At 35.4% G+C, this 72,089-nt stretch overlaps 2 protein-coding genes across 2 annotated transcripts; both read right to left on the reverse strand.

Annotated features, from left to right (window-relative positions):
- Nucleotides 1–4,844: 4,844 nt before the first annotated feature.
- On the reverse strand, nucleotides 4,845–14,510 carry LOC131954698 (uncharacterized). The gene is made up of 13 exons (XM_059318454.1): nucleotides 14,385–14,510; nucleotides 13,662–13,800; nucleotides 13,440–13,481; nucleotides 12,621–12,835; nucleotides 12,418–12,501; nucleotides 12,114–12,166; nucleotides 10,246–10,355; nucleotides 8,285–8,455; nucleotides 7,934–8,058; nucleotides 7,628–7,744; nucleotides 7,368–7,520; nucleotides 5,773–6,792; nucleotides 4,845–5,059 (listed from the first exon to the last, which is right to left on the reverse strand). Exons 1-13 carry the CDS (start codon nucleotides 14,508–14,510, stop codon nucleotides 4,994–4,996), a joined length of 2,421 nt encoding a protein of 806 aa, XP_059174437.1. The 3' UTR covers nucleotides 4,845–4,993.
- A 5,513-nt stretch (nucleotides 14,511–20,023) lies between these two features.
- Nucleotides 20,024–25,266, reverse strand: LOC131954701 (peroxiredoxin-5, mitochondrial-like). Its single transcript, XM_059318456.1, has 6 exons — nucleotides 25,092–25,266; nucleotides 23,617–23,751; nucleotides 23,317–23,358; nucleotides 22,890–22,976; nucleotides 22,443–22,537; nucleotides 20,024–21,674 (listed from the first exon to the last, which is right to left on the reverse strand). The coding sequence occupies exons 1-6, from the start codon at nucleotides 25,212–25,214 to the stop codon at nucleotides 21,527–21,529; spliced, it is 630 nt and encodes a 209-aa protein (XP_059174439.1). The 5' UTR covers nucleotides 25,215–25,266; the 3' UTR covers nucleotides 20,024–21,526.
- Between the last annotated feature and the right edge of the window lie 46,823 nt (nucleotides 25,267–72,089).

Raw genomic sequence — 72,089 nt, forward strand, 5'->3', positions numbered from 1 at the left:
AATGTGAACGTCAAGCACGCGAATAATTTCTGCAACCAGCGACCCACTTAAAAACTGATGAGTTTTTTTGTTAACGATGTCGATTTGGTTTCTCTGTACAGCTGTAATGTTATAATCAATTAATTATTTTATATGTTATAGCAATTAATATTTTGACATTAGAACATTATATCAGTGTTTGTTTATATAATTTATAAATAAATCACAAAAAAGGTTTTCAGAAAGATATGCATTTTGTAATGTTTTCATTCTCAACACGCATTACAATGTGATATGCTGATATTTTTTATATGCCAAAAATTTATAAGGGCGTAAATGTATAATAAATAATAGGTTGAAATTATCTTCCATGCTAGCAAAATTAGTTAATTATAGCCCACGCTATAAACATACAGATCTAAACTTGATTTTATATGCACACTACAATGTTTTTCATGGGACGGTGTGGCCTAGCGGTAGATAGCTAGACTGCTAACCCGTGAGTCTCGAGTTCGTATCCGGGTTCAAATCAGTGGAACGTCCCTGAGTCCACAGAGCTCTGATGGGTAACTAACTCACGTTAGAGAAACAAAGGCGGCTAGGCATAGTGCTGACCACAATATCCTTTACATGCCGAGGTCAATGAATCAGATAAACTATATTTCTCGTCTCCCACGTTTTGGGCACGACGAGACTAAGAAGACTTTTTTTTTCAGACACGAATTGCCTAAATAATGGTTACCCGTTACCTTGCTAATGTTTTTTTTTTTACTATCCTCAATATTTTTTAAGAGTAGGAACTGAAGAGTGCTTTTAACAATGGTTTTATAAAAATCCATGTTATCTATGTAGGATATGATTTGTGTACCTTACATGTAGAAATAAGTAGAGGTGTAATGTATATTTTAACAAAGTACAATGCACATTTAAACCATACTTTACGACTTTTTGAAAGTTTTTGTGTACTCCGAAAGTTGCAATAATTAATGTGGAGGTGTTGTAGATTTGAACAGATAATAGATAAAATTTAGTGCAATTTTATTTCTTTAACATAATTTGTGTACACATAATTAATGTGGAAATATGGTGTAGATGCAATGCACATTTTTACAGACCGTAAAATAAAGTGAATATTTTATTTTTTTTGAAATCATGCTTAGTAACTTTGTGTGTACTCTGTAAAATTCATAAATGTAATGTAGATTCTTACAGATAACAAAATATAGTGTATAATGTAATTTTAAAAACAAATTATGCGTACTCTTAACCTAGAAATATATGTGGATGTCATTTACATTTTTACCGACCGTGAAATAGAGTGAATATTTTCTAAAAACCATGCTTGGTGACTTTTTGTGTACTCTGGAAATAAATGTAGTTGTAATGTAGATTATTACAGACAAAATAAAAAATATAGCGCATATCGTAATTTTAAAAACATATAATTCTTACTCATTAATGTGGAAATATATGTTTATGTAATTTACATTTTTACCGACTGTAAAAAAAAAAAAAAAAAAAAAAAAAAACCTTTTTTTTTCTAAAACTACGCTTCGTGACTTTGTGTGTATTTTTTAAAACATATTCTGTCTATCTTCATGTGGAAATATATGTAGCTGTAATTTACCGACTGTAAAATAAAGTGATTTTTTTTCTGAAACCATGCTTTGTGTACTTTTTCATGTACTTTTAGTATGGAAATAAGGGGACAAAAATGGCCAGACTCGAACAATGAAGACAGAGATGGTGAAAGTGAAAGCAAATACAGCAGCTCGCTGGAGCCACGACGCGACGACAGCTTGAGAAGATGGTGGTAAAAGTCAAGCCATATTTTCCCCCCTCACGAAGCCCTGACCCGCGGTAAAAACAAAGCCCCTGCCATGTTTGACCAAGATTTGAAGGATTATGTCCCCTCTCTGGTCCTTGGGGCGCATATTGTCATGCGCACAAACGGAAGTGCTTCCGGGGCATTATGACATGGGGCTTGAGTCTTCGGTGAAAACTATGTGGAAAATATGCCATCGGAGATAGTTCTGAGCTTGGAGGGATTTTGTTTTCGTTTTTTTTTTTTTTTGGAGTCTTCCATCCATTTTATAATAATGTAAAAACAATGTGTTAAGAATTGTCCACTGCTTATACACGTTTTCTTTATATACAGCTGGTATTCAAAAGAGAACAAGTTTTAAAAAAAATTAGTTTACAATCTATATTTTGGTGTTAGACCTACTTCCATAACGAATTTTTCCTCATCCAATTTCAGTTTTTACCAATGACTGTACCTTTTAACTTTAAATACTGAAGTTTTATTCTAAAAACGCTGTCATGGCATAGTGATGTTGAGGGTTTTTTCTTCTTCTGCGGATATATCTATGACTAGTCTTCGGGTCTAAGCTAGCATCATAAGTATTGTTAGAGTTTATTTCATACATTTTTCTTAAGAGGGGGGGGGGGGCAAGGAGACTTGAAACTTTTCAAGGGGGAGCACCTATATTTCCTCTGGGGGGGGGGACACTGGTTAAAGTTTATATTTTCTACATAAAATAAATTATTTGTCTAGTTTGGGGGAGGGGGGGGGTGTTATTCCCCTATCCCACCCCGAAGGAAATCTCTTCCTGAAAGAACTTCCTATCACCATTTACAGAAAACTAGTGAAAATACAACGCCACGTCGATACATTACGGAACAACTAGCCTCAAATAACTATTTCTACAAAACCAGTCAAGATACAAAGACACAATCAGGCCTAAATATATGCTTCAACATCAACAGTAACAGCTTTCTATGGTCAGGTAATAAACCGAAAGGGGATCAGACTGACCCATGCACCAAACTAATTCCCTTATCTACCAAGGCAGACTCGCCTCATAAATATAACCTTACTTCAAGAAAAAACCCTCCATTAATCTAACTGGACTTAAATTTCACACTAGTACACCCAGTCAGCTACCCACCGCGCCCCAAGAAAGAAAAAAAAATCCCCCTCCATCTTTACACAAGACCCCCGTGGACAGATCTCGTCCTGATAGAACACCCCCCTCCCCCCTAGCCGTCCACTCGTGAGCTACAGAACTTGATTAAAGCTCTCGTGAAGGGCCCGCGCGGGAGAGGCTCAGTAAACACAGTCTAAGGATAATCTAGTTAGCTCACAATTATAGAAAATCCGCCCTTCTTGGAGGTGCCCCGCGGACTCCCTTCTACTATATCTCCGCTGCGATGGAATGCCGCGGAACGTTTGAAGGGCGAGCGCAAACATAGACGGGAGCACTCTCTAGATTCTCCTGTCTCTTCCATTCAAGTTGCTTTCATGTTTCTTTTTTTTTTTTTTTTCTTCGCGGGCAGACAATTTCCCATCATTTTGACTCGTTTTCACTATCAGCCCATCATTGCGTGAATAGGAACGATATCGTTAAGAAGATGCTAAAACGTTAAATGGAAATCGAGTTTATAATTATCTTTAAGTTAATTAAGTATTGAAATTAATCACGGAATATTTAATGAATATTTGTCTTTGAATACGAAACATTTCGTATCTTTGATATGCTAAACAATATTCATCTATGCATAATCAACATCGCTTTAGCATCCAAGTATAAAACACATAATGTATACTTCAAGTAGAAGTAACATTATTTTATTAAAATGTATTTTTACTATTTCAGCACTAAACACTTATCTTATCCATTAAAGTAAGAGACAACAAAAATGAATATTTTTAGGCTACATTTTTTTATCCCTAAAGAAGAAAAAGACAAATTGTTTAAAACATTAGAATACCCTCATCTAGTTCTAAAACATTTTTTGAAGGTTCTGAATTTTGAATCCTTTTTGTGTTAAAAGTTAAAAATGCTAAACTTATTTTTAAAAACTCAAAGGCCTGACGTATTTCCCATATATAAAGTTTAAATGTACAAAGTTAAGAGCTATGTTGAATAATAAAATACGTTTGCTAGATAGATCTATTTGTTTTTGTAATGGTGTTTGACCATAAAGCTAAAATACAGCCACTAAGTAAGAAGAGCTTTTATACAATGTTTAACTAGTCAAAGGGACGCAACCGATTTATTAATACATATTTGTAGCCTTCTTCTAAAGTTTTGCCCCTTATTTTAATTTACTTTTAATGTGTAAACAAATATTTCAAAATATGTTGGTTTTTTTAAACATATTAACTAATTAAACCATAAAATGTATTGTTTTTAATCACCAGGTCCCAAGATATGTCATAACCACCCTTCTTAGACAAAAGAAACCAACAAAAAAATCAACAATTTTTGTTATCATTGAACTGGATTTTACTATTTTGTTCCATTCAAAAAATGTTTTCCTAAAAACCATTATTAAAAAAAAAACCTGAGTTAATAAAATTTGTTAAATATGCACCTGACTTTAAATACCAAAAATTTAGGCCTAAATACATAATGTATACATTTTTAAAATGTAAAAAACAAAGAATTTGAATAATTTTTCTGCAATAACAGCTAGGCTACCCAAAAAATCTAGTAGTAGAACTTTTACACGAACATACAACATGTAAGCAATGTCTGAATCATCGGAAAAATGTTTTAAACATTAAAAATAATTTTACATGTGTAAAAGCAAGCATGATTTCAGTGGGAACATATATCTATTTTTATTTTAAGAAGTTCCGTAGCTTTTTTTTTAATGAAACACCTTTAAAATTAAACATTTAATTCAACTTTTTAAATAAGTTTGTCACCACCTGAGAGAGTAAACAAATACTGTTACCACCTTCAGCCTCTGAAAAATTCTTCACATGTAACAAACTTCAAAATTGAGGGGGAAAAAACAGGCAACAGTTTTTAACAAAACAGTTCTTATGATTTAACATAACTTATTATGTCCTGCATATGAATCAAATGTTTGAAGCATTTTAAATCATACTTTTATCCTTGATATAAAATTCATCATAGATAATAATAAAAACATACTTTTTGTGTCTGTCAAGGTACACTATTTCCCATCTGACAAGTGAATGTTTGTTACAACTAGTGCATCAGTCCTCCATCTCTGCAAACCATTGGGCCACTTCATCTTCATCAAACCAGTCAGACTCATCAACCTGTACAAGAAAAATGATTTTTATTCTGATTTAACTAAAGCTGCATAGTGTTATATAATAACTAGGAAAAGTTATAAGTTTGTATGTTATTTAAATTGTTATCAATTTTGTAGGTAATTTAGTGTGATGGTTTAATTTTAAGTAACATTTTTCATTCTGTAAATCAATAGGTTAAATAAAATAATTCATCTAATTTGATGACAGGGTTAATGTAATGAAATGAAACTTGAGGAAGCAAAATGGCCTTTTTTTTTCATTTTAGCTATTGATGACTAATTTAACATTAAAATACAGTTGCAAAGAGAAAGAACAAAATATTAATTTTCTTAATGCAGAATTAACAAAATAAAGAAAATAAGCTATGAAAAATGAGGAATAGCTTGACTTTTTATTCAGCTTGTGTGCTGACAAAATAGTTTTTTTAGTTTTGTTTTCAATACATTATCTTTGTGAATTTATTTAATGTAGACCTAAATTGGAAATTCTCAAGGTTTGGTGCCAGTCTCGTGTCCATACAACATCCCTGAGTTCACCCAGCTCTGATAGATATGTGACTCATGTTTAGGAAAGTAAAAGGCCACTGAACTGAAACAGGTCAACTCTATTCCACCAGTCCTATGGATCGTAAGATTCAATAGGATACTTTGCTTACTTACTATCTAGGCCAACACAGTTAATACATAGAGCAAAAGATATTGATATATTAAACTTACTTGTTTGCAGCATTGTGGAATGGGTTGAACAGCTGAAGTATCCAATGTCTGCTCCAAGTGACATGACTGTTCTCTACAATGTAGGTCTAAGGATTGAGCCAGGTTTGACAGTTTTTTCTTCTTAAAGTCTTCACAAGGTGTTGTTTGAACATGCAGTGCATCTGAATCAGGTGGGTTTCCAGAATCTTCCATGTTCATGCTGAACTCAGAGGATCTTTTTCTTGGCATGCTTGGTAAAGATTGAGAAGTAGATTTAGCATTCTCAAACACAGGGGTTCCTGTGGGTTGCCTCTGATCTGTAGTTGGAGCCAGAGTTATAGTTTTTCCATCTTGATTCATGTTGTTCAGGGGGATTCTAGTGCTGGATGTTGTGTTGCTATTATTTAAGACAGCTGTTGGATCGTGTAAAATGTGGGCTTGATCATTCTCTAAAATTGGGTATGTCAACTCTTTTGATGTCTTATGATGAAAAGAGTCTTTCTTCTCTAGATAGTTTTCAAAAGAATTTATCGTGACATGTGATAAAGTTTTTCTATGAAATTCTTTATGCCTGCTAACATTTGTCAGCTTTTCTGGAACCTCTAAATCATCTCTGTAGGTATTTGTGTTTCCTGTACATGTTTGCTTCTTGCTACTAGTTCCATGTTTCGTAACATCACTATTAGAACTACTACTATATAAAGCCTGTTCTATATTAGCTTGATACACTTGTTTGGCAGATTCAGAATTCTGACCAACTGTTTCACATGGACTAAACTTTCCTGAAGTACAAGACCTATTCCTGACATGATTGGCATGATGTATTTGTTCTGCAGATGCAGAATTCTGACCAACTGTTTCAGATGAATTAAACTTCCCTGACGTACAAGCCTCACTCCTGACCTGAAAGTGTCCTGGTTCAGATATATCTTCCTCTCCACTCTCATAGTTCAGGCTATCTGGACTTAATGCTCCAATTTCTTCAGCATCTAGGCTGTCATCACTAAACTCCCAGTCATCAATGGGCAATTCACTTTCATCCTGCTCATGATGAAATGGGTACACATTTACAGAATAATATTTTAAAAAATCTTCAATATATTTTGTTTCTTTAAACAATTAATGTATTGCAGATGTTCATAGAAAATGTATTTTTAAAATGTATTCAATAAAATGAAATGGCTTATAATTACCTCGGTATATAAACTCATGGAACAATATAGCATATAATTTCATTAGGAATTAATGTATTGCTAATGGCTATGAAAAACAATTGTACTTAAACATTCACTATTATAAAGTGTTTTCAAATTAAAAAAAAAATAGTGATTTTAAAGCATGATGTCATGAATAAAATTCACTATTCTAAAAAAATATTTATTAATAACAGAAAACATCTAAATAAAGAACAATAGAAAGCAATCAATATCCACACAGATATAATTTAAATAAAACTTCTGTCATCACAAAATGCACCATACTTACTTTTGTTGATGGGAAGTACATTTTAACTTGAATATATCATTTTTTAAATAAACAATTTACAACATGAGGGTACTGGGAAAAAAGTTAAACAAAATATGCACATGAAATAGTCCTAGAAAACTAATACTTACATTAGGGTTCTGGTTTTCTGATAGAATACTTGGCTTGGGAACAAGGACATCACTATGGGTGGGTAGCTCTGGGCTATTGAAAGGCACTGGCTTTTTTATCACATTCCAGAGTTTTCTCTCAATATGGTTACACATAGTGATCCTTGAAGAAGTCTATTTAAAAAGAAATATTTAGAAATTGAACAATTTAACTCCCTGATACCAGAACGACATTTTAATTTATCAACTCTTACTTAGCGTTAATTAAATTGTATACCTACAGGGACTAAATTGTTAACTTCTGATCTAAAATCTGTATTTGTGCTTCTGGTGAAGATATCAACAAGAGAATTTGTGATTTCTGGGATCATCTTGACAAATATATCCTCGTCAGAATTCTGTAAAAAAATAAACTTTTGAATTTTTATTTTGTAAAATTATCTCCCTTCAATAAAGCAAAATTAAAGATATAATATAATTAATAGTGGAAAAAATGTTTTAACAAAATTTAACAAGCAATTCCATTTTCACATTAGCTCCCACTGAGTTTTTGAACTATATATATGTTTTATGTATGTTATAATTACTTTAGAACACACTTCCTCTTGATTTTCTTTTGATTTGCCAAACAGCTCATCTAAGCTTGATTTGGCAGACTCTTGAAATATGGAATAAGTACCTTTACTCAAACAATACAGTACTTTCCTTTGTTCTGAAAGAATTTACATTAAAGCACACTTGATTAATTTATTTTACTTTTAAATTGTTTTTTTAATTAAAACAATTATTATTCCTTTCTAAAGTTTTTCACAAGTAAACTTTCCTACATAATATAAAGTATTTAAATTAATTATATTATTAAAATGTAAGATTATATTCCTAAAGTATGTTATTATTATGTAAATTAATTTTAGAGGCATGAAATAAAACTTAGATACCATTTTGCGGAATGTCGTTTTTTGAAATACTCAGTTGATTTTGGTTGCTCAGAACATCATCACCAGTAATGACAAAAGCAAGTGTTAAGTTGAATAGCTCACACTCCTCTGTCCATTTGGGTAACCTCTCTGTATGAAACATTCTGGCCGAGCACTCTGTTGTGTATGATGCTATCAAAGAAAAACAAAACTCTTTAGACTATAACTAGAATACCCGTCATCCCTTGGATAACTGTGGGTTTCGGGGGTCATCCATCAAAAAACATCACGTCTGTCACTCAGAGGCATAGCGAGCCTTCCCGGCGCCCGGGGACAAACTTTTCGATTTTAACCCCCCCCCCCAAGATTTCGATTTTCAACCCCCCCCCCCTCAAACTTTTGATGTGCACCCCCTCCCACCCCCCCCCCCCCCCCACTCAAACTTTCGATTTGAACCCCCCTCAACCTTTCAATTTATTTTTCCAAACCATTTTGGCGCCCCAACATACGTCCCCCCGCCCCCCCCCTCCACCCCCCCCCGCCTCCCCTCCCCCCCCCCCCCCCCGCCTCCCCTTCCCCCCCCCCCCCCCCCCGCCTCCCCACCCGCCCCCCCCCCCCCCCCCTCCTCGCTACGCTACTGCAGTGTCACTTATCGTCACAAAAACAGAGCCCACATTCAAAAATATGTTTCTTATCTTTTAAAAACACCGAAAACACCGATTTCGGACTATCCCTTCATATACTGACGTCACATGTGACCTACTCAACTCTACTTCACCTGCCCAGTGTCCCGCCAAGTCTCAGACAACATGTTTTTATCGTTTAAAAAACGATTCCAGCCGAGCATGTCTCTGACCACACTATCCTTTCATATGGTTAGGACAAAGAAACAGATGAACTCTACTTCACCTGCCCTGTATCCTGCCAAGTTCAGATAGGCAACTTTATCATTAACATCTAAAAAAAAAAATTGAAAAAAAAATCATTTTTTATCATTAACATCTAAAAAAAAAAAAATTGAAAAAAAATATCATTGACATATTGGTCTAGAACTAGTACTACTCGCATGAGAGCGGACTACGCTACAAACTTAGCTATTTACTCGTGACGTCACAAATGAATTTTTATACTATACTTTGATGCAACTTGATTTCGAGCGTCTAGTCTAGAAGTAGTAACTTTCAAATTAAATTTTATCTTAAATTAGCCAAACAAAGATTTATATAAAATAATTAAGGCCTGAAATAGATTCTAGATGTATTAAGGCTAAGGCCTGAAATAGATTCTAGATGTAGAATTTACATTAAGTCTAGATTTAGAATTTACATTGAGTTTAGTGATCTAGATCTAGGCTAGATTCATAAATTTCCTTCGACAGCTGATCTTTAGATCTAGAGAAATTTATTGTAAAACTAAATGAAAAAAGACAGTTGAAAATTGATATAAGTGTTGGAACGTAATAAATACAGCAAACGGACGTATTGTTAAAGTTATGACCGACAGAAAATTAGATTTAGAACGCGTTAAACTTTGGAATGGGAACACAATTTTCTTCGATAGACGCCGCCATTTTATTGTACTAAAGAGTCAACAAAAAACTCTGACGTCACTATCAAGGGACGTCACTATCCCCACAAAGTTTATTCAAAGTATTAACATTTTTTTAAAAATACGGTTAATTTAACAATGAATAAATCAATAAATTAATTAACGTCTTTAAATAAATTTGTGATTAACAGTCTGTCTGCATTAAAAAATTATTCTCTACCTACATACTATTTTACAGCTCTCCAGATAGAGCCGAACATATCAGGATACTTGATCAGGCAAACAAACAAACAAAAAAACAAACAAATAAATATTCAAACATGTAAACAAACTTGACTTTTAGTAGTATATAGATGAACAATATTTATACAAAAATCAACCACAAATAGCTTGATTTAACCAATTTAACTACTATAACTTTAAATTACACTTACAACTTTTAAAGTGTTTTTTCACTTGAAATCCAAAGTGTTGCCATTCAACTAATGTATGAGGTGACAAATCTAAATTTTCATTAACAATTTTCATATTACAAGGAAATCTGCTTGAATCATATATATGAATATAAACTTGTAAGGAAAATGAAAAACTATTCTTAATAGAGTTAGCCTTTTTGATGTGGCTAGTATGAATGATATCACAATTAACCTAACATGACAAATCCATATGTTAATTCCCCATTATTGTTTGCCTCACCACTGATTAGTAATTATTTTTGCCAATAACAAATGATACAATGAACATTCATCAACACAAGAGTAAAAGATTTCACTCAATTTGATTTTTTTTGGGGACTTCAATATAGTCTAGAAAAGTTAATTTATCTATGGCAAAACAAATTTTAGGGACAATGTGGTTGAATGATAGAGCTTACATCTGCTAGCTAGAAAGTCTTGAGATCAGATCTTAAGTCTGATGGATACCTAACTAAGGCGGCTGGGCATAGTGCTGACCACACTATCCCCCTGTATGCTGAGGTCATTGAAACAGATGAACTCTACTTTATCTGCCCCTTCTTTCTTTGGCATGAATGAGAAAAGTTGATGATAATAAATTTTGATATAATTATAGTTGTTGTAGTATATGATACTGTGTTATTGCAATATGAGTTTACAATCACAACACAACGGCAAGACATATAGGCCTACTTATCATCTGCTTACAGGATTAGACTTTAATGACAAAATGCATAATTTTTATGATGGTGAAGAAGTTGAATCAAATTTAATTCAACTAATCCAAAGTATCACAGCTGTTAATAATAATTCAATACTTTATGAAATCTTTTTTCAAAACAAATATTATTTTTTAAACAATAATATGATAGGATACTTGAATTTTTCCTGGGATAAAATTTGTTGAGAACATTCTTTTATCCCTTTTCTGTTCTATTCCATGAAGTGGAACAAAGTATGCTATGCAGGTAACAGAAAGGGATGGACCTTCAATCTGGACAGCAGAAGAGGAAAATTTAAACTTCTGGCTACACTTGACATAAACTTCTCCATGTCTGAAATTACTTGACCGTCTTCTGTACCCAGCAAATAAGAACAAGTGTGAATGTGTTTTGTTTAAAAACAATACAATTGAAACACAAAGATTATTACACCATTAAATACATTTTTTTTTTCAAATTTTAATCCATAAAAAAATTGCTACATTTAAGTATATGGGAATTTATGGGATGGCATGGTTGGTGGTAGAGCACATGACTGCTAACTCAGAAGTCTCAAGTTCAGTTCATAAACTAGTCTGTAGGACATCCCTAATCACATAGGAGATCCCTAATGGGTTAGGTGATGGGTACCTAACCCAAGTTATGGAAATAAAACTGGCTTGGCACAGAACTAACCACGCTATTCCTTCATAGGTTGAAAAATTAACTTCTTTATTTTACTTTACATGAGCATTAAATGGCTATGTAATTTGGACCAAACCATTGCCCCTGTACACACTTAATAGGGCTATTTATAAATATATATTTAGGCCTACCTCAATAAGATTTCTTTTCCAGTGTAAACTTCAAATGAATTACAACTTAAGCTGGTGGTGTTACTGAAATAAATTATTTGCTTTTGTAATAAACATCAACAAATTTATTTTAGCTTAATTTTAATATTTTTAATCTAAATTAAATTGGAAATAAAATAAATCAGAATCAAATAAATTGGATTGTTAAACAGTTAAATTCTATTCACATCACTGTGGCATCAATTTAAGTGACTCTTGCTATTCCTTTCCCTAATATAAGAAAGTTTTGACAAACATCATTTTACAGTAATTTCTAAAAATGTATACATACCATAGAGTCAGCTCAAATGAAATCCCTTGATTCATCATGAATGATAACTCAACCTTTAATTATATGTGATGACCCTTCATTTAAAAAGTTTACATTAAACATACAATTTTTTACAGGACACAAGTATTTTAAGTAGAAATAAAATTAGTTTTCATAAGTAAAATATAATCAATTGTGCTTTTTTCCAATCTGATTTCAGTACTGATAATTTCAGAGAAAAACTTAGCCAATTACTTTTGAGCAGTGAATGCACAATAAATAAATAAAAAGTTTGTATAGCTATTTTACTAAATAAGTGTCTAACTTGTGGGTTTATAAACTTGATTCTTTCCAATAAATCGCAGATCTCAATGCTACATAGGGTGATAGAACTTTTATGCATAAAAACCTATAAAAAAAGAAGTTTAATTAAAATTATAGTTTAACTAACAACATAACAAAAATTAATACAATTGCACAATAAGACAGTTAAAAGGTAACAATAATTTTTTTCTAAAATAAATATACCCGCATCTGTATAATAGATTTCATGTCATCTGTTTCTTTCACTGGCTCTTGTTTTTCCGATAAAATTGTCACACAATCAGGAGTACTGGGGTCTAGCCACAGTGCTGAAGTCTTTTTATTGTTGCTTTCATCTACTTCTTGAATAGCCAGATGACTCTCTTTTTCCAAAGTTTGCATTTTACAAATCAGATGTTGTAATGCAGGCATCCCTTGTCCTGAGCATGAGGAGTATTTAATGGGAGTGAACAATTCATATTCATTTTAAATAAAATCACAACTGTGATATATGATATTCATAAAAACAGTTCTATAAAATTACAGATAGGCCTAAATTAGACAGGTCTAACTTCTTTAAATGAAAATGGCAAATTGAATTGTGTGGATTAATTAGCTCAGGGGTCATCCATAAATGACGTCACACTCGTAGGGGGGAGGGGGGTCCGTAATTTTGTGACGATGTGTGATGAGGGGGAGATGGGGTTCAGATGTTGCGCCGTCACAATTTTGCATTATAAAAAAGCAATGTTAGAAAACGAATTTTAGACGTTATTTCGCGTTTTAGATAACTGTTTTAATAAATTGTAATAGTTTAGACAAGATTTTAGAAAAATATCGATTTAAAAAAAAATTTAACTGCAATTTTGAGGTGGGTTGTAGGTTGAGGTGTGATGTCATTTTGGGGGGGGGGGGGTCTGGCTTTTTGTGACGACATGTGACGGAGGGGAGGGGGGGAGGTAAAAATCGTCAAAAAAGCGTGACGTCATTTATGGATGACCCCTCAAAACAAAACAGATTTTGTTTTCTGTAAATAAAACAGACCTCTTAGATAATCCATAAACAACACCAATCTGTTACATGTAGCTGGAAATAAATTTTATTTTAATGTGAAAAGTTATTTTGTGCACACTTCTCAACAAAGGATTTTACACAAACTAAACAAAAATAATATTGGCAATTGGTTGCTTGTGATAAAAAAAATTAAAATTAAAATTACAATAATAAATTGTATGGTGTAGGCTATCTAAAACTGTTTATGCCTACCTTTCACACTAAACATCATCAGCTCATTGTGAGTTGCTTTTATTTTACTTCTTATACAGAGTGAACATTTCAGTGCATTATTAGAACTGATTGAAGCACCACTTCTATAACAGTCTACAAGCAACATTGCATGAAAAATCTGTACAAAAAAAGCATTGTTAGATAAATGTAGACAAGTCATGTTTAGTAAAATCTAGTAGGCCAACAGACATTATTGAAATTAAAGACTTTTCACATTTTGTGATTTAATCTTTTAAAATGTAAATACTAAATATGTCACTCTAATTTGGTTGTTTACTTTGTTGGTGGGTGGGGTGGGGGGGGGGGTACTAAAAGCTGAAAAGGGGTTTACACTAAGAAAAAGTAAGTTACAGTGAGTTTACTTACTATTTAGTAATTAGTATAAAGTATAAGTAGTTTAAAGTTTATGCCTAAATTATTATTTATTAATTAAATAATATTATTAACTTATTTAATTTAATAAACTACAAGGCTATAATTACAAACAAGGCCTAAAAAAGTCCTAAGACCTATCCTAAGAAAATCTGAGTAAGTAGTAGATTCTAGATCTAGATTCTCTAAGTACTAGAAAATACTAGAAATAGATCTACTGTACTACTAGTAAGTACTAAGTAGGCCTTATAACTTATAACGTATAAATATTAGATCTATGTGAGCATTGAACAATTATTTTTAAAAAGCAGGTTTATAAATGCCATGAACCTCATAAATTACGCCAAGCAGATCAGTAACTTCGCTCTCATTTGTGTGGGCTTCAGATGTCGGAACGTCAGAGAGTGAAGTTGGAGTGTGACCGTAATTTTCAGGTAAAGCTGATTTGCATGCCATGCTTGATTACTGCATACTAATTATTCTAGATATAGATCTAGCTCTAGTCTAATATAGTATAGGTGTATATATAGAGTTTTAGACTACTTAAAATAAAACCTAAGAGGTAAAATTAGTTTTATTTGCTTTTTGAAAACCATGTTTACATTTGTTGTCATCATTCGAATGTCGCCATTCATAGTCTGCTACAAAACATTTTTATAAAAGTGGTATCGGAAAAAATATAGAATAGCTCCTGATCTAGATCTAGGCCTATTTGTTTTACAGACGCAACTTGGGCTTACACGTACATAAATGACGTCACACTCGTAGGCCGTAGGGGGGGTCCGTAATTTTGTGACGGTGTGTGATGAGGGGGGAAGGGGGGGGGGGCTCAGATGGTGAGCGTCACTTTTTTTGCATTATAAAAAAGCAATGTTAGAAAACGAGTTTTAGAAAAGGTTTTAATAAATTCTAATAGGAATTGATAAAAATACTCTATGTTGACAGAGTTCTGACAAGATTTTGGAAAAATATCGTTGTTTAAAAAAATTTCAACAGAAATTTAGGGGGGTTGTAGGCGGAGTTGTGACGTCATTTTAGTGGGGGGTCTTGCTTTTTGTGACGATGTGTGACAAAGGGGAAGGGGAGAGGTATAAATCGTCAAAAAAAGCGTGAAGTCATTTATGGATGACCCCTTTAGCAGTAACATTCAAAGCAGGGGCGTAACGAGGGGGGGGGGGGCGGGGGTGCGGACCGCACCGGGTGACACCATTTAGGGGGGTGACACCAAGGCAAAAAATAGCAAAATATATAGAGAAAAACTTGAGGGGGTGCAAATCGAAAACTTGATGGGGGTGCAAATCGAAAGTTTGAGGGGGGGGGGGGTGCAAATCAAAACTTGAAAGTTTGTCCCCGAGAAGGGTCGCTACGTCTCTGGGGGGTGACACCGTTAAGTGCCGCACCGGGTGACACCCGACCTCGCTACGCCATTGATTCAAAGTTCAAAGATTTGGAATACATCATATTTCGTAGTTATTATACAAAATGTAGACTAGATCTAGATCTAGAGTAGAGTAGCTTTCGTTCGACAGCCCATCCCCTTCACTTTAATTATTCATCCTAGACTACATAATAATTATATTTATTGCTAAAGATAACCATTGAAACCAAACGATACATTTATTTCAAAACTGTAGCTCTCAAAGACATTGTTTAAGGGGAGGGGGCAGTGGCGCATCGAGGTCGGGTGTCACCCGGTGCAGCACTTAATGGTGTTACCCCCAGAGGCGTAGCGACCCGGGGACAAATTTTCGATTTGCACCCCCCCCCCCCCTCTAGTTTTTGATTTGCAACACCCCCTCAAGTTTTCCGCTATATATTTTGCTATTTTTTGCCTTGGTGTCACCCCCCTAAATGGTGTCACCCGGTGCGGTCCGCACCCCCGCCCCCCCCCCCCCCCTCGCTACGCCTCTGAGAGGGGGGTGGGTTGACAGGGCCGGCGCTACCTATAAGGCGAACTAGGCGGTCGCCTTGGACGCCATTTCTAGGGGGGGGGCGCAAAAGGTTTAATCGCTATTATCAAAAGGTACCTAATGATTAATAACTTTTATAAAGGAGTAGCGGTCTATTTCGCCACCCAGACGAACTATCAATTCTGCACCCAATTGGTTTCACATAATTGATGTAGAAAACTATTAAATAAGTTCTTAATTTAAATTTCAAACATTTTAATAGTGCTTGTAAGTCTCGTTTTCTCTGACTTTGAATTAGAAATCTGTCCTGGTGTACAGAGTTTTGTAATGACGGGGTGTTCAAAGTATTGTACTTGTTTGGTAAGTTTTGATGACTCGTTTAGATTTCAGAGTAACGGCGGAAAGCTGTTGCTTGTATGGATTCGTAAAGTATCTGAGTGTTAAAGTTTCGTATTTTTTATTTGCCTGTTGTGTAGTTGAAGGTCTGGTGGAATCTGATTGGTAGTAGAGAAATGAGAATGCAGGTGATGAAGTATCGTAGTTCTGGGGTTCGGGAGTATTGATACTTGTGGTATTTAGGTATCGAATTATATTAACTGTTAAAGTAGTATAATAGGTACAGGGAAATCGTTGTTGATTGGGAGTACCGTTTGTAGAGCTTGGTGAAGGTAAACGAGTTGGTGTCGCAGTTCTGGAGCACCGAGTCTAGTTATGTTTGGGCAGTGGCGTAGGCAGGGGGGGTTAGGGGGGGGGGTCATAACCCCACCCCATAGACCCTTCGGTATATATATAAAGTATGAGGGGGTGCAAATCGAAAGTTTGAGGGGGGGGGGTGGTGCAAATCGAAAGTTTGAGGGGGGGTGCAAATCGAAAGTTTGAGGGGGTGGGGTGCAAATCAAAAGTTTGAAGGGGGGGGGGGTGCAAATCAAAAGTCTGAGGAGGGGGGTTGCAAGTCGAAAGCTTGTCCTCGGGTAAAAATTGGACCCCCCACCTTGAGACGATCCTGGCTACGCCACTGTGTTTGGGTATCGAAGTTTGATATGTGTTGTGAATGTAGTAGAGTATATCGAGTAGTCGAGTTTATAGTAAAGTTAGATGATTTTAATTCAGTACGGAACACTCTACAAAGAAAGGTAGGCGTTATCTAGTTGAAAAATCTTTAGTTTTTTAGGAATCTATATTACCACTCTTAAAGTATAATATAGTTTTAAAAAGGATGGAATTTATAACTAACCGTTAACTTTGGTTTTTTTTTCAAATTAAAGTTTTCTTTTTTTATATTTAATCAATGATTCTAGCAATGTCTAAAACAGTTACCCGTGTTTGATTTTCAGAAAGACATCCCTTTAAATAGGGGATCCAAAATTTTAGATTAAGATATTCAGGAAACACTATGCAAAGTATGTCATCAAAATTGAATAGAAGTATGTTATAGTAAAGCTACCATTTTTAGCCTTTCAAACAAAACCTACAATTAAGTACTCAATAGGTAAAATATATTGTTTTCACAAGGCTACATAGCTATTAGAAAAGATTTGTTGTAGTTATAATGTAATGAAATTTAGAGTGGTTTTTTTGTGTTTTTTAATCGTGTCATAGCTACACTTGGTTAATTTAGCAATTCTTGTTAAAGTTATTTCCCTTGAATAAAATTTTATTTGGATTTTCTAATGGGAGATAATTCTTTGCTAAACTTTACATTCATTTCAAATTCCTGCACCTCAGGTTGACCGCTTACATATATTATAAATACAACTTTAAGTTATTATTTGCTACTGTAAAAATTATATAGAGTTCTAAACAAAATAGTTTTGTTTGGTTTTTTTAGCATTATCAAGTTGAAAAACATCTGCAGTAGCCGTTGTAGATTGCAATACTTAATGTTAGCAGACATACAGCCTTAGTCGTAAATTAAACATCTAATTATTTGACTTTTCATATTTTTCACCCTCCCCTAAAGGATTAATATATAACAATTTTAGGCTGGAATCTATAACATTTATAATCTTTTATTTTTCAAAACAAAAAAAAAAAAATCGTTACACAATCACACACTATAGACATTTTACAATTATAACTAAAAACAGTCAAGCTTTGGAACTCACCTTGGGAGGACTGCACAAGACTGCAGTGAGTCCAAAACTACAACAACTTTTTTTTTCCAGTGTTTTTTTTTCCAGACTGTTTTCCCCAAGAGAGGGGGGAGCACTTACAAATTTCTAAGGATGGGGGGGGGGGAAGGGGGGGGGGGGGGAAGCGGCTATGTCGTAAAGTACAAAGTAGACTCGTTGACTTGGCAACAATTTCAATAAAATGTGTTTACGCTTGCTAACTTGAATTTAAGGAAATACTACAAACTTTTGAGACGAAGGAGGCAAGTAAAATTTGATTTTGATGTCTACTTATAACGTCTATGCAACTGATAATAAATTAATATGTCACTTTTAATTAACTGTTTACTTATAGGGCACGTTTTAGTAATTAATTTGTGTGAAAGGGGGCGTTTTAATAAGTTTTGCTTAGGGCGCTAAATAACCTGGCGCCGGCACTGGGGTCTGAATAGCTTTCTGTCGGTGCTTTTTTTTAAAAAAGCATTTGAGATTTAGAAACTATTTATTTTTTAAATCACCGTGAAAAATAGCATTCTTTTATTTATAATGTTATTTTAAAGTTAAAACTCAGTTTCTAACATTATTTTCCAAAATAAAAATTTGTTGTCATACTTGCTGAGTCCCCTTTCGCAGACCACCTTTAAATCAGTATATTGTAGAGTTGCAGCAGTAAACTATTGTGTAGTGGCAGAGGGGGGGGGGTGCAAATTGAAAGGTTGTTCCCGGGAACGGTCGCTACGCCTCTGTGTAGTGGTGCCCTGTTACAAGAGCTTTGGTTTAGTTTCATGTGTTGCATGGCTGGGCTGCCCCTTGCAGAGCTTCTCTGAGTAGTAGAGGACAGAGACAGATGGCAGAAAACTTAGAAAATCAGCTGTGGTGCCCCGATTGGGATTGAGGGATGATTGATTGTATTCAGAAGCGTAGCGAGGGCGAGGGGTGCGGACCGCACCGGGTGACACCATTTAGGGGGGTGACACCAAGGCAAAAAATAGCAAAATGTTCAGAAGAAAAATGCTTTTTTTTTGCCAGTTCCATTACAGTTAAATAGTACACAGTGGCGTAGGCAGGGGGGGTTAGGGGGTCATAACCCCCCCCCCCATAGACCCCTCGGTATATATAAAAAGTATGAGGGGGGGTGCAAATCGAAAGTTTGAGGGGGGGGGGTGCAAATCGAAAGTTTGAGGGGGGGGGTGCAATTCGAAAGTTTGTCCCCGGGTAAAAATTGGAAACCCCCCCCCCCCCCTTGAGACGATCCTGGCTACGCCACTGATAGTGCAAATCGACAATTATTACAAGGGAGTAAGAGTGACACCATGACGTAAACTCGCTAACTATAGAGAAAACAATGCTACATCCAACTGTTTTATTAACACACACATATCTATATATATATTCTTTGTTTCTAGGGGGAGGGGGGGTGACACCACGAAGAGCCGCACTGGGTGACACCAGACATAACGACGCCACTGATTGTATTGAGTGTGGTGTCATGAAGTATGATGTTCAGAGTTTCTTTCAGTCATCTCTTTCGAGCAATACCATCACCCTCCAAAAGAAAATTGTAAAAATTAATACTTTAACAGTGCCCATCCCTCCTCATGAATTTCAATGATCACTCCCTTCCTGATGGTGTTCATTCAAGTGTCATGTAACATTGTGTGTGGTGTCATGAAATTTGATGTTCACTATGACACCATGCTACATTGTAAGGTGTCATGTAACATTGTGTATGGTGTCATGAAATTTGATGTTCACTATGTCACCATGCATCATAATAAGGTGTCATGTAACATTGTGTATGGTGCTGTATAATGTGGTATCATTTAATATGGTGTATTCTGATAAGAACCAAGAAATACAAAAACAATGTTATGATCTGTTATGGTGAGTCTCTAGGCCTACATACAACAAATATTAACTATTAAAATAAAAAACTAAACTCTTATCACATGAGATTCATTTTAATTAAAAAGAAAAAAACTGATTATGCAAAAAGTAATATCTGATTATTCAATTTCTAAATTACATAATTTCACATAAAAGGTAATTTTTAAGGGCCTTCATATATCAGACATAAAAAGTAAAGTACTTGCTACAGGAGGAAAAAATATACTTAAAAATAAATATCTAAAACTTACTAATGAAAAAACTCTAGTCACCTATGTATTACACTTTTACATTACTTTTAAAGTGTAAAAAAATATCTACACACTCTCTCCATATATTCGACAACACACAGACATAAATAATAAACATAACTCATTTTCTAATTGTTATAACAAAAAGAAATATTACATCTAATTGCACAAACAAACAAAAATTTGGTTTAATAAATTTAGTTAAAATAAATAACTAGTAAAATGCTAAGAAAACAGTAAAAAAATAGTTGCAACCATTGATGCTAATCTTACTTGTATATGTATTAATTGAAAAACCAGTACATCTATTCTAAATTAGACTGAAAGAAAAAAAAATAACTGACTCAGAAAGTAAAGTAATGAATTGCGTTATAACGGTTCACTTTTCAGTGATGGTAAAATATTACTTCAGCTTGGACAACACATGACAAATTAGGTAGCTGATTCATACCTTTTAGTGACATTAAGTGTGAATCTACCGAGGAATAAGGATAATATTGCAAGGAAAAGGAAAGTATGCAGGACAAGGAAATCCTGGAGTAGAAAAAGAGGCAAGGGCTGCCAGGCTTACAAGGGAGCTAATAAAGAGAGCTGCCCAAAACCAAGTCCAGTGTGGAGGTGTGGCTACAGACCTTTTCTCCCCAGGGTCCACAAAAGAAATAAATCAAAACAAGTCACCTGTATTCAATAAACTACATGCAATAATTAATTAAAGAAAAAACAATAAGTACCCCAAATATTTTGATCCATCCATGTCAGCATCATTTACATTATAAAATACCACCAGCTAATTAAACAAAATTTAATTTTATTTATTGCAGTTTAGAAGCTTAGTTGACTTAGAGACTTTTGATTCAACTGTGTGCACAAATATATACTTTAAAATTATATTTAGAGTACTAACTAGCATTACACACGCCATGAGATAAGACAATTTCTTGTAGCTGACTTGGAAATTTTAAAATACTTTAGCTGACTCAGAAAAACTGACAAGTTGAGGCCAGTTTACCAATACAACTGTTATTGAATGGACTTGTAAAAAAATTATTTTAAATAATCAAAAGTCTAAATATTTTTTAACCTGTCTCTTTAATGCTGATAACACAACTAACTTGAAGTCACTGTAAAATGATAAGTCAGTTTAAAAAAAAAAAAAATTATCACAAAATTTTCATCGAGATTTTGTCAAAGTCGGAAACCATCACCAGATGGAATCCCAATATAACGGGAGTTGGAACAAAATCTACACATGCAATCAAATGACTTTATCAACAACAAATACAAAATACAACACAGGAAACAGGGTGGCCTCATTATCTTTTCCATTTCCCCTCTGTACTCATAGCCACAGGTACATCGTCAGCCTTCATATTCTTTATACACAACAGGCAGGCCAGGCCAGTATGTTCTGGGTCGACATTGATGCTCTGTATCTTACCATCATCAATTACTAATGAATATCTGGAAACAAGTATCAAGCAAAATATATAGAAATTTATAAAAACATCCTTTGCTGTAATTACCTATTTATATAAAATTGATTTTTATACAAGCTATTGACATTTGTTATATGTTATTATGAATCAGAAGAAATTTAGGGTTCGGTGTTGTTGAGTTGGTAAAGCTTATGGTTGCTAAACCGAAAAGTCTCGAGTTTAAACTCTGGGGCAGATGAGGCTCGTTAGCTGGGGACAACCACTCTTATGGGAGAGACAACTCCAAAATCAAACAACTGCTGCCTGGTAGTTTGTTCTTGGTTGGACAAAGGCTATGGAAGCAAATCCAAAAAGAAAAGCAAGCTGAAATAGAAGTCAACGGCCTAAATGGCGTATAACCATTTGACATGTATACTTAATTGTGTTGGAGGGGATCCCTTCCAGCACTAAAATTAAAAACGAAAAAGAAGAAAATTCATGAAAGTATGTTAAGTATGAAACTACTAAAAAATTAGATGCGGATTCCTGATTGTATTACTTAGGATTATTGCATTTAAACATTAGCGTAGATTTAGAGTAGGTTCCAATATGTTTACTTTCATTACCCTTCAAAATATAGTTTGTTTCCGTTGTTAAGGGATGAAAATGTAAAAAAAAGGTATACAAACTTCTGTTAAAATTCACATAAGGACTTTGTGTTCTATCGAACTGAGTCATAACAGTATTTCCGAGCCCCCACCTATAACTCACATTGCTACAATTACCAGAATTGAACAGAAAAGTTGTATCTTACTTTTGTGATCTTATTCCACCAAGCAACTGTTTGCAGTCTATCTCCATGCCAAGTGCTTTAGTGAACTCACCACGGGGGTCAGCTAACATTCTAATCTGAAAAATAGTACAGTAAATGTTGATTGCATATTTTAGAAACTACTACACTATTCACATTATTAGTTAAAACATTACTTACAAATAAGTTTTATTTTTTACCTTGAGAATCTTTAAAAATATAACATGACATAGTTTGAAAAATATAAATTAAAAAAAAAATATATAAAATATAACATGGCACAGGTTAAATGATATAATTATAAATTTCCAGTATATTTCTAAATAGTTGCTGTAGCAAAGCTGTAAGTGTAATAAAGAAAAAAGGTTTTTCTCAAAGTTTTCAAGATTCTTGTAAAAAATAAGAGTATAGACACAGGAAGAAACTAAACAAATATTAGAGGACACTTACTTTTCCCAAAGCGTTGGTGCTTTTTCCCCAAGCCTCCATTACAAACGGATCATTGACAGAAACACATGAAATCATGTATCCTTCTTCCTGATGGGAGTTAAAAAAAAACAGTCAACAATTTAATTCATTATTCTAAAAGCTATTACATCAAAATTTAACTCTAACAGCAATACTGGTGAAAAATCTCAACATCTTATTAAAATACTCGACCAGCCTTTCTAAAAGAACCCAATTTGTTAGCCAAGATAAAAGAAACTTTCAAATAAACAACAACAAAAAAATGTTAAAATAATTCTCCACAAGTTTCAATTAGTTCCTAAATAATTTCCCCAGTGCAATTCACTGTAATAAATAATAATGTACATTTATGCTTGATCACAGGTTATAAAAACATCTTTCAAAATTTGAGTAGCTCAGTTTAACTTACCTGAAACTTTTCATGCAGGGAAAGATAATCAGGAATATGTGACTGTAAAGAAAAAGTAATAATAAATTACAGGACTAAAAACAAAAATGGTACTGGCTTAATTGGTTAGAGTAAAAACTGAATCAAAGAGTATATAACTTTTTTTTTGCTACAATAAAATGCAGAAATTTGCACACATTTTAACACCATATTGTTAGAAAGTAAGAAAGAAAAAATATTCTAATTAAATTTCCTTTATTAGCTAAACACTATAACGGGCAAATAATATAAACTATTTAGACGAAAGAGAAGATAACTTACATTAGTACAACCAGGAGTGAAGGCCCCAACTACAGCAAACAATACACCTTTCTTTCCTTTATACAAATCAACTGCAGATATTGGGTTGTTGGGAGACTTCTCATACAAATTTACATTGGGAAGCTCATCACCCACCTGACAAAATAAATGAATACATATTAATAAGCCTAAAATAATTTAAGTTTCAATAATATGCTATATAGTCTCAGTAAGTCTGGAACATCAATTTTGATATTTGCTATACCATTTTATTATGTAGAGTTCTTTACAACTTTACTTTTACACATATGTAATAAGATTAAGATATAGGCCTAGTGAAGTATAGTGATAACAATATTAACCTAAAATAATACTATTTAGTAGGGTGTAGCTTAAGAAACTTTATTATTGTTCAAGCTGACTTAAACAATTAAAAACTACATTTATTTACCTTTAATTTGAATTTTATCAATTTTATTTATCAAATTTAATTGATAGCCTAGAAGAAGTTTTGTGAAAAACGCGTTTGTTTTTAAATGGCTACTCAATGATACTGTGGGTTAATTTTTAAGCAGTGTTGTTGTGATGTGATTGACCATTCATATTTTTGTGTCGTCTGCTAGATTTCTTCCTATTCAACTACATGGCATGCAAAATGGGCGGGCTTAGTTAGCTGTTGTCGCGATCAAATTATTTTTGAAGGTTTTGTTTTTACCCTGCATGATTGTTTATAATTAATGAAATTAGTTTTGTATGACAATATATAATTTTCTATAGTTTAAAGTATTTTTGAGTATGTTTACAACAATATTACATAAAGCAATGCACATTTTGCTTACTTTTATGTTCTGCTTGATACCCTCAGCGATTAGACAAAAAAAATTTACTAATTGCAAGTTTGCATCAAACACTAATCATCCATTGTTAAAAATAGATCGGTATTGTTAAATAATATGCAAAAATAATGATTAGGCCTATAGGCCTAAGTATTACCTACATATTTCTGAGATGACCATGAAATATTCTTAAAAAACGGAATCACCGTATCGTCGTATTTGACTGCCATTTATACCATGATGACAGTAAAAAAGTAGGTCAAAAGACAGGCTAAACTACTACTAGATCTACTACTAAAAAAAGTACTAGATTTTCTACTAGATCTAGATTAGATCTAGATACTAGAATCTCTAGTCTAGATTAGTAACAGTAACTTGAATGACACAAGTTTATTTCTCAAAACAAAAAAAAACAACTGACTAGATTCTAGATCTAGATCTAGTTCTAGACTAGAGGTCTAGAGCTAAATCTAGAATCTACTAGATCTAGAATAGGCCTACAGTCTAGATCTAGAATCTAGTTTTTAGGTTCAAAATCACAAAGAAAAGTGACAAACAAAAGTGAAAAGTCAGAAGTCATCAGAACCCAGCCCAGACTCACTGGACTCACTGATCACTCTCATCACTCTGTGACTGTTGTGAGTCTCACTTCAACATTACCTGCACTTTATACTTTGACGAATATAATCTGCTATTTTCTTGTTTAATTGTTATAATAGGTAACAATTTTGAAAGTCGTTTGACGGAAAAAGAGAAAATCCAGTACGGTGTAATTGAAGTCATTCTCTATCTAGGCCTGCGAGTCAGTGAGTTGTTTTCGTTTCAAGTAAGGATTACGAAATTTTAATTATACTGCCGAAACATTAGGGAATACATTCGTACTGTAGGTCTTCTTTTAGTTATTAATAACTTATTAATAACTTATTTTAAAATAATATAGACCTGCTTTTAATATAACTAATATATGCCAATCTTTAGACCTAACTATTTTTGTATGGCTCATATTGATATAACCACACATATTATTACTTTGTAAAGTATAAGTCAAACCGCGTTGCTACACTACAAGTTACTTGATAAATGAAATAGGGCCTAGAGTCTAGATAAATATTTTAATAAGCAACTTGAACATCGTCTACTGCATAGGTTTATTCATTATAAAATCTGTATTATTTTTAATTTTAAAAATGGATTCTTATCAATGAACAGTGAGCCAAAGTTGATCAGAAAGACACATTTAACAAGAGGAATTACCGACGATTGATGGCAAAGTAATGACATCTACATAACGCTGTTCAAACATGAACATTGTTTGTTTTTGTTTGTTTATTGTTATTTTTTGTTAAGGAATATATGTTTTCCTGTTCTATTTAGAATTACATGTTAATAGTAATTAAGAAAGATGTAATAGTTTTAAAATTTGTAGGCCTAGTCTGAAACAGTTTTTCTATTAAAATACGGCATCAGGGGAGGCTAGATTTTTATTCGAAATTGAAGTAAATAATTTCTGGGTTCCTTCCCTTTATATGAGAGTCGCGTTGCGTAAACTAAAACTATGCGCTAAAAATGAAACAGAAATTGACATTAGAAAATTAACAGATATAGATCTTAATACGTTATCGGACAGGAGAGCGTGGGATTGCTTACTCCAGAAGTCCCGAGTTCAAACCCCGGGGGAGATAAGGCTTGTTAGCTGGGGACAGTGACCCATATAGGAATCACCATCTGAATCACCGATTGAAGACCAGAGTTTCTTCCAGGCATCTTCCAGAAAGTCTACCGCACCCCACCCGAACGAGAAGGATTTTATATAATAAACATACACTTTTACTACAATCAAGTCAAACATGTTTGAACATTTTGCAACAAAACACCCAAGGGCACTAACTCATGTTTTCCTATTGTGTGGCTCTAGACTATGGACTCTACAACAAAGAAACAGCTAAAAGCACACATCAAAAGCTGGCATCCAGACAACTATCAAGCACACAACGAAGTCTACTGAAGGCAAGACTCAAACAACGAATTAACATAAAATAACAGAGACGACGTAATCGTTCAAAAATGATATATAAAGCTGTGAGGAATTTTAAAAATTGAACAATGAAGTGTGACTGATTATAACCCAACTACACAACAACCCCATAATCTACATACAAAACCACTGACCATAACCCACATACATACCACTGACCATAGCCCACATATATACGACTGACGATAGCCCACATACACGCCACTGACCATAACCCGCATACATACCACTGACCGGTGACAGGACAAATGATCTCAGGACAAATGATCTCAGACAAAATATCTCAGACAAAATATCTCACGGACAAATGATCTCAAGACAAATGATCTCAGGACAAATGATCTCAAGGACAAATGATCTCACGGACAAAAGATACCAGGACAATATATATCAAGACAAATGATACCACGGACAATTAATCTCAGACAAAATATCTCAGACAAAATATCTCACATACACACCACTGACCATAACCCACATTCATACCACTGACCATAACCCACATACACACCACTGACCATAACCCACATACACACCACTGACCATAACCCACATACGCACCACATACACACCATTGACCATAACCCACATACACACCACATACACACCACTGACCATAACCCACATACACACCACTGACCATAACCCACATACACACCACTGACCATAACCCACATACACACCACTGACCATAACCCACATACACACCACTGACCATAACCCACATACACACCACTGACCAAATACACATGCACACAACTGGTCAAAACGTAGGGTTTCCCGAAAAAAAAATGCGCAGTGGAAAAAAAACGAAACCGAAAAATGCGCAAGCAGAAAAAATGCGCAAATATAAATTCATTTTATGAATGCAATTTCATTTGCTTATTTATCGTAAAAAAAATATTTGATTGGGGTACAATTTACATATGGGACGGAGTGGCCTAGCGATAGAGAGCTAGACTACTAACCCGTAAGTCTCAAGTTCGAATCCGGGTTCATTTCAATAGACCGTCCCTGAGTGCACACAACTGTGATGGGTACCTAACTCATGTTAGGGAAAGTAAAGGCGGCTGGGCATAGTGCTGACCACACTATCCTTTCAAGTTTACTTCCTTTTATCTTATTTCTCAATTTTGTTTCTTATTCGTTAAGGCACGACCCAATTTGGCCATGTCTTAAAATATTTTTTTTCTCATTACTTTCCAACGCTCAGCAAAGAATATTCCAGAACTCGATTCTAGCTTGTTTACTAATGTTCTTTTCCAGGAACCGACCACGACCCGGATGTGCCAAACACGACTTGATGAGCAGAGAACTATTTGTCGAAGTCCTCACAACATCCGTATATTACCTCCCCCTGCCCCGCCCCCAATCTTCTCCTTGGTAGTATCGCCCCATCCAAACTGTTCTATGAAATTGTAATTGATTTTTGTGTTGTTGACAATAAGGATCGTTTTTTTAAAATAAGTCTAAAAGAGAAGAAAAGAAGAACATAGAAATATAGAAATATTAAAGTTTGAAGTTTTTAATCTCCCCTCCAACAGGTACAGGGTTTGTTCAGACAACTTTTATCAGGGGTGGGGGGGGGGGCACTTGAAACTTTTCGAAAAGCGGATTATAGTTTAGTATATATATATATATATATATATATATATATATATATATATATATATATATATATATATATATATATATATATATATATATATATATATATATATATATACTGGGCTGACGCTACCTATAAGGCGAACTAGGCTGTTGCCTAGAGCGCCATTCCTCTGGGGGGGGGGGGGGGCGCAAAAAGGTTTAATCGATATTATCAAAAAGTACCTAATAATTAATAACTTTGATTATCTTTTATTATCTATAGACAGGGTAATAAACAAAGGAGTAGATATCTATTATCTAATTTTTAAGGTTGATTTAGTGATCGCTCGAGTACATGACGGGGCGTTCCGAAACACGTGCAATTTTGGTTTTTAATAGGGATTGTAAGTCTCGTTTTCTCTGACTTTGAATTAGAAATCTGTTCTGATGTATAGAGATTTGTAATTTGCGAGGTGTTCAAAATATTGTACTTGTTTGGTAAGTTTTGATGAATTGTTTTGATTTGGGAGTAACGGCCGTTTAGGTACAAAGTATCGAAGTGTTAAAGTGTCGTGTTTTTTATTTGTCTGTTGTGTAGTTGAAGGTCTAGTGGAATGATTGGTAGTAGAGAAATGAGAATGTAGGTGATTAAGTTGCTCTGGAGTCCGGGACTATCGAGCCTTGTGGTATTAAGGTATCGAATTGTGTTGACTGTTAATGTGTAGCAGTAGGTCCAGTTAAATCGTTGTTGATTGGGAGTGTCGTTTGTAGAGCTTAGTGAAGTTAGTTGAAGTGGTGTCGTAGTTCTTGAGCATCGAGTCTAGTTATGTTTAGGTATCGAAGTTTGATGTGTTGTGAATGTAGTAGAGTATATCGAGTAGTCGAGTTTATCGTAAGTTAGATTATTTCTATCAGGACTGAACACACTTCAAAGAAAGGTAGGCGTTCTTTAGCTGAAAAATCGTTACTGTTTTAGGAATCTATATTACCACTTTTAAAATATTAATATATATATATATATATATATATATATATATATATATATATATATATATATATATATATATATATATATATATATATATATATATATATATATATATATATGTATATGTATATATATATATATATATATATATATAAAATTATATAACTATAATTTTAAAAATTTAAAATACTTTATCAATAATTACAATAATGTCTTAAACAGTTCTCCGTATTTGACTAATTATACAGGCGGCGCCTTATTTAGGGGATAAAAACAAAAAATTTTCCTTGGAGTACAGAGTTAAACTGAATATAAATAACTTGAATGTCATCAAGTTTGAATAGAAGCATGTTATAATAAAATTAACGTGTTTAAACTTTTAAACAAAACCTGTAGTTAAGTAGTTAATAAAAAATAAATATATTGTTTTGACACGGTTGCATAGTTAATATAAAACATTTATTATAATTATTACGTAATGAAATTTATATCGTTTTATTGTGTTTTTCTAGCATGTCTTAGTTACACTTGGTTAATTTAGCTATTCTTGTGAAAGTTATTTCCCTTGCATTAAATTTTGGTATTTGGGTTTCCGAATGGGAGATAATTCGTTTGCCTAACTTCGTTTTAAATTCCAGCACCTTAGGTTGATCTCTTACATATAAATACAACTTAAAGTTATTATTTGCTTTTGTTAAAATTATATAGAGCAGAAGTTCCAAACAAAAAAGGTTGGTATGTTTTTTTTAGCATTATCCAATTGAAGTAACGTCATACTTTTGCATTATAAGAAAGCAATGTTAGAAAACTAGTCCTTTAGCCGTTATTTCGCTTTTAGAAAATGGATTTAATACATTGTATTAAGAATCGATCAAAATACTCTATGACTCTATCTTGACAGAGTTCTGACAAGAATTTGGAAAAATATCGATGTTTTAAGAAAAATACAACAGCAATTATGAGGAGGGTTGTAGGCTGAGGTGTGACGTAATTTTTTTTTGGGGGGGGGGGTCTGGCTTTTTGTGACGACGTGTGACGGAGGGGAAGGGGGGATGGTATAAATCGTCAAAAAAGCGTGACGTCAATTATGGATGACCCCTAATGGATTCATATTTAACAATTGTAGGCTGGAATCTATAACATTTATAACCTTTAATTTTTCAAAAGCAAAAAACAAATCGTTACATAATCATACGATATAGACATTTTACAATTATAACTAAGAACAGTCAAGCTTGAAACAGGTAAGTTCCGTCCTGAAACTCACCTTGGGCGGTCTGAAAAAGAGTTAAAGAGCCCAACACAACAAGGACTGTATGGGTTTTTTTCGTGTTTTTTCCCAGACTTTTTTCTCACGGGAGGGAGGGGGAAGCACTCCAAATTTTATAAAGGGGGGGGGGGGGCTATGTCGTAAAGTACAAAGTAGACACGTGGACAATTTCAATAGAATGTGATCACGCTTGCAAATTTGAATTGAAGGAATTAGCAAAGGCCGAAATCAAGAGCTATTTCAGATTTTGGCCGGTCCATCCTGGCCATTCCGCGGATTGGCCGGCCAAAGGCCTAAATCTAGTTAAGCTTCGGACTTTGACCGGTCAATGGGAGACGATATTGGCCAATGCGTGCTTTGGCCGACTTCGGGCTTTGACCGTAACATATATATATATATATATATATATATATATATATATATATATATATATATATATATATATATATATATATATATATATATATATATATATATATATATATATATATATATATATATATATATATATATATATATATATATATATATATATATATATATATATATATATATATATATATATATATATATATATATATATATATATATATAAATTATAGATTTTTAAAACTTTGATCGGAAAAAAGGGGGGGGAGTGGGTGTTTTCCGGGGAAGGGATAATGACACTCCCAGTGACGTGCCTGGAGAAAAACTCTCCACCCCCACGGTCTCTACCCCCACCCCATCTTAAACCCCACCGCCACACATAAAAAATTAATTTAAAAAAAAAAGAAAGCACGCGCCATTTTAGCATCATTTTTTTTTTTATCGTGCGCCCCAAAAGTCTGACTCAATCCCATCGTTCAATACGACAGGAAGTACCCAGGGTGTCGCCAGTCACGCTCCATAAACACAACCTTGTCATGCGGATTAATAAATCGGCCAAAAGCATGGACAACAACTCCCAAAGTTTGTGGGCATTCTCCATGCCGTGTTATCTCCCCTGATCTATGTCCATATTACCCTTCTGTTGGCTGAAGAGACTGCATGCGCAGCGTCAACTTTAACCCACGCCAGGGGGTGCTGTTGTCGTGTGGTGGCGTCGCTGGTGAGGGTCTAAACAAACACTGAAATCACGCGCAGGGGTGTATGTGATACACCAGGAGGTGTCTTGACTAAACTGTTCGATGTCAACACTTTTTTGTGTGTGATGTTGTTCGATGTTAAAAGCGTGCATTTTTTTTTTTTTTTTTTTTAGATGAGTTGAAAGCTTTTGATCTCCTAATTTTCAACCAAACGTCCACACGCACGCACACATGTATATGGATTTAATATGGACAATTCGGATTGATAAAATCTAGGCTACCCATCCCAGTGGCTCTATAGCTTACATATAGCCAGAGGCGTAGCGAGGGCGGGGGCGGGGGGACATATGTCTCCGGGCGCTGACCTTAGGAGGCGCCAAAATGGGTTGGAAAAATAATAAATTGAAAGCTTGAGGGGGGGGGGGGTGCAAATCGAAAGTTTGAGGGGGGTGCAAATCAAAAGTTTGTCCCCGGGCGCCGGGAAGGATCGCTACGCCTCTGCATATAGTTCTGTCCTGCTATAACTTTTACTTCCACTCAGACTTGGTTTACAGTTCTCTATCGTCATTGTCTTGACCCCAACCTGCCGTAGGTCTCCATACCATCTGTTCATCTGAGACAAGGTCTTCCATTCGACCAGTGGCGTAGCGATGTCGGGTGTCACCCGGTGCGGCACTTAATGGTGTCACCCCCCAGAGGCGCAGCGACCCTTCACGGGGACAAACTTTCGATTTGCACCCTCCCCCCCCCCTCAAACTTTCGATTTGCATCCCCCCCCCCCCTCAAAGTTTTCTCTATATATTTTGCTATTTTTTGCCTTGGTGTCACCCCCCCTAAATGGTGTCACACGGTGCGGTCCGTACCCCCCCCCTCTCCTCGCTACGCCTCTGCATTCGACCATTTCCATTGTGGTTTTAGACTCGTCTACTTGTAAGTTCAATACATAACACTCTATAGTGCAAAATTGCCTCACCATCTTCTATTTATTATAAGGACCTGACTTCATCTAAGTTTGTTTGAGGGGTGTCCGCCCCGGGCGTTACTCTCATACCCCCACCCCCTCCACACACAAGAAACTTCTGCTACTCAATTTGCGGGTGCCCCCAACATGGAGGTAATGAAGTATTCCTCTGTTACAGACTGGCTTATTGGGTGGGGATGAAGTCTTTAAAACTGCCTCTCTCATAATATGGGGGCAAGCGTATTTTTACTTTCTCGTATATACGAAGTATAGAGAAAGTATTGTAATCGTGCACAAAAATCACTTGAAATTTTAACAATTTTCACCGTATTACACCTCAGTCCTTCATCACCTCCGAAGTATAGAGGACTTATTTTAATCGGGCAAAAATTATCAATCAAGATTTATCAAAATTAAGAGGTTTTATGCGTAATCCAGTCTGAAAAACTGGGCTTTGCACTTCTGTCCGTATGTCTGTGTGTCTGTGTGTGTGTGTGTGTGTCCGTGTGTAAACACGATAACTTGAGTACCGTTACAGCTAGGTTGATGAAATTTCATATATAAGTATTTAATCAAAATCGTAGATCCGTATCAACTTTTGAGCGATTTCCGATAACCGGAAGTGGTACTTTTCCTACTTTGAATTTTTCAAAAGCCTATAACTTGAGTACTATTTCAGATAGATAAATGAAATTTCATACGTAAGTAAAAGATCTAATTCTCTACCTTCTATTAAATTTTGAGTCATTTCCGTTGACTGGAAGTAGTACTTTACGCTACTTCCGATTTCTCAAAAAACTAATGTAAATTTTAAAAGTACTAATAATATTGCGCACTATTATGCGCTTTTTTATTTCGCGTTCACTTGGTGTGCAATTAATTTGTCAACGAGATTTTATTCTATTTTTAAAACTTTAAGTATTTAAAATGGATTAAAAATCATGTCTATAGCCCGAGTTCCCATCCCCTGTTATTTTATATAAGAATATTCAAGAAAGTTTAGGGGAGATCACTCCCGGTTTATTTAAATTATCATTTACATACATGATATTCGTTTAGGTTCTGATTGCTTGATAAACTTGATAAGTGAGTTATTTATTTTATTACATATTGATAAATGTATTTCCCCTCCTCTCATATATATATATATATATATATATATATATATATATATATATATATATATATATATATATATATATATATACAGAGGCGTAGCGAGGTCGGGTGTCACACGGTGCGGCACTTAATGGTGTCACCCCCCAGAGGCGTAGCGACCCTTACCGGGGACAAACTTTCAAATGTTCGATTTGCACCCCCCTCAAGTTTTCGATTTGCACCCCCCCCCCCCTCAAGTTTTCTATTTGCACCCCCCCCCCTCAAGTTTTCGATTTGCAACCCCCCCCCCCCCCCCTCAAGTTTTTCTATATGTATTTTGCTATTTTTTGCCTTGGTGTCACCCCCCTATATGGTGTCACCCGGTGCGGTCCGCACCCCCCGCCCCCCCTCGCTACGCCCCTGTATATATATATACATATATATATATACTAGCCGTCCCGGCCAGGCCCTGCTCTGGCTTCTGTGAAAAACCTTTCTGTTAAAGACCATTACCTGTGTGTTTAGTAATCATCATAAACCCGGCATTGCCCACCCAAACCACAACCAACCAAAACAACAAAACGCAAACATAACGCTAACACAATTACAAATACAAAAGAAAACAAAAACCTAACAACAAACCCAACCACAACCACAAACACCAATACAAACACAAAGAAAAAACAAACAAAAAAGCAAACGAAAACAAAAACCTAACAACGAACCAAACCACAAACACCAATACCAACAAAAAAAAACGAAAAAGCAAACGAAAACAAACCAAATCCAAACGCAAAACCAACCAAAAAACACAAATACAAACCCAAACAAAAAAACACAAACAAAAACGAAAAAAGAAAGAACAAAAACGAACCAAATCAAAACGCAACCACTAACGCAAACCCACCTAAACACAAAGAAAACACTAACGCGAACATAAACGCCCGGGGCGGAATCACCTGTTTTAGCTTAATGAACGACTATAGTACCCCCAACTTATTCATAGTCTTTTGCACTCACTTAAACGAACGCGCCTGTTTCAATTTAATGAACAATTATAATACTCCAAGCTTATCCGTAAAATACCTACAACATTTGCACTTGATCAATCCCCGCTAATTATGTAATTATTTTTTTTCCCAACACCAAAACAAAGTAATTAAAAAGTAAATTATTTTCCACAAAATGCAATGGTTTTATAAAGGGAAGTAATTGTGTTTTCCTAATTTATCAAAGGGAAGTAAGTGCTATAGGACTAAATAAAGACATAATTAGAATTGTTGTAAAAGATGATATTTTTTTAAAACTTGTGTTGAATGAACATGCCGACAATAATTACTATAATTTGAAAAATGAAAATTATTTCCCAACACTTTCAATAGTAATTTTTTAACTCATAAATTTAGAGAAATGCGCACGATAATATTATAACACTTTAATCCATCGAAGACCAACGACAAACATATGCGTTACAGAATTGAGCTTTATATATTAGATATATATATATATATATATATATATATATATATATATATATATATATATATATATATATATATATATATATATATATATTTATTTATTTATTTATTTATTTATTTATTTATTTATTTATTTATTTATTTATATTTATATAGACCTATAACACAAACATCTATGCTATTATTTATTTATTTGTGTTAAGCACGCTAACATCTTTTTTTCCCACACCTTCACACACACTCTCACCACACAAACACACACACGTACACACATTCTACCTAGTTGTAGATTCCATGTAGATTCCTCCACCTGAATGGAGCTCAGGTAGATGTGAAATTAATTAATTATCCGCAGGTTAGCAGGTAAAAAATGTACACATTGCACGCAGCATGTGCTGACATCTAGCAGATGTCAGGTCAAGCTGACATGGCATGCTGTTCATGTAAGGTTTCTCTCGTTTTTTCTCCGGTGTTGGGGGGGGGTACTTAAATTATTCAGGGGAGGGGGCGGGTTCTGGTTCATGTATAGATCTTATGTAGAAATTTTGTTGTTGTGGTCATGTGCGTGCGTATGTGTGTGTGTATGTGTGTGTGTGTTTGGTGTGGTGGTGATGGTGTATGTGTATGCGTGTGGGTGTATGTGAGTGTGTGCTTTTGTGTGTGTGTGTTTGTTTGGTGTGGTGTGGTGGTGTGTGCGTGTGGATGTATGTGAGTGTGTGCTTTTGTGTGTGTGTGTTTAATTGTGTGGTGTGGTGGTGGTGATGGTGTGCATGTATGTGTGTGTGTGTGTGTGTGTGAGAGAGAGAGAGAGAGAGTGTGTGTGTGTGTGTGCGTGTGTTGGTGGGGGAGATGGGGTCTCTACCTGGGCAGGTTACAAATAAACTTACTCTGGAACACGTACAATTTCTTGTTTAAATTGCGAACTCTAAACACATTTTCTTTTTCCTTATATTTACTTTATACAATTACATCTACTTGGTTATAATGCATATACCTAATAATTAAACTTTATAATTACATCTACCTGTCTCACATTATTTTCGTGCTTCTTGCTTTGAAAGAAATAGAACACTTTCGAACATAATTGTTCCATGTTTTACACATGCTGATGTCATTACAATTATGCTTTACATTGTAGCTAATTAACACTACCTAGTATTACAGCAAGGCGATTCTTTTAGCTTAGAAAAATCAAGGTATTTGCCTCTGGTCAACTTTTTCGAAGTTTCTCTAGCTTATGGAGCTGAAGTACATGAGCAACACAGTCTGAGTTTCTTTCAGGCATATCTTTGTGGGGAACCGCCCCACCTCCACCCCCTCCTCCCCCCCCCCCCCCCCCCCCATCCCATTTCTCCGAAGCACCAAACGAAATAGAATTTACATACAAAATAAATACGTTAACCTGTGTCCACCCCTGCCCCCACCCTCACCCTACCCCCTCCACTGGAAATTTAAGCGAATATTTTTATTCCCCCCCCCCCTCACCCACCCACACACATAATGGTTTCAAGTGCCCCCTCCCCCATCCAACTGAGACAATATATCTGAAAGAAACACCGAACACAGTGACGCACGAACTTGAATCATGAATTAGCGCTCATGAAATATTTAACACGATATAATCCAGAAATCCATCTATATTAATACAATACTCGCTGCCCCTGTTAACTCCCTATGGGAGTAGCAGAATGACCTCCCTTACTAACAAAAAACAAATGTCACTATACGCCCACGCCTTGTCCTACTGAACTAAAACAATAAAATAAAATTATGAATTGCTAAAACACATTAAAAATATTTCTTTTAAATATTTCTTTTAATGCCAACATTTTTCAAAGCTAATATTAGAGGCGTAGCGAGGGCGGGGTGTGGGGTGCGGACCGCTAATGGGTGACACAATTTAGGAGGGGGGTGACCCCAAAGATAAAATTGCAAAATGTACAGACTATAGATAAACATCGTTACTATATTATTAAGTGTGTAGTGATTAAAGCTTATACTCATACATGTACCCGTATGTGGCATATATTTAAATGACAGGCCTATGTAGTCCCCCCCCTACACACACACACACACACACACACACACACACATATATATATATATATATATATATATATATATATATATATATATATATATATATATATATATATATATATATATATATATATATATATATATATATATATATATATATATACTTTGTTTCTTGGGGGATGACCACACGACAACACCGACTGACACCAGACCTAACGACGCCACTGACTAATATTATATGCAAAATTACACTGAATATCTAAATGTTAGAAACCCACGCATTATATTGTTCTACTTTCAACCATCTAGGCAGAGGCGTAACTAGGGTGTGGGGGGTTGCACCTTTTCGTTCACGTTAATAATTTATATATATATATATATACAGGGGCGTAGCGAGGGGGGGGGGGGGCGGGGGGTGCGGACCGCACCGGGTGACACCATTTAAGGGGGTGACACCAAGGCAAAAAATAGCAAAATATATAGAGAAAAACTCGAGGGGGGGGGGGGGTGCAAATCGAAAGTTTGAGGGGGGGGGGTTGCAAATCGAAAATTTGAAAGTTTGTCCCTGGGAAGGGTCTCTATGCCTCTGGGGGGGGGTGACACCATTAAGTGCCGCACCGGGTGACACCCGACCTCGCTACGCCACTGTATATATATATATATATATATATATATATATATATATATATATATATATATATATATATATATATATATATATACACTAGCTGCATACCCGTGCTCCGCCATAGTGAATCTTTTTTTTTAAATGTACCATCTTATATATATAAATGGGAAGGGGGCGCAAAATTGATAGCTTGCCCGGGCGCTGGAATTGGTCGCTTCGCCTCTACAAATTGATTCTTTAAAAAGTGCATACAAGGTAGAGTTCTACAATGAACAACATATATAATTTAAAGTGTTTCTTTTTTAACTAGAAAAAAAACAACATTGTTCTTATGAAAAAAAAAAAAAATTTTAACGAATAATAGACTCCATCGATCGAAAAGCTCAGGTAGGTTTAATAGGTGGAGCAGACACAAAGGGAATGCGTGATTCCTACAGGTGTCAAACTGTGGGCTAATTGGTTCATTAACAGGTGGGAAGCTAATTAATTAATGGGAAACTTGAAGATCCTTTTCTCTAGACCAGGGGTCTCCAAACTTTTCAGTCCGAGGGCCGCATTACTAACAATTTTCAGTTCGGGGGCCAGTTAGTTCCAGACATGTCTTTGATTTTTCTGCCTAAGTTCCTCAGCCATCACCAACAAATGTTTTTTTCCGTGGACAAAAAGATCTCCGCGGGCCGGATGAAAGGACCTCGCGGGCCGCATCCGGCCCGCGGGCCGGTAGTTTGGAGACCCCTGTTCTAGACCGATGAACGGAAGTCGGAATCCGTAAAAGACGGAAATAAAAGATGCTTGGGATGAATTGTCTAATTCGGTTGTTTAATGGAATGAAAATGTGGATTAATTGTTTTTTCAATAACCTACAAACACACCTACAAACACACCAACCAAACTCACCGCCAGACAGAGGCTACAGCAACCAATAATTCACACTTACAGTCACACAATCTACAACCACATCAACAGACAAACTACAACCACCCATTTACACTAAACACGACTTCACCGTCACACAATCTACAACCACATTCAACAGACAAACTACAACCACCCATTTACACTAAACACGACTTCATAGTCACACAGTCACACAATCTACAACCACACCAACTGACAAACTACAACCACCCATTTACACTAAACACGACTTCACAGTCACACAATCTACAATCACACAGACAAAATACAACCACACATTCACACCAACTACAGCTACATAGTCCACATATACAACCACACCACCAGACAAACTACAACCACAACTTCACAGTCACACAATCTACAACCACCACAGGCACAACCATCTACAAAAGGAGATGTTTAATGAAATTTTAGTTCTACATTACATACAGCCAGACAATCATATAAACTACAGCCACATTGTCACACAATCTACAAGCACATATACACCTAGGGCCACACTGGCCCACACCTGCAAGCAAAATAATCTCACTTATAACACACGCACACACGCACGCACACACACACAATCCCACACTTTAAAACCGCGCATTCTTACAGACCACAATCACATATTTCCACCAGCGGGGCACACCATCCCAACATTTCACATAACAACACAACGGCAATTAATAAAACATGCTGACACAACCGCATCCATACACCTTTCACACAATCCTCCATTCCAAACATGTCGACCAATTTACATTAACTTGTCTACAACTTTAACATTTTGCAACACTTAATATTAAGGCAGTGGCGTCCCTATGGGGGGGGTGCCACCCTCCAAAAAAAATTGTATTTTCGATTAGGTGTTACCCCTCCCCCTACTAATTCATTATTTTAACTGGATAAAAATTTGTTTTACATTAATTTTTTTTAATAAGGTGCCATGTCTGAACTAGTGTTACACTGTGCTGACCCCCCCCCCACCTCCCCTCCCCCCCCCCCCCTTTCCGCTTAGTGACGCTACAGTGTTAATGGTATACATCAGGGGTCGGCAACCTTTTGAGACGAACGAGCCAAAGTTACAATTTACAACATTACCCGGTCTTTAAAGAGCCACTAACATTTTTATGTCAATAGTATATTAGTTTAGGATTATATATATATATATATATATATATATATATATATATAAATATATATATATATTTATATATATATATATATATATATATATATATATATAATCCTAAACAAATATCATACTATATATATAATTTAAAATAAATAGCTTTGAATGTATGAAATAATCTCATTTGAATTTGTGTTGAGAGGATCTACTATGTAAGTCAGAGTACTTGCAATTTTTTTGAATTGCTCAATCTCTCAGTGAAACATCCTTCATTTTTGTTTATTATTAATGCTGATTGAATAGTAGCATTGATTTCATAATGAAATTTTTTTCAGATTTTTCGTAATTAAGTAATTTATCGCTCACCATGTATTCAACAAAAATATTTTTTTTCTAAACATCCACTTTCTTCTAGCAAGACTTAGGCTGGGTTTTCCTTTCAGTTTTACACTTAGCTGGTTTACTTTCTTTGTGATATCATCTATAAAGTTGAAAGTTTCAATTCGGAATGGACAATGTAATAGGAAGTACACTGAGATAGGGAGTAACTAAATATTCTAATGGAATAGTGAATGTTTATTGTTTATATCTATTGTTATATCGTTTATTACCGAGTGTTGCAGAGTAATATTTTTATGAGTTTTGAAAATAAAATAAAATAATTATTATTTGTGCATGGAGCTGAAGAGCCGCAACTGGACACCAAAAGAGCCGCATGCGGCTCGCGAGCCGCAGGTTGCCGACCCCTGGTATACATGCATACAACGGATGATCTATAATCGTAGATTAATAGCCTCTTGGTACCCTTTATCAGAAACATTACGACTTCTTAATAAAATAAATTGATAGTTGTTTTTTTTTTTGTTTAAAAAAGCATATTTCAATACCTCTTTTCATCCCTTCTCATTAAGCCTACAAAAAACACCTTGACATCTATAATTATCTACACGTGTTCTTTCCTTTTTACTTTCTCGTATATACGAAGTATAGAGAAAGTATTGTAATCGTGCAAAAAAAAAAAATCGAGATTTTTACAAATCTCGACGTTTTACACCTCACTGATACGGAAAAACATAATTTTGCAATCTTGTCCGTATGTCTGTGTGTGTGTGTGTCTGTGTGTCTGTCCGTGTGTAAACACGATTACTTGAGTACCGTTACAGCTAGGTTGATGAAATTTCATATATAAGTATTACATCAAAATCGTAGATCCGTATCAACTTTTGAGCGATTTCCGACAACCGGAAGTGGTACTTTTTCTACTTTGAATTTTTCAAAAGCCTATAACTTGAGTACTATTTCAGATAGATAAATGAAATTTCACATGTAAGTAAAAGATCTAATTCTCTACCTTCTGTAAAATTTTGAGTAATTTACGTTGACTGGAAGTAGTACTTTACGCTACTTCCGATTTCACAAAAAACTAATGTAAGTTTTAAAAGTACTAATAATATTGCGCACTATTATGCGTTTTTTATTTAGCGTTCACTTGGTGTGCAATTAATTTGTCTACGAGATTTTATTCTATTTTTAAAACTTTAAGTATTTAAAATGGATTAAAAATCATGTCTATAGCCCGAGTTTCCATCCCCTGTTATTTTATACTAGCTGCATCCCGTGCTCCGCCACGGTAAATCTTTTTAAAATATACCAACTTTGGAACAGAACAAAACAAACAAAAACACAACACAAACACAAACACAAACAAAACACAACCACAACCACAACACAACCACATTACAACCACAACACAATCACAACACAACCACAACACAACCACAACCACAAAACAACCACAACACAACCACAAAACAACCACAACACAACCACAACACAACCACAACACAACCACAACACAACCACAACCACAACACACGGTAAATCTTTTTTAAATGTACCAACTTGGGAACAGAACAAAACTAAACACAACACAAACGAACGCAAAAAAAAAAAAAAAAAAAAAAAAAAACAACGAAAAAACAAACACAACACTCATAACATAAACACAATTTAAATGCAATCATACAGGCATATTGCTCACAGTCTAGCCCGTAGCGCCAAATCGCGCCCTTTCCGGTGATTTGCACCCCCCTCAAACTTTCGATTTGCACCCCTTCCCCCCCCCCCCCCCCCGCCGCCCTAAAACTTTCGATTTCCACCACCCCCCCCCCCTCGCAAATTTTTTCCAACCCACTTTGGCGCCCCCTAAGGTCGGCACCCGGGGACATATGCCCCCCTCGCTACGCCTCTCCTATAAAACCCGAAAGATAGAATAATAATTAGAAATCAGCATAAATAATAGGCAGTATTTAAAATATCCGTGTTTTACCTACAATATTTCACTTTATCCATTCACGCATTTTTTTTCCAGTACTTTAAATTTTAAAAATTTACAATTGAGTTTCATAACTAAAACCATTGCGCACCTAATGAACGTGATGACGCGCCTATAATAGTGCTGAACAGTTGATTCAAAATTATAAGTAATAAACAGTAGGGCCTACATTCAGTGAATAAAATAAATAAAAGATTGCCTTTTATCAATCCATGCTAATTATAATTTTCTAACAATAATTTCCTCTTACACATCCGAATAATTTGCATTCACATTTTGCTAATTATATTATTGCAACACTAATTCCTTCTATGACGAACGTATATTTGCATTCACATTTTTTATTAGCGTGAGTTTAATGTATTTTTAAATTACCTCCTTTGTCAAAATTAGAAAAGAGTTAAATTAATTTGATTTTTCTACCCTGCTGTTATTATGTTATTAAAATGTATCCACTTTTTCTGGGAGCCTAAACGAAAATGATATTTGACATTAATCTTTTTAATACTTTTTAGCAGTTTGCGTGTATTTAATATTTTCTTGACGTTATGCGAAAGAGTAAAAACCGTGGAAATTATAAAATAGCTTTATGCCGCTATATAAACAAACCCTACTCTAATACTTATAATAAGACACTGCGGTGCACTGAAAAGCACTGCGTGGTGCGAATGTTTACTTTTATGGTTCTAAAAGCTATAGCGATGACGGAAGGAAGGACTGACACACTACTTGCCCGCTTATATTATAGATAAGAATATTCGAGAAAGTTTAGGGGAGATCACTCCCGGTTTATTTCGATCATTATCACACAAAAAAAATAGAAGAAATATTACTCAAAGTGAAGAAATAATAAATTATCAAGGCAAAACAACCAGCAAAGAGCGGCACAGAACTCTCTCGCACGCTATCTCGCGTGCGCTGGCAATCGGCGAGTCCCGTCGACTCGCTCGCGCTCATGTTGTGGTTCGTTTCACTCAGCAACCGCGCATGCCAGGAAAGGGCGGGGGAAAAATAAAAATAAAAAAATAAAAACACGGAAGGGAGAAAAAAAAAACGAAACACATTGCTTCACCACCGGCGGGAGCAGAAATCATCGTGCTGTTGTTGTGTCTTGGGTTTTGTTACTGTGTGGGATTCTGTTGTTGTTGGTGGTGGTGGAGGTGAATAGGTGAAGCAGACGACAAGTGCGGTGTTCAATGTGCATGGATGCACGCGACAACGAGGAGTAGCGGCACACATTTGAGTTGGAGCGTCGACCCCCGGCGCGATAAGGGTTAAGATTAACTCTTATTTTTTGGATTTTTTAAAAGGCTGAAGGTAAGAAATGTATACTTTTTTTTACTGCTAGAGCGTGTTTGTTGTTGTTTTGATTTTTTTGGTTAACCTGTTACGTGTTTTCAGTGACAAGAGTTCACTGTGGAGTAGGTGGGGCGGATGGTGAAGAGATGTGATACTGGTTCACGGTTTATATGGCACGCAGATATATGGGGTGGGGGGTGGATGGAGATTTGTTGTTGTGATTGTGTGCTTGTTCACACATGGAGTAAGTAAAGGTGGCTTTGTTTGTTGTGTATGTAGATTGCACCTGTGCGCAGTGTTTCTTCCAGACTTTTTTCTCCGGAGGGGGGGCACTTGAAATCTTCGGGGGGGGGGGGCGGTAAACTTTCTTCGGGGGGGGCGGACACTGTTAAAAGTATATATTTTCTATATAAATTATATAAATTTCATTTCGTTTGGGGGGGGGGGCGGTACAAAATTTTCGGGGTGGGGGGTGGGGGGGGGGGGGGGCTTCGCCCCCCTCCCCCGAAGAGATGCCTGGAAGAAACTCTGCCTGTGCGTTGGGTTGTTTGCTAATTAGAGATGGGTTGTTTGCTAATTAGAGATGGGTTGTTTGCTAATTATTATAGATGGGTTGTTTGCTAATTAGAGATGGGTTGTTTGCTAATTAGAGATGGGTTGTTTGCTAATTAGAGATGGGTTGTTTGCTAATTAGAGATGGGTTGTTTGCTAATTAGAGATGGGTCGTTTGATTATGAAAGGTGGTTTATTTGTTAATTAGAGATGGTTTTTTTTTTTGCTATTTAGATATGGGTGGTTTGCTAATTAGAGATGGGTTGTCTGATTATTGAAGGTGGTTTATTTGCAATTAGTGATGGTTTTTTGCTAATTAGAAATTGGTTGTTTGCTAGTTAGAGATGGGTTGTTTGCTAATTAGAGATGGATTTCTTGCTAATTAGAGATGGGTTGTTTGCTAATTAAAGATGGGATGTTTACTAATTAGAGATCTGTTTTTTAATAAAGGTCGTTTGTTTGTTAATTAGAGGTGGGTTGTTTGCTAATTAGAGATGAATTGTTTGCTAATTAGAGATGGGTTGTTTGCTAATGGATTGTTTGTTATTGTGCGTACAGTGGTTTGTTATTGTGCGTACAGTGGTTTGTTATTGTGCATAGCGTGGTTTGCTATTGTTCGTAGGGTTCAACTTATTCTGTATCGACGTGCGTATAGTTACAATGAGTATGTCACCTGTGTGCAACTACTCAAACGCACCCACGTGCGAAGCGTAAAGATGTATGCCTAGATGTTTACCACATTGAATAGTGTTACTAACATTTAAACATGGGGATCTTCAGTTGTGTGCGCTTGCATTTCACCTTTATGCTAGTGGTGCTGAGCATTGTGCGTGCGAAACTCGTACAAATGACGTTAGCAAACGTGCGTAGCTTGCAGAGCTGCCGCCAACAAATGTGTGTGCGTGTTCATTTGTTATCAGACGTCAAAGAGCTTGACTTGGTTGTGATACACCGTGACCTTTTGCGCCCTCGGCTGTACGTCGCGTTCTGCATGTCACATTCTATATGTCACATTTAGTACCAGAGGGGTCTAGGTAGAATTTAAGCTTGAATGTGTCATTTTACTAGTAATATCCTTAACTAAACCCGTTTACTATCATCAATATATATATATATATATATATATATATATATATATATATATATATATATATATATATATATATATATATATATAATATGTGTGTGTGTGTATATGTAAACATATATGTATATAAATATGTATATATATATATATATATATATATATATATATATATGTATATATATATATATATATATATATATATATATATATATATATATATATATATATATATATATATATATATATATATATATATATATATATATATATATATATATATATATATATATATATATATATATATATATATATATATGTATGTATGTATGTATATGTATGTATATGTATATGTATATGTATGTTTATATATAAATCATGTATGTTTTATATGTATGTATAGATATATAATGTATGTGTGTGTTAGTATGTGTAAATGTATATGCGCCTAAATTTGTAGCGCACCAGCTTATGATGATCCCAGTCGTTGCTGGTGCTTACAAATCTATGTAAGTGTAATAGGTCGTTTAGTGAACGTCAGATTTTTTCTCCTCAAATTTATTAGCCAAATCTCGTTTGCTGTCAGCTGCACGTGAGCTAAGCTATCAAACTACCGTATCGCTTAATCATTTATAATTTTTTGATTTAATTAGATTTCCATGACACGCCCCCCCCCCCCCCCCCCCCCAAATAAAAAACGAAAAAAAATGTTTCATCTTGTTTATGACAACCTCCGCCTCTCCACACACAAATACCCAACAATTCCCCGTCCCATTGTTCAAATAATTTAAAACTTGGACATTAACCACCAAAACATATACTGTTGTGTACCAACACCCCTCCCCCTCGCTAAACCCTCGGCTAAGAATTATCAGTGCTAAGGGTTCAATTTTTGTGACAAAACAAAAAAAAAGGTGTCGAGAGAAAGGAAAAATATTGGCGTGAACGATCAAACACATTCCTTTCACCTGCGCTAATTGTTGCTTTGCTATTTATATTATTAGTATCATTATCCTACATGCCGATGGTTTTTAAAAAATGCCGTCGTTAACAATACACGGTTGTATTTTTATGTTTACTAATTACTAATTAAAACACGTATGATGAATATCTTGACGGAGCGGTTGGCGAAGCAAATCGGTGGCACTTGAAGCTGTGAGTTATTCGTATTCGTCATAGTAGGGCCAAGTCAAGCTTCGATGGGGACCCCTGGCTGAAAAAAATATTATCCTGGGCCCCTGTATCACCAGGAATATTAATATCTAGTAATATGTTTATACAAATGGCCCCTGGCTATTGATATAAATAGCCCTGGTTATAAAAAAATCAACAATAGGAGAATGTTTTTATCCTGGGTTTCTTTATAATCATGACTATTTATATCGTGTAACACATTTATACAACATTGTAGGACCGCTATATTCCAGGGCTGCTATATTCCAGGGCCCCTATACTCCGAGGTCCCCTATAATCCAGTTCTCCTATATTCCAGAATTTCTTTATTCCAACAAACCACATAAATACCCCTTATATTCCAAGGCCCCCTAAGTACAGGGTCCCCTATATTCTGAGGCCCCTTATATTCAAAGGCTCCTATACTCCAGGGCTCCTATACACCAAACCCCCATATATTCCAGGACCGCCTGTATTGCAGGGCCCCCTATATTCCAAGGCTCCCTATACTCCAGGGCTCCTGTTTGCTACCAAATCAGTCCACGCTTTGTTCTCCACTGTAGAGGTCTATGAATTTTGAGAACTTACGGCGTGGAAATCAAAGATGATCACGCGTTTGAAAGAAATAAACTATCTTTGAGTGCTGGCCCGAGGTTTTGCTAATCATTCCAATATAGTTTGACTACAATAAGGGAAACTCCAGTTACCAGTAATGTGGTGCACCGATAAGCAAGCAGTCACTGCGAAATGGGAGTTGTAACTGGCTATACTGGTTAAATGTTCATCCCATTTTGTAGCTGGTTATACCGGCTAAATGTTCAACCCATGACGGCTAAACAGCTAAATGTTCCACACAGCTTTTTCTATATTATCTAAAGTTCTTACCTAACTTGTAGGATTTAGCTGATATTTTCACCTAGATTGTAGCTATATTAGCTGAAGTCTTCACCTAGCTACTGGTCGAAGGTTTTTCCTAGCTTGTTGCCACATTGGATGAAATTTTTATTTATCTCGTTGCTATATTTAGGTGTGTGTGTGTTTTTTTTTTACATTTCTGGCCCATACAATATAAACAACATAAAAACATCTTTGTTCTATTTTACTACCATGTTTTGATAAACTTTGAACTTATTAGCTTGATGAGCACGATAATTACCTTCTTTAAAAACAAACTCATCTGACCGATTTGATGAGGTTAGCATGCTATTTAGAAAACCTTTGCATACTGATTAAAAGGGGGAAAAAACATGTTGATAAAAATGTACCTTTGATTTGCATTTAAAAAGCCGTAATCATTTCTATTAAATCTTCCTACGTGTAATTACATGAAAAAGCTATTGATTAGCCCTTAGTATTAGCCCTTAAAAATCCGTTTGATGAATGTAGTGTAGGAAGCTGTCTTTTCCCATCCCTATTCTTCCAACCAAAAAAATGTATTTTCGATAAAAATAATGGAAACTAGTGTGTTTTACTTCAATCAAATAATAATGTATGTTTATAAATATACAAGCGCAGGCTAAAATAAAATAAAAACAATGGAGTAATTATAATTTCATGCCAAATCCAAATGAAAATTTAACCGAAAAATCGGATTTTTTAAAAAACATCCTTAATAAACAAAATAGATTTATAACCAACAGCTTCAAATATTTAAAAACAAGTTAATAAAAAGTCTAGTGACAATTTAAGCGCAATTTCCTTAATTAATTTTTTGTGACCGAACGAAAGGATATTTTTGAAAACTTTCTTCGGCAATATTGTTCAAAATTATGGCAGGAATCGATTGGTAAATGTTTCAAGTCGCTAAGTGGTCTGGTTGCCGAGATATTGGCCAAAAACTGCATTTTTTCGAGGTTTTTTGGCTTTTCCGGGAAATCCAGGAAGGAATTCCGGGAATTTTTTTGGCCCACAATCATCCTCGAAACTTGCTTAACATATTTGCTTTTGGAACTAGTCCTCGATATTGCTTCGTTGAGGAGGAGATACGACTTAAAGCTGCGGACACACATCGGACACACATCGGACACATCCATCCTTGACGAGTTAATAATCGCAATTGTCCGTATGGAAATAGCGCTAAAAAAACAAGTCAAAAAAGTAGAATAACGAAACAAGATAACAGATATAACCGAAAAAAATGATAATTTTTTTATTTACTACGAACAAAACCCAATAACAATAAATTGTAAAATTACGAAAAAATATGTATATAATTAATATACAGAAACCCCAATATTTAAAAACAATAACCACAAAAACAAGTATAAATATGAAACAAAACAAAACAATGCTAACATTTATAAAATCCACTAGACAAAATACAATTCAAAAACAAACTTAGGACCAAAACAATTATGTTTACTACCACAAATCATGACCCTAAACCAATTATTCACGTAACGATTATTATAACTGCATAATCTCAACCAACATAATTAATCTACCTCTGACATTTTTAAGCGTCCGACCCATACCCCCCCCCCCCCCCCCCGGGTAATATAACTGAAACCCGGATGTCCCCCGTCCCCAAGGTACCCCGCAGTATTCATCGGAAGCCGAGGTCGGAATATAAAAAAAAAACGGAATTCAAATATTTAATTAACATTCCGGCGGGAATGGGTCCAAATTAGTTTGGTTAATGGGACTATGGGAGGATGAATTAATTGTCCCCCCTGATCGATTGTACTATAGCGTGTATGTCGCAACACTACCCCACAAGTACGTGGGACTCTAGTATACTTGGTGGGTGTATGCTTGTGAAGGTTAGTTGTCCACGGTTAAGGTTAGGGTGTGGGGTGGGTTAAGGTTAGGTCAGTGGTCGACTGGGCGCGGTTATATGGGACACTGATGATTAGTGAGGTAAGATATCTCACCAAGGACCAGTTAGGGGTCTGGGCAGTAAGAAAATTGTTTTTAAAATATACGAGCCGACCCGCGGCGTATCATACGCCGCTATTTAGTTGTTGTATTTTAACACGTTTTTATTAACTCAGCTTCGCGTGGATGTGTTTGTTGTTAAAATTGACATCGAAAATTAGCCCACTTCTGATTGCTCTATAGATCTGAAATTTGGCATGCAGGTTACTTTCGCCTAACAATTTCAGATGCAATCATAAAAACTAGCAATTAGAGACCGTAATTAGCTTAATTTAATTACGCCCAAAGGACCATAAAATTGAGGACATGATTTCTAAAGATACCGACAAGACTGGAGGCTTGTTGACACAGTTACTTCGGCCCCAATCGATGTGAGCGCGCTGGCCGTGATCGTATAGTGGTTAGTACTTCGCGTTGTGGCCGCGACAACCCAGGTTCGAATCCTGGTCGCTCAAGATTTTTTTAGTCCGTGTATTTATAAACACTTTTTTAAAAACCACGTTTTTCATGTGTAGCAACGGACTAAAAAGGAGAAAATAAAATACTTTAAAAAAACTTTTTAAAAAACCACGTTTTTTATGTGTAGCAACGGACTAAAAAGGAGAACGTACACGGTAACACATTGTTAACGGTGACACGGTTGGTACGCTGGGCATGCTAAAATACACATAAACACGTTTTTCCTTAACTCAGCTTCGCGTTTATTTGTTTGTTTATGGGAGATTTGATCACGTGATTCGTGAGTAGATCTCCACGCCAGCAACGTAAATTACACCCTTTCTCTGTTTAAAGCGTATCGGTCGCTCAAGATTTTTTTAGTCCGTGTATTTAAAAACACTTAGTCAAGTCATACTTAATCAAGTGATTAGATAAAGTAGAAAATAAACTATATAAAAAACTTTTTAAAAACCACGTTTTTCATGTGTAGCAACGGACTAAAAAGGAGAAAATAAAATACTTAAAAAAAACTTTTTAAAAAACCACGTTTTTCTTGTGGACTAAAAAGTAGAAAATAACTATTTACATACATTTGATGACAAAAAACGTGGGTCGGGCAGATGGGTCGGGAAATTTGATGGTGAACGTACCCACGTTTTTTGTCATCAAATGTATGTAAATAGTTATTTTCTACTTTTTAGTCCACAAGAAAAACGTGGTTTTTTAAAAAGTTTTTTTTAAGTATTTTATTAACACGTTTTTCTTAACTCAGCTTCGCGTTTGTGGATTTGTTTGTTTGTTGTTAAAATTGACATCGAAAATTAGCCCACTTCTGATTGCTCTAGAGCTCTGAAATTTGGCAGGCAGGCTACTTTCGCCTAACAATTTCAGATGCAATCATAAAAACTAGCAATTAGAGACCGTAATTAGCTTAATTTAATTACGCCCGAAGGACCATAAAACTCAGGACATGATTTCTAAAGATACCGACAAGACTGGAGGCCTATCGACACATTTACTTCGGCCCCAATCGATGTGAGCGCGCTGGCCGTGATCGCATAGTAGTTAGTACTTCGCGTTGTGGCCGCGACAACCCAGGTTCGAATCCTGGTCGCTCAAGATTTTTTTAGTCCGTGTATTTATAAACACTTAGTCAAGTCATACTTAATCAAGTCATTAGATGAAGTAGAAAATAAACTATATAAAAAACTTTTTTAAAAACCACGTTTTTTATGTGTAGCAACGGACTAAAAAGGAGAAAATAAAATACTTAAAAAAACTTTTTAAAAAACCACGTTTTTCTTGTGGACTAAAAAGTAGAAAATAACTATTTACATACATTTGATGACAAAAAACGTGGGTCGGGCAGATGGGTCGGGAAATTTGATGGTGAACGTACCCACGTTTTTTGTCATCAAATGTATGTAAATAGTTATTTTCTACTTTTTAGTCCACAAGAAAAACGTGGTTTTTTAAAAAGTTTTTTTTAAGTATTTTATTAACACGTTTTTCTTAACTCAGCTTCGCGTTTGTGGATTTGTTTGTTTGTTGTTAAAATTGACATCGAAAATTAGCCCACTTCTGATTGCTCTAGAGCTCTGAAATTTGGCAGGCAGGCTACTTTCGCCTAACAATTTCAGATGCAATCATAAAAACTAGCAATTAGAGACCGTAATTAGCTTAATTTAATTACGCCCGAAGGACCATAAAACTCAGGACATGATTTCTAAAGATACCGACAAGACTGGAGGCCTATCGACACATTTACTTCGGCCCCAATCGATGTGAGCGCGCTGGCCGTGATCGCATAGTAGTTAGTACTTCGCGTTGTGGCCGCGACAACCCAGGTTCGAATCCTGGTCGCTCAAGATTTTTTTAGTCCGTGTATTTATAAACACTTAGTCAAGTCATACTTAATCAAGTCATTAGATGAAGTAGAAAATAAACTATATAAAAAACTTTTTTAAAAACCACGTTTTTTATGTGTAGCAACGGACTAAAAAGGAGAAAATAAAATACTTAAAAAAACTTTTAAAAAAACCACGTTTTTCTTGTGGACTAAAAAGTAGAAAATAACTATTTACATACATTTGATGACAAAAAACGTGGGTCGGGCAGATGGGTCGGGAAATTTGATGGTGAACGTACCCACGTTTTTTGTCATCAAATGTATGTAAATAGTTATTTTCTACTTTTTAGTCCACAAGAAAAACGTGGTTTTTTAAAAAGTTTTTTTAAGTATTTTATTCTACTTTTCAGTAATTCATAATTTGTGTATTCGACAGTACCAATGCTGCCACTGAAAATATTTGCTTTAAAACACACTACCCCCCCCCCCTTTCCCCTAACCCCGACCCTACCCCCCCCCCTTGAAAGCAGCCTCCTCTTAGTTACCTCCTGTAAGTTTAAAATCGTTTCAAACTAAATTATCTGCCCATAATAGCCGTCACTAAACCCGAATCTACGATTTGTAAACATTTAGCGTGACCACAGCTCACCAGACCAAGTAGGGGTGGGGTGGTAGTGATAGTGATAGTGATAGTGATAGAGAGAAAGAGAGGGGACTGCAAGGCGCGCTTGCTGCTTGTTTTCGAACATCTCCCAGAAGAGAATTATATATATATAGATACTTATATTGACGAGATGGGTTCCGAACCAGAAACAGACAAGGTAGATGGCATATTCTCTACTTGGCCAGGACATCACATACCCATTTGTCAAAATAGCGGACCTTTTTACCCCATTAATTAATCGTACACTAAAATAAATAATACAGGGTAGTAGAGCTACTGGTGTAAAAAAAATAATCCATAAAAACGTTTTAATAACAAACTTTTACTTAATAATGAACAAAAAATGGAGAAAATAAATGATTTTCCTTAAATATATAATTTTGAACTACAATTTAAGAAACTGAAAAGAAAAGCGTGGGTAAGTATATTTTTTTTATTACCCTCTCCCTATAACAAGCGACCTTACGTTAGAAATGGTTAAAATTATGCTCGCCAGTTTCGAAACATGACGGACGACAGACAAAAGCATGACAGACAAAAGAACGAGGAAGCAGCTTAATTAAATAACAGCTTGTAATTAAAGCAAATTATTACAATGAGGTTTCTATAGATTTGAGTATCGGATCGAGAACATTCTACCGTCATTTGGTCTCACGAAATGGGATGTTGCCAGAATTGATAGATCAATTTTATATATCAATTTGATTTATCAGTTTTAAAATGGAACTGACGCGGGCTACATTTAGAGAGACTGGTGATTTGATTTAGGGTTAAGATAATTGAAAAATGCCATTCAAACATCCACCCCGCCCCCCACCCACATACACACACATACATACACACACACATACATACACACACATACATATATGTATATATATATATATATATATATATATATATATATATATATATATATATATATATATATATATATATATATATATATGTATATGTATTTATATGATATATATATATGTGTGTGTGTGTGTTTATACATATAAACATATACATATAAACATATACACATACTTATACATATAAGTTTTAAAAATTGGATTTAGACAATACAAAGGTTACTTAAAATATTGTAATAGATTTTTTTTCATATTTACAAAAATTATTTTTTAGGCATTGATGTATCAAATTTTTTTCCTGGTACAAAATCCACCGACAGTTTTCTTTCCCCCCCCCCCTCCATTTTTCCCAGTTTTACTATCGAAATCACTCCTTCTTCATCTCCCACACTTCATCTCCCTCCTTTAAAAAGTCCCCCCCCCGCTCCCTTTAACCCCCCCCCCCCCCCCACACACACACGTGAAACCAACACCTCCCATTAAGACCTCATTGTTGTCCAACAACTATAGCATTCAACTTCCGGTTCAGGTCAAAACGAGGCCAGGATATTTTTAAAATTTAAATTGATCCACCCACCGTACCCCTGGGTGTGCGGCTTGTGCAATGTTGATATCGATGTGAACTGACCCAGTGACCTCTGAACTATGAATACATGACTTTGACGACCAAGGGTTTTGATTTAACGCGCCAATCAACACCGTTATGACTGGGGGTATCTGCGAGTTGTGTCGATGATTGAACCGTGTATTGATATGATTGATTGCCTGTGTATGATTGTTTTTAATGTCCATATAACTAGATACTGGGAACGGCGTGATCGAATGGTAGAGCATACGACTGGTATCCTGAAAGTAAGTTCGAATCCCGGGTTCAAATCCGTAGAACATTCATGAGTCCACCCAGCTCTTCATATGCCGAGGTCACAGAAACAAGTAAACTCTACTTCACTAGACCGTCAGGTTTGAAAAGGGAACTTTTTTAGCACTATGCCCAGAACGGAAACGTTCGATATTTTAAATTATATAATGCACTTTAAAATAGTTAATTACACTATGGGCCGACCGTTTAAAAAATTTATAAAGTAAATATTGAGTGTATAGAGGACAAATGCAGTATGTTCAAAAAAAAAAACTATAATCTCGAGAAAAATAAGTTTATAAATCTCATTCCAATATTAAAATAGTGCAAAATATTATGTTTAAACCTTCATAAAATATTTGCATTCTATTTTTTCTGATTTTGTACATGAATGTTCTTGTTGATGTATAATTGACAATATAAGTTAAAATGAACATATATTTCACTTAATAGTTGACATACTGCATTCCTCCTCTATACACTCAATATTTCGAATGATGCTAATTGCATTTAAAAAACTCACAATGCTAATTTAAATCTGGTTGGGTTTTGGAATAAAACTAACAATCAGACAAGCACACACACACACACACATACACACACACACACACACACACAAACAGATACACACATATACATATACGCATACACTCACAAACACATATACGCGCATACTGACCACAAAGAGCAACTCTAATTTCATTACGAACACGAGTATAGAAAAAAAAACAACACAGTCTCATATTTTAACTAAAAAACCCAATCATTTATTTATTGATCCGGTAAAATAAAAGAAACAACTTTTTAAAAAACTTCATACCGCAATAACGAAATAAGACCCACGCGCGTAGACGCGTTTTCTGCCCGAGTGCTCTCAAATATTTTTCCAGGGGAAGCAACTCACGCGGTATTAATTCGAGGAAAAATATGGTACTCGATATATGAAACTGGAGGTTTCGAATGAAAAAAAAAAACCTTTACGAAAATGAATATTCAATAATAAAATATTTACAAAAAATAACTTCTTCAGTAACTAAAAACTTTCCGGTTAGCACACGATTTTTGCGCCGGATGAAAATTTGAGCCTCGTTTTGGATAGAACTGAACCCTTGATTAGATGTGGAGATTCTGTTAGATTTCTGCGATGATCAGATATTGAGATTATGGGGTTATGGTATTAAATGTTTTTAAATTTTTGTAATATTGTGGTATCATTATCATAATAGTGAACCGTTTTAGAAAAATTGGTAGACGTGTAATATTGAAAATTGTAGGGATAAAGTGTTAGATGGGACAAATAGTGAATCATTCTAAACCAGTGGTTGTATCCTTTTGGAACCCCACCAGTTTCAAATGCGCATTCACCGAACGCTTCTATGGTCCGCAATGACAAAAATCCGATCGTGAATCATTTGAGTCAGGGGTGTATCTTGACCTCCGCCGAACCCCTGAGACTGGCTCACCGAACCCCCTGAGGTACACAAACCCAGGTTAAGAACCACTGCTTTAAACATATGAGCATAATTTTAGAATTATTATGTGAGTGGACATGGCTGAGTGGTTTAGCTTTATTGCTCACGATATAAAGCAAGTAAAGTTCGGATCTGGCGCTCAGCTGGGTAGTTGCAGTAGAGTTTACCTGTGTCTGTGATACTCACGATTGAAAGCAAGTAAATCTACCCTCTCGGATAAGGTACTCAGTATGGTAGATGCAGTAGGGTTCACCTGTTTCTGTGACATCGGCATACGAATAGTTTGTGTCGTCAGTCCTATCTATGCCCAGCCGCCTTTACTTTCCCTAACGTGAGTCACGTACCCATCAAACTTGGGTGGACTCAGGGCACGTCTTTTAAACCCGAGTCTGGGTTAGCAATAGTTCGCTCTACTGCCTGAACACACCGTCCTGAAGTGCGCGTGAGTCCACAAGTCGTACCTGAGCTCGTTCAGTTCTAATGAGTACTAAGCCTAGTCAGGAAAATTAACTGGGCATGTTGCAAGTATCGCACTCAACAAGGTCAGGTAAACTCTTCTTCACCCACACTTTTGGAACTCAGGTATGTGTACATTACAAGCAATGTATCAGTCCAGTAATACGGCGTCAGTCTTTTCTTTACTCTGCCAGTACCCTGATTCTCAATCACACCCTCGCCAACTCCCAACCAACCCTACCAACCCTACCCCAACTACAAACCCTACCAACCCCTAACCCTACCTACCCAAACCACCAAACCTAACTACTCCAACCACCAATTCTACCAACCCCAACCATCAACCCTATCAACCCTCACCATCAAACCTACCAACCCCCAACCACAAACCCTACCAACCCCCAACCACAAACCCTACCAACCCCCAACCACCAACCCCCAAACACGAACCCTACCAACCCCCAACCACCAACCCCCAAACACGAACCCTACCAACCCCCAACCACGAACCCTACCAACCCCCAACCACGAACCCCTAACTACCAAATTTCTTATCTCCCAACCACCATCCACTTCAATTCCCTAACCCCCAACCCTTCTTTAAAAAAATCAACTTTCCCTTCTTGCTTATCTCCCCTTCATCAATAATTTCAACAGAAATCTTTTTATTTCATCCCTGGATTACTTCCCATGTTGTAAATTCCTCATCAGTCTTCTCTACCCTCAGATAAATTAAGACAAAATAAATTATTATTCAACCCTGCTCCACTCTTATTTTAAATCCCCCATCAATTTCCATCCCATATCACTGATCCACTCTGAACATGCTTGTCTTTTCCCAAGTAGAGCAAGCATGAGCTTGGTATGGGATGTTTCCTAATACTTTATGCTCTCTACTTGGTTAATTGAATCCATTTTCCCTAAACATCAGCCTGTCCATACACGAGAATTTCATTGATTTCTTCTTGAAAAAGCGCAGGAAAATTGGAATTTTATTTTTTTATCTTTTTTTTTCGTTTATTTATTTTGAGTTTTTGTTCATTTTGATGCGATCTTTAGAAGTGGGTTCACAATAGCCGCTGCAGGATAGAAAGGGATTGGGCAGGGCGGTGTAAAATATTTTGAAAAGCTTTTTCCAGCGTTTTCCTGTTTAATAGAATATAATATTCTTTTATTTAACATTTTTTAAATTTTATTTTATTTAGTTTTTTTTAAATTTGTTTAAATTTTAATTTGTTATTTTAGTTGGGTGTTTTTTTTTATAGTGATGAAAGTTTTAAGAGACTTGCAATGTATAATTTGTGATGTATGATGTGAAACTTGTGACGTTTGAATTGTGACAACATACGTTAAATCATTTATCTTTGGACAAGTTTTATCGAGGATATTGGGGGTTTTTTGTTTCTTGTAAATAGCTTTATTTCATTTTAGAGATGTGTTTAGCTGTTTATTTTTTTTTCTGTGAGAAATAATACCTCCAAATGTAATTTTAAGAAATATTTCGCCCTGAGATATTTTGTCTTTCGGATATTGGTTATCAAAATAAAGTGTCTGATATATTTTGTCTACAAGATATTATATCCAAAGATAATATTTGGTACATATTTCATACTGGTATATTTTACCTTAGAAATACTTTGCTGTAAGAAAATGTGTCTTAGGTATTTCATCATCATACCACATACATTGACTGCCGATACTTCATCTTTATTTCCGTGTTTACAATATTTATTCATATACCTCAACTCTATTTAGCGCCGATACTTTAACGTTATTTTAGTGTTTACAATATTTAATCATTGGATCATATACATCAACTCTACTGACTGCTAATACTTTAACCTTATTTCTACTTTAACCTTATTTCTCTGTTTACAGTATATCATCATTGGACTATACACCTCAACTCTATTGACCGCAGATAATTTAACCTTATTTCTCTGTTTCCACATAACATCATTGGACCATACACCTCAACTTTATTGACCGCCGATAATTTAACCTTATTTCTGTGTTTACAATATCGATACTTTATCTTTATTTCCTTGTATGCAATATTTAATCATCGGACCATATGCATCACCTCTATTGACCCACGAGATACTTTAACCTTATTTCCGTGTTTACAATATTTAATCATCGGACCATATGCATCACCTCTATTGACCCACGAGATACTTTAACCTTATTTCCGTGTTTACAATATTTAATCATCAAACCATATATACATCACCTCTATTGACCTGCAGATACTTTAACCTTATTTCCGTGTTTACAATATTTAATCATCAAACCATATATACATCACCTCTATTGACCCAGCAGATACTTTAACCTTATTTCCGTGTTTACAATATTTAATCATCAAACCATATATACATCACCTCTATTGACCCAGCAGATACTTTAACCTTATTTCAGTGTTTACAATATTTCACTGAAGCCTCCTCCACAAACCCACCGCACCCCGTTTCAATCTGATGATGCACCGTGCACTGATGCAATTTAACACTTCAACCCCCAGACGTGGATTTATAGGCGGGCTTGTGACGTCCAAAACTTCAGGCTGAGGGGGTCTCGTGACCCGTGCTAATGTATTGCTCCCCCCCCCCCCCACCCCCCGTCTCACTCGTTGATGCATGGGCTCTCCACTTCCGGTTCATCTCCCAGAAATGTTCGCGGTCTTCACGTGCATGAGTTGCGCCGGTGCTGAAATAAAGTGTGTTTACTTTCCAGTTCGGATGTTTTGTTCATCTGTTTCAGCTGGTTTAGTAAACCTGGTTTCGATTTGAGTTTTTTTCTGGGCAGTGTTGGCTGTCAGATTAGCATTTTATTAGAGAATATTAGAGAGAATTAGAGAGTATGTTTAGGCTAACGTTGAAACTAGAGTTTCGATTTGTTTCAAATGATAATCAAAAGTTAAGTACTACGGTGTGGTAGCAAGCGGGCACAGAGATACTGCTTGTTTATGTGTAAAATGTAAGTGAAGTTCCCTTTTCGAATCTGATTCTCCATGGGGCAAGTGTTGTAAGGTTCACCTGTATGTATAAAATGTATCTGATTACTTCTTTTTAAAAGTTTAAACAAAATAAACGAAGCAAATTAAAAAACGGTTTCTTAGTGGGGAAAAATGGGTTAATTAAAACCTGTTTTAACATAACTTTAATGATTTTTTTTGTGTGCTTCTTTTTGGCATTCCTTCCTGTTTGTGATGCTTTCTTTTAATTTTTTAATTTCAAAAGATGAACAATAACATTTGTCTATTGTCTCGCTGTGTTAATTGACTAGCTATACAACATTCTGTTTTGTTGACTGTTTCCTGCGCATGTGTAGACATTCCGGAAACAGAACATGCGCCATCTTGATACCCCATATCCTTATCCTGTGTTGGAAGCTACAACATTTCCTCCATCTTTTCTCAACACGTGTAACAATATTTTAATGACAGTGAGGGGAGGGGGCTGTTGTGGTCGGTGAAGCTCCTGGCTGATAAACTGTGAAGTCCCGAGTTTAAATCCACGGACAGATGAGGCTCTATAGCTGGGGTCAGTAACCCATATGGGCATGGCGCTGACTGACAACACTATCCCTTCTTCATATGCTGTGGTTAGAGAAACAGATGAACTCTACTTTATCTGTCCGATATACCGCCAGGTCCCGAAAGTTTTTTTTTTAGTTTGATCTAAACATCTGACACTAACATCTCTCCTTAAGTCTGTGACTGGTCCTGTACCTTTACAGTAATATCGGTTAATGGATTAAGGGACTTTATTTGTTCCTTCTAACGTATCTGTGTGGTACATTCTAACGGAACTGTATATTCACAGCAATATCGTTAATGAAATATGGGACATACAATTTTTCTTCTAACGTATATGTCTGTTACCTTCTAACGGAACTGTACATTCACAGCAATATCATTAATGAAATATGGGAGATACAATTTTTTTTTCTAACGGATGTCTCTCGTACCTTCAACTTCAAGACAGACGAACTGTACCTACTTAGCATTGCGTTTAGTGTAATAATTGTTTTCAAATTTTCCTTTTCTTGTCTGTGTGATACCTTTTAACGGTACTTTATTTTCAAATAAATATCGCCAAAGAAAAAATGAAATATAGTACAACCAAATATTTCTTACGTGTCTGGTACCTTCTAACAGAACTGTACTTACACATCACCGTGTCTTTACGTAATAATTACACGTCACTGTTTTCTGACGTCAGGTTAATTAAATTGTCGAGCTGTCTTCTGGTACAAACTGTCATCTGGTACAAACTGTCTTCTGGTACAAAACATCTTCTGGTACAAACTGTCTTCTGGTACAAACTGTCTTCTGGTACAAACTGTCTTCTGGTACAAACTGTCTTCTGGTACAAAACGTCTTCTGGTACAAACTGTCTTCTGGTACAAACTGTCTTCTGGTACAAAACGTCTTCTGGTACAAAACGTCTTCTGGTACAAACTGTCTTCTGGTACAAACTGTCTTCTGGTACAAAACGTCTTCTGGTACAAAACGTCTTCTGGTACAAAACGTCTTCTGGTACAAAACGTCTTCTGGTACAAACTGTCTTCTGGTACAAACTGTCTTCTGGTACAAAACGTCTTCTGGTACAAAACGTCTTCTGGTACAAACTGTCTTCTGGTACAAACTGTCTTCTGGTACAAAACGTCTTCTGGTACAAAACGTCTTCTGGTACAAACTGTCTTCTGGTACAAACTGTCTTCTGGTACAAAACGTCTTCTGGTACAAAACGTCTTCTGGTACAAAACGTCTTCTGGTACAAAACGTCTTCTGGTACAAAACGTCTTCTGGTACAAAACGTCTTCTGGTACAAAACGTCTTCTGGTACAAAACGTCTTCTGGTACAAAACGTCTTCTGGTACAAAACGTCTTCTGGTACAAAACGTCTTCTGGTACAAAACGTCTTCTGGTACAAACTGTCTTCTGGTACAAACTGTCTTCTGGTACAAAACGTCTTCTGGTACAAAACGTCTTCTGGTACAAACTGTCTTCTGGTACAAACTGTCTTCTGGTACAAAACGTCTTCTGGTACAAAACGTCTTCTGGTACAAAACGTCTTCTGGTACAAAACGTCTTCTGGTACAAAACGTCTTCTGGTACAAAACGTCTTCTGGTACAAAACGTCTTCTGGTACAAAACGTCTTCTGGTACAAAACGTCTTCTGGTACAAAACGTCTTCTGGTACAAAACGTCTTCTGGTACAAAACGTCTTCTGGTACAAAACGTCTTCTGGTACAAAACGTCTTCTGGTACAAAACGTCTTCTGGTACAAAACGTCTTCTGGTACAAAACGTCTTCTGGTACAAAACGTCTTCTGGTACAAAACGTCTTCTGGTACAAAACGTCTTTAGACCCGACATCGATTGCTCCGTTTCAAACAACAGCGGGTGATTATGGCTTAAAGCCATTAGAACCCGGGGAGGGGGGGGGGCTGAAGATAGTAGTATTGTTTTTGTGTCTTGAGTAGTGTGTGTGCTCCATGTGATTCTTCAGCCCTGGTGCAAGCCAAGGTAGTCAATCTTTTCATGTGTTTTTTTTTTTAACAAATTAACGCTTTTGTCGTGGTAAAACAATAACAAGATGACAGATCCACTAGAAGAGAATGAGATTATTTAGCATCCATAATCCATCTATAATAGTCATCGGTCTTATGGGACGTTATGTCTGATCACCCTTTCCCCCTCCCCATACACAATCTGAACAAGATAATTACGGGGGTCACGTGATTAGTCAATTACCTCCCTCTCTCCATTATCTCTATTGTATTACATTGGTCGCTCTTGTATCGCACTGATCAGTCTTTTATCGTATAGGCTAGCTTGTCATCAGCTGAGCAGTCTTTTATCATATTGGTCAATCTTCTATCACATTTGTTCATTTCTCTCTCATCCACTGAACTATACAACCTCTATTGCTGTGTTGAGAATTGTTTTTGTCTTTGCGTATTCTAGAGAACAACTATAAAACATGGACGACAAGTCGAAAAATGTATTTATATAATGAATGAGGCTGGTATGCGCTCTAAGTATCATTCAAGCATTTCGGTCCTTGGTATATTTGTTTCGTTTCTTTTTTTTTACTTTTGCTTTTTTGTATTTAAAAAACTAGCATTATCTATTATCTAATGACTGAGCAAAAACACTATGAGATAAAAGCGAAAAATATTAACAAGCTGTATGTTGACATAAAACAAAAAATATATAAAAAATAAAGCAAAATCATTAAAAACAGTTTAAGAAAAACTGTTAGAAAAGAAAAAAAAAGTTGAAAAGAAATATAACAAATTGAATATATCTGTAAACCAAAATAAAGAATGTTTTCATAATGTAATCCTATCATTAGATTCAGACTTGATCATTAAAACTCAAATTGATTATAAGAAAATTGAAGACACGAAGACTAGTTCTTTTTTAAACTTGCAAATGAGCTATAATTACACAAAACTGGTGTCCAGGTTTCTAAGTGGCAAAGGAATACGCATGAGCACTTGATTACCCTTAAACTTAACGCAAGCACCGCGAGAACCTTAAATTTTAATTTAGTTATGTCAAATTAACCTCAATCTTAGAACGGTTCTAATTACGGGATAAGGGGAGAGGAGAGAGTTAACCAATTTTACTTGGTAGAGGCTGTAACTTTATTGTAACATGTGAACTTTTATTTTGCTTACGGAAATAATCGTTTTGAAATTATACTTTAAGGGAGGTAATCATTGTGAAATAAATCAACAAACGACATTATGTATCAAAAAGATGTAGTCATTAAAATAATAAATTAAAGAGAAGTTATTATTGCAAAAAAAATGTTTTTAAAGCATTTACAGGGTAATTGAAGTTAATGTTATTTAGGAGGCGTTATTAATCCCTTAAATTTTTCCAAAGTCGACGGTAGTTTTTTGTTGATATTTGAAACTATTTTTTAAATTATTATTTTTATGCTTGATTCGGTCTTCGACATTACAACTGGTCTATTCCTTTACCCACTGCATGGATGCAGTCGAATAATAAATGTTTGAAAAATCAATTTAGTGTACTACCACTATTTCGTTTAATACTTTTTTTATACAATAACCTGTCTCCCGAAATGTAACTACAGTTAATAAATTCGTAGTACAGGTTATATCTTTGTTATGTTAGGCTTTGCGGAACTGCCTTAATTAACGTGAGTGTACGCCATCTTTATAAATATGTATCGAAATATTTCAAGTTAACCCTAAACCCGCTGAAAGATGTATCGAAATATATAACATCAACCCTAAACCCGCTGAAAGATGTATCGAATAATCTACGCTTAACCCTCAACCCGTTGAAAGATGTATCGAAATATCTAACCTTAACCCTAACCCCGCTGAAATATGTATCGAAATATCTAACCTTAACCCTAACCTCGCTGAAAGATGTATCGAAATATCTAACCTTAACCCTAAACCCGTTGAAAGATGTATCGAAATATCTAACCTTAACCCTAACCCCGCTGAAAGATGTATCGAAATATCTAACCTTAACCTAAACCCGCTGAAAGATGTATCGAAATATATAACCTTAACCCTAACCCCGCTGAAATATGTATCGAAATATATAACCTTAACCCTAACCCCGCTGAAATATGTATCGAAATATCTAACCTTAACCCTAACCCCGCTGAAAGATGTATCGAAATAACTAATCTCCACCCTAACCCCACCGCAAAGACGGATAAAACACATCATCTTAATTCCAACGTTTGACTTGACCAACGCCCCCCTTCTCCTGTCAGTAAAAAGTATCAGAGCACAATTATCAGATAAATCTTTGTGTCTGGTTCTGGAAACCTTTCAGGTGCTAGACCCGTGTGGGGTGTTGACCTAGATTTACCTGTAAGAGAACTAGGCCGAGCAGACGGCTGTAGAGTTGCTGGCATTGTCAGATATGTCCGAGTCAGTGGCGTAGGCAAGGGGGGTTTAGGGGGGGTTATAACCCCTCCCATGGACTCACACCCCTATATATATATATATATATATATATATATATATATATATATATATATATATATATATATATATGTATATATATATGTATATATATATGTATATATATATATATATACATGATTTTATACTTATGGAAAAATATTTGAACCCCTCCCATGACCAACTCCTGGCTACGCCACTGGTCAGAGTTTTATTTTTATTTTATTTTTTATTTTTTAATATATTTTTAAAAGCTTAACACTATCGTATAGAAAGTGTATTAAGTTACTGAGGTTTAGAAAATTGGGCAGTGTAAAATGTTTCTACAACTTTTAATTAGTTTAATCATTTTTACGTAAATCGGCAACAAAATAATACTACCTTATACAATGTAATTAATTTGTTTACGACCAAAGCCAGATATTGGCCAAAATGGGAACTGGCCAGTCAATGTTAAGAGAGACTGACACAGCTGTATTTGTACGAAATGTTGTTACATATCAAGGTTTGGCCGACTATGTTTGTAGAACTGCATTGGTTAATTAATTATTAATGATCAAATCCAAGTATAGTAAAAATATTATGATGATTTTGCGTGTTTAATATTCATAATTAATCAATCAGAATTTCAAATAAAGCTACAACCGAGGAAGGCCAAAGAGACTGAATGACGGATGAGCTATGTAAAATCTGTAATCACTTGATACAAAGAAATGAAATTGTATGACATTCGAATTGCACGAGTTTAATATTTGTACATGCGCGGTAGTTTGTTTGCGCATGTTGTAGTCGGTGCTTCTTTCAGATATGTTGCTCCTGGGTCAGCAGTTAAAAACTTTGGGGGTGGGGGAGGCGCACTTTAGTTTGCTGGAGGAGGGCGAGGACACTGATTAAAGTATAAATTATGCATAAATTATTATTTTTCTATTTCATCACGCCCCCACCCCCTTTAAACCTTAGTATATTGAGGGTAGCCTGACCGCCGTTATGGGGTTGGGAAGACTCAGCAGTATTTCTGTACCTTACCCTAACAAACAACACACCTAATAGTAACATTGCACCGCCTGTCGGGATTGCATGTATCAACCTCTACGCTACCTATTTGGGCCAAGGATTGTACGCCTCTTCGGGAAATGGCTGGCCAAAGTAATATACACAATGTCCAAGTACTTCGCAGAATGGCCACACTTCTCGTCCATAATGGAAATAAAAACATTAAAGTCTAGCGCTCTACCTCTAGGATTTTGTCATCCCTAACTAAATGTCTAGTACACATTTAATGTTTTTAACAGCTATTATCTGGCGTGTATAACTGATCGGGCTAATGATTGCAACCTAGTTACGAGGGATGAAGGTAACGAAGCGGCCATTCGTTACGGTGTATGTGATAGGGATATAGCGAGACCCGTCACTATCTAGTTATTGATGGCACCGTAAATCTCTAAATTAGTATTCTTATAGGTGTAACTAAGACACAATAAGACATATGGGAGGACTGGTTCAGACAAATTAAATTCACGGAGATAATTACTTCCCATCAATTAGTTAATTACCAGGTACGTCGTCGCTCGTGTTGCCAAGACAGCACGCGATCGGTCTGCGAGATTCTCGTGGCGCAGCTACCCATTCACTGCCACAAAACATTCCCAACCTGTGCAGGGCATGATAAGTGGGCCAATTAGGCCACTGCAGAAGGGCCGATCAAAGACCTTGTGATCTTTGTTTATTTATGTTCCTGAGTTATTTTTTTTCCATTCAAATTCAAGTTGAATATGTTAAGATTTCTACTGCTTTGTATTGCAGTACAGACACCCCAGACATAGTTACATAGCTATCACATATATATATATATATATATATATATATATATATATATATATATATATATATATATATATATATGGGGCAAGTGAAGTAGAGTTCATCTGTTTCTGTGATCTCGGCAATGAAGAGATAGTGTGGTCAGTACTATGCTCAGCCGCCTTTGTTTTCCCTTACGTGAGTTGGGTACCCATCAGAGTTGGGTGGACTCAGGGACGGTCTATTTACTTTAACCCGGATTTGAACTTGAGACTTACGGGTTAGCAGTCTGGCTCTCGACCGCTAGTCCACTCCGTATACATATACATATATATGCATATACATATATACATATATTTTCTTTTAATTTCTCGCAAAGCCGAGCGATAAATTATCGAGATCTCTGCCTTTCACATTTTAATTAAAAAATAAATCTCCGTATTGACAAAACAAACCTTACAAAAATTGAGCGGGAACATTAATCAGTTTGGGGTCTACGGTTTCCAATCAGAGAGAAATCGCCGCACATTCTAGCTAATTGGCCGCCCTGCTGAAGTTTTAATCCCCACGTGACGTCAGCTTTAATCCGTCCTAAGCTCGTCCATTGGACTGTCGCTACTAGGGTAAACAAAGATCGGTCTCAACATTTTATATCGAAAATTGGTATCAAATGTTTACTTTATTAGTATCATTTTTAAAATTCTTTTAAGAAGATGAACACGAGTAAAATTAGTTTCAATTTGAAATTTCATGTAGAACGTAAATGTTCAAACCATAATGATCTAAATAAACTCTCGTATGTATATATATATATATACATATATATACATATATATGCATATATATACATATATATACATATATATATACGTATATATACGTATATATATATATATATATATATATATATATATATATATATATATATATATATATATATATATATATATATATATATATATATATATATATATATATATATATATATATATATAATTGTATACGTATGTTTAGACTATTCATCCAAAAACTGACGCAATGTTCACTCTGTTTAGGACCAAAAGAGTTAAGATTTGTGTTTGTTTTCTTTTAAGTGTCCTTAACCACGAAGCCCATTTATAACGCATCATATTTTAATCTTTTTTTTTTTACACTGAACAGAAAACTACACACAAATAGTTATTTTAAAGAATCGTGTTTTTAAAAAAAATACTTTTTTGTGCGATACCCTTAATATAAATATAGGAATAATCAAACACAGGATAATAATTTGTACTGCTTGTATAATAAAAAAAATCATTGGGGTGGGGGGAGGAGGGGGGGGGGGTGGTAGAACTGTCAAACTCTTTTCAGTGGCTGTTGTATATCAAAGCCAGGGTTTATTACAGTGCGGTATGCACAGTGGGGGATTATCCGATGCTTAAAATAGTCGAAAATGTGACGTACGTGATTTATTTTACTCCTCTGTTCTGTAAGGGTTTCCCCGTTTCTTACGTATTTTCCATGCGATTTATGACGCTCTTAAAACTTGTAAAAAATAGATATTGCTAAAATATAGCTTGAAGCAATGTGAGCGATTGTTGAAGGTAGAATTGTGATGTGTTTTTCTAATTTAGATAAACATAGTGAATTTGGGTGGTAGTTATCGGGATGATGTTCACATTACTCGAACCTCCATCTATTCATGTTATATATATATATATATATATATATATATATATATATATATATATATATATATATATATATATATATATATATACATATATATATATATATATATATACATATATATATATATATATATATATATATATATATATATATATATATATATATATATATATATATATATATATATATATTTATTTATATATATATATATATATATATATACATATATATATATATATATATATATATATATATATATATATATATATATATATATATATATATATATATATATATAAGTATAACTAAACGTATAGTATAAAATATCCAGACACAACTACATTTCCCTACCATGAATGTATTGTGTCCGAATACACAATATAAAATGTTTGTGATATGTTGATTGCAAAGCTGTTGAAATACTTAATTTCTTCATTGGCAAACTTCGATCCAATGAAATTAGGGTCCCTAGAAGTTTCCATTCCATGAAGTTGTGACCTGTAATTGGGTTAGAAATTTCCGCATGTATATATATATATATATATATATATATATATATATATATATATATATATATATATATATATATGCATGTAATGTATTTCCCCAGCATACATTTAACAATTTTGACGTATTAGTTTGGACAATTTCAATTTTCAGTTATTGCTTTAACGTGAAATATAATTAAGAAAAATAGAAGGGAGATAACTTTTATCATAGGTCTCTTAAATATTAAAAAAAAGTACAGATATATCAGATTATAAATATCTATAAAACTAATTGTACATTATTTCACTAATATTAACATTTGTTACGAATTTGCGTATATTTTTCATTCTATATTTTTTAGTATTATTATTTGTCTCTAGCTTAAATTGAAAAGTATTAGCTATTTTAATTACTTTATGTATAGAGACTTAAACCCTCGATTTGACGAAGTAATCTCTAAATTGCTGGAGTTTAGATCGAAAATATTTATTTCGTTTGAAACTATAACTTTTTACTTTCTCGAATACGAAGTATGGGGGGAATGGAGATTTTTGCAAATCTCGACGTTTTACACCTCCCTGAGTCGAAAAAACATAGTTTTTCAATATTGTCTATGTGTTATGTGTGTGTATGTGTGTCTGTGAGCTAGGTTGATGAAATTAAATATATAAGTATTACATCAAATTTGTAGTTCTGTTTCAACTTTTCAGCGATTTCCGGTAACCGGAAGTGGAACTTATTCTACTTTCAATTTTTCAAAAGCCTATAGCTTGAGTACTGTTTCAGATAGATAAATGAAATTTCACATGTAAGTAAAAGATCTAATTCTCTGCCTTCTTTCAAATTTGTAAAAAAAACGCATTTGAATTTATAAAGTACTAATAATATTTCGCACTCTTATACACAGATTGTTTGGCGTTCACTTGGTGTGCAATCCTTTTTTTTCTGCGAGATTCAATTCAATTTTTAAAAGTTTAAGTAATTAAAAATGGATTTAAAATGTTTTCTATGTCCCTAGTTGCCATCCCCCGTAGTGTTATATAAGAATATTCGAGAAAGTTTAGGGGAGATCACTCCCGGTTTATTTTTTTCTCTTTTCTTTCTTTCTTTTCATAATAATACCGTAATTAAACTATGTGATCCATAGAATTGAGGCAAAAGCACTTTCCGCGAATCACTATGAATCTCCACACATTTGCCTGATCCTAATATGCGACTAATAGTATTGTTCTACACATCTCTTCACTTTTCTTCTTCAATTCTACGCTATATTTAGATATAGAATGAGCGCTTATTGTCGTTTCAAAAAAGGTGCCTTGACAAAGGTTTGCAAGATGCCGTGTCAAAGGTTATGGTAAGTGTTCTGATCAGCGATTGGCTGAGTATTGGGAACAGTGTCAGAGTGAGATATAATGTTAGGGTTAGTTTTCTGATCAGCGATTGGTCCAGGGGTAGGCTGGGTATAGGGCTGTTAAGTAGTTCACCAACCAGTTCTACGGCTCAATAAAACCTGCATGAGCCATAGAACTGGTTGGTGACCTACTTACCAGCCCTATTGGGAATGGTGTCAGTGTGAGATATAATGTTAGGGTTAGTTTTCTGATCAGCGATTGTTCCAGGGGTAGGCTGGGTATTGGGAATGGTGCCAGAGCAAGATATAATGTTAGGGTTAAAAGTTCCGGTAACATATAAGACACGAGTAGCTAGGCAGACAAAACTAAATTAGACCCCATGTTTAATCATGTGTGGGACGGCATGGTCGGGTGATAGTGCGGCTCGACTGCTAAACCCAAAGCCTCGAGTTCGGATCTCGGTCAGGATTTGAGTCTGCCTGACGTCCGTGAGTACACTCAGCTCTAATGGGTACCTGACTCAGGTTAAGGAAAGTAAATGTGGCTCGGCATAGTACTTGCTTTCATATTCTTTTTTCTTGCGAATTTCTCTTCATCGTTGTATGGCTGGTACACCAATATGATGAATAAAACTAACAACGAAGCTCCCGTTGTCTCCCTGTCGATAACATAGAAGATAACATAGAAGATGGGATAAAAGAAGAATCAGCATTGGAAAGAATTCAAAGTGTTGACGACAGTCTTGGAAGATTTTCTGAACAGCACACAAGGCTGATGTTGACGTGATTGGCGAAACAATTGCCGTTTCTGATTGGGTAAGACATGAAGGGGTCACATGATCTAGGAGCTAACGATTGGCTCCTTTTTACGTCCACGGATCAATGTGTATCAAATGGAGAAAAATTTAAAAGGACGACGTGGTTGAATGGTAGAGCGTACAGCTGCGATTACGGGCTGGTTTGTAGGACGTCCGTCCGTGAGCCCACCCAGCTCTAAAAGGTACCTGACCGACGTTAAGGAAAGTAAAGGCGTTTGGGTATAGTGCGGACCACACTATCCATTCACGCGACGAGGTCACAGAAACAGGCGAAAAGTACTTCACTTGCCACGTAGACCGTCAAGTTCGAAATGGAACATAAGGAAAAAAGTAAAAAAAAAAACTACTTGTTCCATCGTGTAACTATGCAACTGAAAGATGGGGGAGGGGAGTCTAAAAATAGAGTTACATTGGAGAAGGAATTACGACTTGAACTATGGTGTGTTGATAGTTTAAATGAAAAAAAAACTATACGAATTGTAATCCTGGAAATACACTTATGGTAATGTAACAATTAATTATACGGTAATTTAGTACTTAGGTAATTACGTATTTTAATCTGGCAATTAGTTTGACTTAACGGTTGTATAATACAAGCTGTAGTTTATTTTCTATACAAGATCTCGTCTCTTTAAAGCGCTGATCACCGTGGTTCGAATCTGGTAAAAATTTAAACCAAGGGTAGTGATAGATGTTTAAAGATTGGTAAATAGTTTAATTTCGCGTCTATATGTAATAGTTATGCGATATAGAACCGTCTTTTCTATTAGCTGAAAATATAAAAAAAATTTAAAATACATATTAACGATTTTCCCCCCATTTCTAAAACTAAAAAAAAAAAAGACAACCTGAATATAAAACACTTTGTTACTTTACTTCCTGGATCCAGAAGCCATTCTAAAATTTAAACCAAAAAAAAAAAAATTACACGTAACATTCAGAACAGCGAGATGACTTTCCCCTAATCCATCATTAAACGAGTGGCCGGCTTTCGGGAGTAGCGAGGGGAGATAACGTTGTAGGCTTGGATTCAAGGGAAGCAACTCAGTCACTGCGTTGTTTACAGATTTTTCTCTTTTCGCTTGCGAGACTGAGTCGAAATCACACCCTGTTACGTTGTAAAATCACAGTAAAAAAAAAATCGTGTTTCTCCATAGTTCTGGTACGCATTTCACAACGTCGTTGACACGAAACTTTTATTCTTTTTGCTTTTTATTTATTTTTTTTATTTCCCTGCGGAATCCGATCCGCGACACGGTGGGTAGAGTACACGCCAGGTCGCCGATCGTTATCAGTGCGGGCAGGTTGTTCGTGTTGATTGCTCGAGACGTCACGGAACGTGAAACTCCGGGATGCGAAACCGTGTGGAAACAGGTAATTTTGTTCCGGCCCGACGGAACAGGTAATTTTATTGTATCGTACCGGAACAGTTGTTTTGTATCTCGTAGGAAAAGGCTTTTTTTTATATAGTGCCGGAACACGCAATTTGTTTTGTATCGTGACGGAATAGGCATATTTATTGTAAGTGATGGCACATCGGAACAGGCAATTTCTTTTGTATCATGACAGAACAGGCAAGCTCTTATAGATCATGACAAAACAGGCAATTTTTTTATCTTGACGGAAAAGTAAATTTGCTGATCGTGACAGAACAGGCAATTTTATTGTATAGTGCTGAAACAGGCAATTTTATTATCTTGATGGAAAAGTAAATTTGCTGATCATGAAAGAACAGGTAATTTTATTGTATAGTGCTGAAACAGGCAATTTTATTGAATCGTGAGGGAACTGTAAAATCAGTAGCATTGCTATAAACAGGCAATTCTTTTGGCAGAAAAGACATTTTCATTTACAAACAAAACAAGCCATTTTATATTTAAATGTATGAATCCACTGTAGTAAGAATACTTCAACTAGCACTGGCTTGTTAAAAACAGGTAATAAAATATTATTTAAGACTTGTTTTACTTACATTTTATGAACTAACGTGAAAACGGGTAGTTTATAAGACAGGCAAATTAAATATCGAATTGAAACGGGCAGTATGTGTCACGCGCGTGAAACGTAGCACGCGACAAGGTCTGCGTGAGCACGTCTAATGTCAAGGACGCCAGCCTGACAAGACGGCCATTGAGCGCATAAAACATTCAGTGCATCTTTAACACGCTCGTCGTCTGCTCCTGGGATAATTTGGTTTTATTTTACATTTTCTTTTCTTTTTTTAACTTGGCTGCACTTACACGCATATACGTGACTTGTGGTCACATGATTTTTATTACTGGTCACGTGATTATGTTGGCTGTCTGGACGTGTGTTGTGATCACGTGACTTTGTTGGCTGTCTGGATGTGTGTTGTGATCACGTGATTTTGTTGGCTGTCTGGACGTGTGTTATGGTCACGTGATTTTGTTGGCTGTCTGGATGTGTGTTACTATCACGTGA

This window comes from Physella acuta, unplaced genomic scaffold (genome assembly GCF_028476545.2).
Source record: "Physella acuta isolate Inbredline_101_S28 unplaced genomic scaffold, ASM2847654v3 ptg001019l, whole genome shotgun sequence".
NCBI lineage: Eukaryota > Metazoa > Mollusca > Gastropoda > Physidae > Physella > Physella acuta.

Excerpts from the sequence above, each read along its gene's own strand:
- LOC131954698 (XM_059318454.1), bottom strand. The coding sequence starts at position 14,510 with ATGGCATGCAAATCAGCTTTACCTGAAAATTACGGTCACACTCCAACT. Across the intron at positions 10,356-12,113 it reads TCATTTGAGCTGACTCTATG|CAGATTTCCTTGTAATATGA; the intron begins GTATGTATACAT and ends ATATGATTCAAG. Across the intron at positions 8,059-8,284 it reads AAACGACATTCCGCAAAATG|AACAAAGGAAAGTACTGTAT; the intron begins GTATCTAAGTTT and ends AAATTCTTTCAG.
- LOC131954701 (XM_059318456.1), bottom strand. The coding sequence starts at position 25,214 with ATGACTTCAATTACACCGTACTGGATTTTCTCTTTTTCCGTCAAACGA. Across the intron at positions 23,752-25,091 it reads CGTCAAAGTATAAAGTGCAG|GTGGGTGATGAGCTTCCCAA; the intron begins GTAATGTTGAAG and ends TTATTTTGTCAG. Across the intron at positions 22,538-22,889 it reads GCACCAACGCTTTGGGAAAA|ATTAGAATGTTAGCTGACCC; the intron begins GTAAGTGTCCTC and ends ACTATTTTTCAG.